Here is a 72,089-nt window from a genome sequence, read left to right on the forward strand (position 1 = left end):
AGAGACAAGACCAACACATTCCTTCTATTTTCTTTTCTTTGTTTTCTTTTTATCTATTTTCTATAATTAATTAAATCCTAAATTAATCTAATTTATAAAATTAAACTAATTATCTACTAAGATATTTATGAAAGTTAATTACTCCTAAATTAAAAGAAGAAATTACTAATTTAATATTAAAGGCTAAAAATGCAAAAAAAAAAAAACAATTTTGATTTTCAATTTTAATAAAGCAAATAATTAACTAATTAACATAAATAAATTTAAAAAATGACCTCAATACAATGCATGATATTTTTGGCTTTTTTCATGATTTTTAACAAAATAAACATGCACAGAAAATGCAAATAATTAGCACAAATTTCCACAAAATCCTATAAAATTGTAAAAAATGGAAAAAATAGTTTTTGTTGTATTTTATGGGAGTAATTCATATAGGGCAAAAATTACGTGCTCACAATCACCCGGTACAAATAAGTTTTTGTCGAACTCTATGATTGAAAGGCGATTCAAATGAATTTCTTAGACATAATGAAAATTTCTCATGCACTGATTAATGTGGCTTGTAAATTATCTTAAGTTGTAGGCTTGAATATAAGTTGAAACACTTTATTTGACCTTTTCAAAATTTCTTTATTAGAATTCTTTGTTCACAAATGACGACACGGCAACCGAATCCCTCAAGGGAAAAAAACATTAACATCACCTGATATACGCATCAAGCTAATAAATTTTAACATTAAACACCAAGATTAATAATCAATAGAAAAGTTTATTAGCTTTTGTTTTTATGGACTGCATACTAGAAGAACGCAACTAGTTGTACTAACTTAATGACTTTTAGTTTGAATAGAGCTAGTGATAAGTTATGCGTCTTTTGTCTTGATGATTTGACAAACTTCATGAGAGAACAAGATAAGGAACCTGATACAATTAGTTCCCTTGTATTCAGAGTAACTAGTCAGATGTCTGATTCAATTCTCAATGAAATCAGATAAGGAAACAGCAAACGGAACAAATGGTTGTTAGACTTATCTTATGTTGGTAAATTTAATTGTTGTGATGTTGGGAGAGGCTAAGTACTGATGTCTGGAGATATATTGTATTCTTATAACTCGTTGTGAGGTTGAAATTTTGGGATAAGCCTATTAACGAAGGAAACTCTGCTGAAATTTTTTTTAAAAAAAATTGGAGAGTTAGTCAAATTTCAAAGCCTTAAAGAGTTAAAGAGTAAGAAAAAGGCTCGGAGATTATGTTTTTAGACTTTAAAACGACAAGAAATTTACATTCGAGGACGCATATTTCTAAGTAAAGGAAAATGTAAAACCCCGTAAATTCTTTTAGTTAACTCCTACAAATTTTGAGCTTGAGAATGCAATTTAATTAAATATGAGCTACATGATTATTCTAGTGGAACAAAGTTATTGGAATGCTTAGGGACAATATCGATAGTTAATCATTGAATTAGTGGATGTTATAAGGTCCTCAAATGCTTTTGGAGCATTTCAAGTTTCTATTCATAAGTGCTGAAATTTTGAGAATTTAATGGTATGTAACCAACTTGAAGAGTTGGAATTTAATAAGGAAAACAAGGATTTAAAATTCTAGTCTTCATATGGCAACGAGAAAGAATTTAAAAAACTAGGAAAAGTGGTTGGCCAACAAAGAGACAAGTGGGGGACAATGGAATTAATTAGATAACAAGGATAAGGAAATAATAGAGGTAATTATGAAAGACAAAAGCAAGTGAAAAATAAAATGATTAAAGTTGAAGACCAAAATGTTGCTTCTGTGTGAAGGAATAAATTAAAACCCAATGAAGGCGTGTAACTCAGCACCCGAAATTTAGAATCCACAGCTGAAGTTTTTGTAGGCATTTTGTAAAGGGAGAGATTATATTATACTTGACTTGGTCTTGGGGATTAGAGAGAAGGAGCAACTATTTACCATTAATACATCTTCAAGGTAATAATTAAATGCCTTTCTTTGATAAATTTGATTCATTTATTGCATCTCTTAACCCTCCAACATAGTGGGATTCGTAGATTTTTTAAGATAATATCAAGGACATTTCAAGAAACTCAAATCTTGAAACTTTTAGGGTTTGACAAAGAGGAAATTTCTTCATACCAATATTATGTACCATACTCCACGGGCATAGTAGAGTATATTTATGAAGTTAGATTTGTATTTAAACATCTATTTATAAAATCCTAGAAGCTAGTCTTGAAATTGAAAAGTTGGTTGGTAAGAATGATGAATAGTGATGGGGGTTGTTTGAACGATATTATTTTGAGTTTAATAGTGGAATGACTAGATTCCATAACAAGTTTAATAAATAAGTTGGAGTTAAAATTCAAGGATAGTCATTCAAATAATCAAATGAGGATTTTTGTTAAACTTAAAGATTAGATTTAAGTGTTAGACATTTAGTTGGTTTAGTAGGTATCGTTGTGATTCGTTCTTGAATTATGTGAGTTCATATATGTAGATCGTGACTCATTGGTGTTATTGGATCATTTGTGATAAGGTTGGAAGCAATTTAAGGTACGTTGAAACTTACTACCCTCTGAACTTTTCTCCAAACTCATATCGAAACACGATTAAACTGAGTTTCAAAATGCGAGTCCTAGCTTGTGGGTACGAGTGAGTTGGGATTTTACCATTCTTGCATCATATAAGATATAAGTGATATGAATATTATTTTCCTGAAATGTTGTATCTTAATTAAAGAAAAAAAAAACTAAATAAATAATGAATAGCACTTGTAGTATTTTGAAATCAAAATACATGAGTTGTAAAATATCTTGGATATAGCTATTCTCAAATAGTTGATTTGGCTATAAATATCATCATTGATAAATGTAAAGGTTTTGGGAGTTACTTAAATTCACCAAGATTGACCTTGGACATTTTTCCTCATTAGGTCATGAAACTACACGTGCCGATGTAGGCGTAGAACCTACCTTACGGTTGGGGACTACGGTAGAGTACTTCTCATTATGGTACTATTGTGCTACTTTATTAGCATGGTTGAGTCGATTCGTGCGGCACAACGATGAAACGACCTGAGCAAGTAGGGTATATGATACTTGCCGCTAGGTACATAACCTAGTTGACCTTCTTTCATGTTGGTGATGGTATAGTGCTCCCGGTAAATGAAAAATCTAACATGATTTTGCAAAGATCAATGATAAAGGAAGACTTTGAAATATGTTTTACCATATTATTTCATTGTACTTTTTAAATTATTAATTGATATGAATACTTCTTTCTTGATATCAATTATTATTGCATATCTTATGTCTTCTTAAATTATTTTTGGGGAATGGTTCATGATTCGTACTAGGCATGTGGAGCTTAGGCCTTTCGGCCACATTTCTATTTTCTATTTTCAGGGACTGGACCTGAGCAACTTGGACCGTATGGATAGGGTAGCTCTACATTTTCCGTTGATGTTAGTTGGTGAGACTCCACACATGTATTTGTGGAGGACTTTATTATATTAATATCCTTTTGAGGAATCGGGCTATGCCTTGGCTGACTATTCCAGTTGGTGTCATAGAGATTCCATAGACAACAATTGTATTCATTTTGGGTTGTAATCCTATGGTTACTTACATGGCGTGCATGAACGAAATTTTCTTTTATCATTATGAAGCTTTACCTTCAAAGGAAAATATTTACTTAAAGACATTATTCATGTTTTGCGTATATCTTAAAATGATTGAAATTGAAGAGCCTTTCACATCCTCCTATTAAACATATAGATGTGTATTAATCTATAGGATGGTTCACTCGGGTCGGGTAGAATACCAGGTGCCGGTCACATAGTTTTAGGGCGTGACAAACTTGGTATCAGAGCCCTAGGTTCTAATTCGAGTCCTAGGAAATCTATGAAATCGTGTCTGGTAGAGTTCTCTTTATTGGTATGTTGTGCACCATACTTATATATCGAGAAGGCTATATGGACATTATAAGAATATTTCACTCTTTCTTCTTATTCTAGAATCATGCAATAAAACTAAGAAATATTTCCTAACTCGTGTGCTATATCAATTGGCAGAAGATGGTGAACACGCGTGGCGGTAATATGAATCGAGAAGTTGCTCCTATACCTGATGCGGCTTCAGGAGGGGTACCCGCTAGACCTAGGGGCCGACCTCCGAAGGCTGCAATAGCGCGGACTGTGCCAGTTCCAATGGCTCCAAGGATGGTCCAGGAGCTCGAGGAAGAAGTTGATGAGGCACCTGCTCCACCTCCAGAACCAAATCACTTGGAAAAGACCCTCACTGATATTAAAAAAGGCTATGGATACTTTTGATGACCTTATGGCTATGCAGACCCAACAGAACCTTCAAGTGGGTATTCAGGCACTCCAATAAGGAGGGATGAGAGCACCAACGGTTGAGGACATGCCACATTTGGCCATGAAATTTGTGAGACTTGAGCCGCCAGTTTTCACTGGTACAAATCCCACTGCAGACCCTCAGGACTTTTTAGAGGAAGTTGAGAAAGCTACTACTTTGCTGGGAGTTAAAGACTACTGAGTGGTTCGATTGGCAACCTACCAGTTGAAAGACATTGCTGACCTCTGGTTCAAAGGGGTAGAGAAAAGTCGACCGGAGGATGCACCTCCAATAATTTGGGTAGAATTTAAGAAGATCTTCATTAAGAAGTGGTTACCACCAAGAGTGAGAGCCGCCCTTGCGATATTGTTTGAGACCTTAAAGTAGGATACCATGACCGTCCTTGAGTATAACATCAAATTCTAGAAGTTATCCCGTTATGATCCCCACCTCATCCCCACCGAGGATGAAAAGATTGATTGCTTTGCTCGTGGCTTGATTTCGGGCATCAGAAAAGATACGGCTAGTGGGAGAAGGAACACTTCCTTTACTGACTTTGTAGGTTTAGCAATGGATCTCGAGAGGATTCATCAGAAGGAGAGGGATAATAGGGAGCATAACAAAAAGGCTTAGAATTTTGGCACTTTCAGTGCAATGCCTAGTTCGGGCAAGGGGTAGAACAACAGAGGATCATCTGGACCACCGCAGTCTAGGATGCAGACAACTTTCAGTAGCCCTCTAGTGGCATACAGTTCCGAACAAGGAGGGCAGTCTAGGTCCGTTCAGAGGGAGCATCGTACTGCACAGCAGGGTCAGATTAGTGTGGGTTCTCATCAGCATCAACCTAGTGTTACCAGGGGACCCCGTGGTCCGTGCTATGGATGCGGGTTGATGGGTCACATCCGAAAGTTTTGCCCTAATGGGCAACAGGGTTCGAGAGCTCACCCGATACCTTATATGGCTACTACTTCAGCTGCACCGCCCCCACCTATGGATAATGGGGCCCACAACAGCGCAATTCAGGAAATGTGCCACAGACAGCTGCTACTTCTCATGGAACTTATGCTCGTTTCTATGCCATACCTACTCGCCCTACTGTAGAGGCTTCAGATGCTGTCATCACATGTATACTTAGAGTTTGTGCTCTAGATTCTTATGCTCTTATGGATCCTCGATCTACTTTTTCCTATGTTACTCCGTACTTTGCTTTAGATTTTGGCATAGAGCCAGAATAACTATTTGAACCATTTTCTGTGTCGACTCCGGTGGGAGATCCTGTTATTGCCTCCCACATTTATAAGGGTTGTGTAATCATAATCCAAGATCGAGAGACTACTATAGACCTTATTGAACTAGAAATGGTTGACTTTGATATGATTATGGGGATGGATTGGTTATACAAGTGTTATGCCATTCTTCATTGTCGTGCTAAAGTGGTCATATTTAGTTTCCTACTGAGCCAGTTCGTGAGTGGAAAGGCAATATTGTTGAGCCTCGAGGTAAATTTATTTCATACCTTAAGGCGAAGAAGATGATCACGAAGGGATGTCTTTATCATTTAGTCAGAGTCATTGACACAACTACGGAGGTAACAAGCATTCAGTCTGCGACAGTTGTTAATGAGTTTCCTGATGTTTTTCCTGATGAGCTTCCGGGTATCCCACCAGATCGGATCATCAACTTTGGGATAGATGTGGTGCCAGATACTCAGCCAATATCTATTCCCCCATACCGAATGGCTCCAGCAGAATTAAGAGAATTGAAGGAGCAATTGAAAGATTTACTGGATAAAGGGTTTATTAGACCTAGTGTATCACCTTGGGGTGCGCTAGTGCTATTTTTGAAAAAGAAAGATGCATCTTTGAGGATGTGTATTGACTACAGGCAACTTAACAAAGTGATCATCAAGAATAGGTACATACTACCTCGGATAGATGACTTGTTTGACTAGTTGCAAGGAGAAAAGTTCTTCTCAAAGATTGATTTAAGGTAGGGGTATCATCAATTGAAGATTCGAGAGAAGGATATTCCCAAAACAGCCTTTCAGACTCGCTACGGGCATTATGAATTTTTGGTGATGTCATTTGGACTAACAAATGCACCCGCGGCCTTTATGGATCTAATGAATCAAGTTTTCAAACCAGATCTTGATAGATTCGTGATTGTTTTCATTGATGACATATTAGACTATTCGCGAAGTCAAGAAGAGCATGCCAATCATTTGAGAATAGTGTTGCGAACGCTTTTGGAGAATGAGTTATATGCCAAATTCTCTAAGTATGAATTTTGGCTCGAATCCGTGGCCTTCTTGGGTCATGTAATATCTCGTGAAGGTATTAAGGTTGATCCTCAAAGATTGAAGCGGTTAAGAGTTGACCTCGACCAACTACACCGACGGAGATCCACAATTTCTTGGGATTAGCGGATTACTATCAGCGGTTTGTTGAAGGATTTTTACTCTTGCATCTCCGTTAACCAAGTTGACGCAGAAAGCAGTGAAGTTTCAGTGGTCGGATGCTTGTGAGAGAAGTTTTCAAGAGTTGAAGGCTAGATTGACTACGGTGCCAGTGTTGACATTGCTAACAGGTTTGGGTGACTTTATGGTCTACTGTGATGCCTCTAGAGTTGGGTTGGTTTGTGTCTTGATGCAGAAAGGTAAGGTTATCTCTTATGCTTCTAGACAGTTGAAGATCCATGAGAAGAACTATCCAACCCATGACTTGGAACTTGTCGCGGTTGTTTTTGCTTTGAAAATCTGGCGGTATTACTTGTACAGTGAGCATTGTGAAGTATACACTGACCATAAAAGCTTGCAATATATATTCAAGCAGAGGGAATTAAACTTGAGGCAAATTAGATGGTTAGAACTATTGAAGGATTATGATTTAAGCATTCATTACCATCTGGGAAAGGCGAATGTCGTAGCCGACGCACTAAGCCGAAAGTCAGGAGGTACCTTAGCACATTTATCGATAAGTAAAGAGCTAGCCGCTTGTGCCATAGCACGTTCCTCTCTTATTGAGCGTGTCAAGGCTAAGCAATTTGAAGATCCAAATTTGGTCAATATTCGAAATAGTGTAAAATCTAAAGAAATCCTTGCATTTTCTCTTGATGAGGATGGGGCGTTGAAGATGAATGGTCACTTGTGTGTACCAGATGTTGATGGGCTTCGTAATGAAATTATGGATGAGGCACACAGTTCAAGATATTCTATACATCCAGGGTCTACAAAAATGTACAAAGACTTGCGGGAGACCTATTGGTGTAATCAGATGAAGGAAAATATTTCGGACTTCGTGGTTAGATGTTTAAATTGCCAGCAAGTAAAGGCTAAGCATCAAAGACCTGGTAAGTTGGCTCAAAATATTGAGATTCCACTTTAGAAGTGGGAGATGATTAATATGGACTTTGTTGTGGGTTTTCCTCGCACTCACTTGAAGCATGACTCTATTTGGGTGATTGTAGACCGACTTACGAAGTCGGCGCATTTCTTACCAGTAAATTTGACTGACACGGCACCACGGTATGCTAAGTTGTACTTGAAAGAAATTGTCCGACTTCACAGGATTCCAACTTCCATTATATCTGATAGAGAGGCCCAATTTACTGCTCATTTTTGGCAGTCCTTTCAAGAAAGATTGGGTACAAGTGTCAATTTGAGTACCACTTTCCATCCATAGACTGACAGACAAGCTGAAAAAACTATTCAGACACTTAAGGATATGTTGTGGTCTTGTGTCCTTGATTTTGGTGGGAACTGGGATGAACACTTACCTCTGATCGAATTTGCCTACAATAATAGCTATCATGCTAGTATCCAGATGGCTCCATATGAAGCTTTGTACGGACGACGTTGTAGATCACTTATTGGATGGTTTGAGCTGACAGAGGTAGGACTACTTGGTCCCTATCTTGTACATGATGCCTTAGAGAAGGTGGCTTTGATTCAACAACAGCTTAAGACTGCACAAAGTCGACAAAAAGGCTATACAGATGTACATTGACCTAAGTTGGAGTTCAAGGAGGGTGATCAAGTATTCTTGAAAGTATCACCAATGAAGGGCGTTATGAGATTCGGGAAGAAGGGCAAGCTAAGTCCTAGATTCATTGGCCCATATCGTATCTTGAAAAGGATTGGGGAAGTAGCCTATAAGCTGGAGTTACCTGCATCGATGACTTTGGTTCATCCTGTTTTTCATGTATCGATGCTACGAGGGTATGTGCATGATCATGCTCACATCGTCTCACTAGAAGTAGTAGAAATAAATGACGGCTTAACTTATGACGAAGAACCTGTTGAGATTCTTGATAGGCAAGTTCGTAGGTTGAGGACTAAAGACATAGCTTCAGTTAAAGTGTTATGGCATAATCATGACGTCGAGGAGGCTACTTGGGAGGCCGAGGAAGATATGAAAATTCGATATCCACACTTATTCGCAACTTCAGGTATGACTATTTTTTTAAAATTTTGAGTTTAGAGTTTATTATAATTTACTTCCATGGGGCAAGTGATTGATTGATTTATCTATTGCACATGGTTGTTAGACATATCTTATGTCGATAAATTTAATTGTTGTGATGTTGGGAGAGGCTAAGTACTGATGTCCGGAGATATATGAAATTGCGGATACATTCATTAAGGTAGTTGTGTTGAGTTGAGCCATGTAAGGCCTTTTATATTGTATTCTTATAACTCGTTATAAGGTTGGAATTTTGGGATAAGCCTATTAACGAAGGAAACTCTACTGAAATTTTTTAAATTTTTTTTGGAGAGTTAGTCAAATTTTGAAGCCTTAAAGAGTTAAGGAGTAAGCAAAAGGCTCGGAGATTATGTTTTTAGACTTTAACACGACAAGAAATTTACATTCGAGGACGGATATTTCTAAGTGGGGGAGAATGTAAAGCCCCGTAAATTCTTTTAGTTAACTCCTACTAATTTTGAGCTTGAGAATGCAATGTAATTAAATCTGAGCTACGTGATTATTTGAGTGGAACAAAGCTATTGGAATTCTTAGGTACAATATCAATAGTTAATCATTGAATTAGTGGATGTTACAAGGTCATCAAATGCATTTGGAGCATTTCAAGCTTCTATTCATAAGTGCTGAAATTTTGAGAATTCAATGGTATGTAACCAACTTGAAGAGTTGGAATTTAATAAGGAAAACAAGGATTTAAAATCCTAGTCTTAATATGTCAACGAGAAAGGATTTAGAAAACTAGGAAAAGTGGTTGGCCAATAAAGAGACAAGTAGGGGACAATGGAATTAATTAAATAACAAGGATAAGGAAATAATGGAAGTAATTATGAAAGACAAAAGTAAGTGGGAAATAGAATGATTAAAGTTGAAGACCAAAATGTTCATTTTGTGATGGAATAAATTAGAACCCAGTGAAGGCGTGCAACTCAACACCCGAAATTTAGAATCCACAGCTGATGTTTTTGTAGGCATTTTGTAAAGGGAGAGATTATATTATATTTGACTTGGTCTTGGGGATTAGAGAGAAGGAGCAGCTATTTATAATTAATACATCTTCAAGGTAAGAATTAAATGCCTTTCTTTGATAAATTTAATTCATTTATTATATCTTTTAACCCTCCAACATCGTGGGGTTCATAAATTTTTGAAGATAATCTCAAGGACATTTCAAGAAACTCAAATCTTGAAACTTTTAGGGTTTGACAAAGAGGTAATTTCTTCACTCCAATCTTATGTACCATACTCCACGGGCGTAGTAGAGTATATTTATGAAGTTAGATTTGTATTTAAACATCTATTCATAAAACCCTAGAAGCTAGTCTTGAAATTGAAAAGTTGGTTGGTAAGAATGATGAATAATAATGGGTGTTGTTTGAACGATGTTATTTTGAGTTTATAGTGGAAGGACTAGATTCCATAACAAGTTTATTGAATAAGTTGGAGTTAAAATTCAAGGATTGTCATTCAAATAATCAAATGAAGATTTTTGTTAAACTTACAAGATTGGATTTAAGTGTTAGACACTTAATTGGTTTAGTAGTATCGTTGTGATTCGTTCTTGAATTATGTGAGTTTGTATATGTAGATCGTGACTCATTGGAGTTATTGGATCATTTGTGATAAGGTTGGAAGCAATTTGAGGTACGTTGAAACTTACTACCCTCAGAATTTTTCTCCAAACTCATATCGAAACACGATTAAACTGAGTTTCAAAATGTAAATCCTAGCTTGTGGGGACGAGTGAGTTGGGATTTTACCATTCTTGCATCATAAAATATTTAAGTAATATGAATACTATTTTCCTGAAATGTTGTATCTTAATTAAAAAAAACTAAATAAATAAGGAATAGCACTTGTAGTAATTTGAAATGAAAATACATGAGTTGTAAAATATCCTGGATATAAATATTCTCAAATAGTTGATTTGGCTATAAATATCATTATTTATAATATAAAGGTTTTGGGAGTTACTTAAATTCACCGAGATTGACCTTGGACATTTTTCCTCATTAAGTTATGAAACTACACGTGCCGGTGTAGGCGTAGAACCTACCTTACGATTGGGGACTACGACAGAGTACTTCCCATTAGAGGTACTATTGTGCTACTTTATTAGCATGGCTGAGTCGATTCGTGCAGCACAATGATGAGACGACCTGACCAAGTAGGGTATATGTTACTTGCCGCTATGTACATAACCTAGTTAACCTTCTCTCGTGTCGGTGATGGTATAGTGCTCCCGGTAAATGAAAAATCTAACATGATTTTTCAAAGATCAATGATAAAGGAAGACTTTGAAATATGTTTTGTCATATTATTTTATTGTACTTTTTAAATTGTTAATTGATATGAATACTTCTTTTTTGATATCGATTATTATTGCATATCTTATGTCTTCTTAAATATCGTCCTATTTTCCTTTTGGGGAACGGTTCATGATTCGTACTAGGCATGTGGAGCTTAGGCCTTTCGGCCACATTTCTATTTTCTATTTTCAGGGGCTGGACCTGAGCAACTTGAACCGCTTGGATAGGGCAGCTCTACATTTCCCCATTGACGTTATTTGGTGAGACTTCACGTTTGTATTTCTGGAGGACTTTATTATATTAATATCCTTTTAAGCAACCGGGTTATGCCTTGGCTGACTGTTTCAGTTCATGTCATAGAGATTCCATAAACAACAGTAGTATTCATTTTGGGTTGTAATCCTATGGTTACTTACATGGTGTGCATGAACGAAATTTTCTTTTATCTTTATGAAGCTTTGCCTTCAAAGGAAAATATTTACTTAAAGACATTATTCATGTTTTGCGTATATCTTAAAATGATTGAAATTGAAGAGCCTTTCACATCCTCCTATTAAACATATAGATGTGTATTAATCTATAGGATGGTTCACTCAGGTCGGGTAGAATACTAGGTGCCGGTCACATAGTGTTAGGGCGTGACACATGAGGCAAAGGATTTCACCTCTCACACACTTGCAGATCAAAAGATAATATTCTCTCAAGTGCTAGCTACCATCTCTCTCAAGAACAAAGTTGTTGTAACCTCAAAGACCGGATTCAAAGATTGAAGATATCTTAAGTCCTTAGGTTTGTTGAGTCTTTGTCATTTTGTTCTTCATTTGTAATCCTACACTACTTTCAAGGAGTGTCTTTGTAGGAAATATTTAAACCACTGTTTGATTTAGTTTCTTGACTTGAGTTAGTCAAATTTTGTTACTTTGTAATAGATTTATTACAAAGTGCTTATAATAAAGTTATTGTAAGGAGTGAGAGATTAAGAGTTTAATTCCTAGATTGCAATAGGTTTTAATCTGAAGTTTGTTCGGTTTAGTGGAGTTGAAATCCTACTAGGGTAGGTCGTGGTTTTTAATCTCCTGAGCAAGAATTTTTCCACGTAAATATCACGTGTTCTTTATTTATTGCTGATTTACTGTGGGAACAGATAGAGAACCTAGTTCCCTATACTGTTTGGTTTTATAGTCTTTTGCTTATTGTGGGAACTGATAGAGAACCTAGTTCTCTATATAGTTTGGTAGACTCCTAATTCCTATCAATTGGTATCAGAGCAGGTTCTTTCTAAAAGGTTAACACCTAGAAAGGATCTACATGGCTACTCCACTAAACTTCAAGGAAGGACAATCAACATCCAGACAACCAAGATTCAACGACCAATACTATGGTTGGTGGAAAACAAGAATGCATGACTTCATAATTGTTGAGGACTCCGAGCTTTGGGACGTGATTTGTGATGGTCCCTTTGTCCCTATGAAGGCTGTTGGAGAGGGAAAAAGGACTATTCCAAAAACAAAAAAAGAATACAATGGTGGTGACCGAAAAGCTGTTGAGAAGAACTTCAAGGCAAAGAAGATTCTTGTGTGCGGTATTGGACCAGACGAGTATAATCGTATCTCGGCATGTGAATCTGCCAAGGAAATCTGGGAATCTCTTCAAATGGTTCACGAGAGAACTACTCAGGTAAAGCAGTCCAAAATAGATATGCTTACAACTGAGTATGAACTCTTTAAAATGAAAGAGGATGAGTTCATTCAAGAGATGCATACATATTTTACCTCCATAATTAATGATCTTTATTTACTTGGTGAAATCATTCCAACCAACAAGCTGGTCTGGAAGATACTCGGTGTTTTACTAGGTTCTTGGGAGAGCAAGGTTAATGTTATCACTGAAGCCAAAGACATGCACAAGCTGATTGTTGACGAGCTTATTCGAAATCTCAAAACATATGAGATGAAGAGAAAGAAGGATCTTAAAAGAAGAGATCCCAAGTAGGAGAGGAACCTGGTTCTCAAAGCTTCCCACACTGACTAAAGTAGTGATGAATCTGACATGATGTATCTCGCTCGAAGATTTCAAATGATGGTTCGTAAAAATGGTGGGATCCCAAAAAAAGGAAGTTTCAGCAAGAATTTCAAAGGAAATGACTGTTGTCATAAGTATGGAAAACATGAACACTTCATTAAAGACTCCCCTCTTCATAAGCATGATAATTACAAAACCAACACTGATAAGGCGGCTAAGAGGAACCAGGTCCCTGACAGAAAATTCAATGCTGCTGACAACATGGTGAAGCAAGCTTAGGCTGACTGGGGAAATTCCTCCAGCGAATCTGAAGGTGAGGACGACCAAGGAGATGTATCTATGATGGTTGTTGACAATGAATCTTCAAAATATGAGCCAATCTTCGTACTCATGGCTAAATTTGATGATGATGAGGACAAGGAGGAAGAAGAGGTAAGTTTTCTTGATGTTCAAAGAAATTTAAAAACTTACTCTATGAAAAAATTGATGTCCTTAGCAAATGGGTTGATTGATGCCTATCATAGCCTCATTAATGAGAAAAATGCTCTAATTGAAGAAATTGGTGACATAGAACAAGAGGGGACAATATGTTAGTTTTTATTGTATATTTGAAGAAACATAAGGGAGAAGTAACCATAGAAAATACCTTGTTGAAAAACCAAATTAAAAAATGGATGGATACCCCTAAAGCAAAAGAAGTTGCTAGTGAGGCTCAACTTGAGCTTGAGAGTGAACTTAAGAAAGTTAAAACAAGTCTTGTTGTTGAGCTTGAAAATAATAGATAACTTTAGGAGGATCTGGAAAGGGTTAAAAATGATCTTGATAAGTCACTTAAATGGATTCAGTCCTCTGATATAATAACGTCTATATACAAGAGTAATGGTAGAAACTGGCAAGGAATCGGGTTCCAAAAGGTTAAAACCTCGTATAATCCCCATAGCAAGTATGTAATTGTGGCTGATAATAGGTTGTGCACTCATTATGGTCAAACTGGTCATTACAAAGACTCTTATAAATTTAAAATTCAGTCTTTATAGAAAAATAAAGTTTTTGTTGAAAAGAAGCATACTATTTAGGAACCTGGTCCTCTGAGAGGAAAATATATGTTGCCTGGATGGGCGAAAAGAAGTTTGATCCGCCCATTCTATTTTTATAAGGGACCCAAATTGAAATTGAAAATGTGTACCATGTGAATGGCTTGAACTATAGTTTGTTGAGTGTGTCTCAAATCTGTGATAAGGGAAAATGGAGTGAAGTTCTTGTACAAATCTTGCACTGTCACCAATCTTAAAACTAGTGAAGTGGTGTTGATAGCCAAAAAGTTCAAGAACATCTATGTTGCAGACCTTGATTCACTGAATGATGGTGATCTAACATGCCTAAGTGTCATTGATGGTGATGTTGAGTTATGGCGCAGATGGCTGGGGCATGTGAGTTTTTATTTGCTAAACAAGTTGGTTATGGAGGACCTGGTTCGTGGGCTGAAGCAGTCAACATTGCCTGCTACTTGATTAACATGTGCATGATCAGGTCCCTTTTCGAGAAGTCTCTCCATGAACTGATCAATGGGAGAAAACCCAAGCTGACTTACTTGAGAGCCTTTGGATTTTTCTCAACAATGGCGACAAAGGGTCATATAACAAAGAAGATGAAGATGGACAATTGACAAATGCTCCCGGTGAAGCTATAAATATTGCAAATTGAAAGACTAATTTGATGTGTCAGGTAAAGCAGAGCGATGAAGAAGATGCAGCGGAATCTCCAAAAGGCACAGAGGAACCTGGTCCCTCTATCACCTTGACTGAAGCTGAACATAGGGTTGCTGATGTTGCATCAGGTACTCCTAATGCAGAACAAAGAAGTGGAAGTCATAATTATGTTGATGTCAATGATGTTTCAAAAATGGAGGAACCTGGTCCATCAAATTCTGAAGTTTTAGTACTTCATGGAGTTGCTGAAAAGATTTGAGATGGAGAATGCTAAGACCATTGATACACTTATTGCCACTACTACTTGTCTAGACATGGACGAACCTCGCTTTCCTGTCAATGAAACTATATATAGGGGTATCATTGGATCTCCTCTATACTTGACTGTTAGCAAACCTAATATTGTTTTTAGTGTTGGGTTGTGCTCTAGGTTCCAATCAAGCCCAAAAGAATCTAACTTGAAGGTTTCCAAAAGAATTTTGAGGTATCCTAAGGGAACGTAGGACCTGGTCCCCTTCTATTCTTCAGGAGATAATTTTGACTTGGTTGGATATGCTGATGCTGATTATGTTGGATATCTGGTGGATCGAAAGAGAACATCTGGAATGGCACATTTTCTGGGGTCATGTTTGATCTCTTAGGTACAAGAAACAAAACTCTGCGGCTTTTTCTACTATTGAAGCTGAATATGTGGATGTTGCCTCTTGTTGTGCTCAACTGATATAGATCAAGCAACAACCAGAAGATTTGGGTGTGTTTACAGATCGTATGCCATTGTTGTATGATAACACAAGTGCTCTAATCATGGCAAATAACCCAGTACAACACAAGGGGACACAACACATTAATGTGTGACATCACTTTTTAAGGGATAAATGTTAAAAAGGGTCTGATTTGTATGAAGTTCTAGAAGACGGAGAACCAGGTAGCAAACATCTTCATCAAGGCGCTGAGCAGGGAACATTTTGAAAGAAATCGTCTAGAGTTGGGGTTGATTAAGCTCAACTAAGGACTTGGTACCTCGATGATTGGCTATGTTAAGAAGGAAAGATACAATGCTAAAAGTATTTTTCGGCAACATCTAACTCAGATCTATACTTTTACGGGTATACACACATGGCAGTTTTGGGACAAAACAAGTAAGAGTGACATTGCACTTTTAGAAGTCTTTGCTCAGATTTTCAAAAACCCTCAAGGAACCTGGTTTCTGCGACTCAGGTTAATAGTCCCTCCAATATTTATATGCCTTTTTAATCTGCTGAAGTGTCATGTCATTAAATTATTCCCGCCTCTCTCCTAATTTTTGAAGTCCAAAATGTTAAAACTTTTTCTGAACAAACATGTTGCCCCAAAAAATCACTTCCCTCTCTTACACCCAACCAAAACTGATTCTTTTCTTCAAAACCAAAATCAAACTTGTCTTAAAAAGAATCCTTCTCTCTAAATATGCCATAAGTGAACCCAACTCTATCACTTTCCAAGGTGTTGATCAAGGAACATTTGGAAAGAAATCGTCTGGAGTTGGGGTTGATTAAGCTCAACTAAGGACCTGGTCCCTCGATAGTTGGCTATGTTAAGAAGGAAAGGTACAATGCTAAAAAGTATTTTTCGGCAACATCTAACTCAAATCTATACTGTTACAAGTATACACACATGGCAGTTTTAGGACAAAACAAGTAAGAGTGACATTGCACTTTTAGAAGTCTTTGCTCAGATTTTCAAAAACCCTCAAGGAACCTAGTTCCTGCGACTCAGGTTAGTAGTCTCTCCAATACTTATATACCTTTTTAATCTGCTGAAGTGTCATGTCATTATATTATTTCGCCTCTCTCCTAATTTTTGAAGTCTAAAACGTTAAACTTTTTCTGAACTGACACGTTGCCCCTAAAAATCACTTCCTTCTCTTACACCCAACCAAAACTGATTCTTTACTTCAAAACCAAAATTAATCTTGTCTTAACAGAATCCTTCTCTCCAAATATGCCATAAGTGAACCCAACTCTGTCACTTTCCAAAATCCTAACTCCATCTGAATCAAAATCCCAACAAGTCTTTGGTAGATTTTGATGGGATTTTAACTGAAAGGGAACAGGGTAGAGCTAATATTCTAGAGCGTGAGGCTGAAATTATTGTTGGGTTTGTAGAAGTATTGAAGGATAGAGAAATTGTTGAATGTGCTGCAAAAAGGCGAACTGAATGAATGGCCTGATCCATCAAGTCCTTCTCAGGATGTTAATTCTAGTGTTGATCTTTTTCTTTTTGAGTTCTGTGTTTAAACTAACTTCCGATCCAGTGAAAAGGATTGATGAAAAGTAGGTTGATTGATGATAAAGTGGTGTGACTTGCTAATGTGGTGATTGTGAAGGATAGAATAAAGTGGAAAAATCTTCACTTGTGAAAAAAAAATTGAGAAAAAAAGGTTGGTTAAGAAAGATGCAACAAATGATAAGGGTGAACAGATTGAGAAGAAGAAGAGGGAGACATGGCCGCTCAGGGAAAGAAAGGGTAGCGTGGGTAAGGAACCTGGTTCCTTACAGAATCAAAAGATTGAGTTATCGGGTTTGGAGAGGTAGAAGACTCTGAAGCCTCAAAAGTGCTATTAGGCAGAGTGCTGATATTGCTGAAAAATGGAGGAACTTCTTGGCATTGCTGAGTTCCAAAAATAGAATCACCTCTTTGTTCCTCCAAGTCCCAATGTTTAGGAAGAAGTAAAAACTTCTATGTTGTATGTGATACTATGATACTATATGTGCATGGAACTGAGTTTGTTCTTGATGAGAAGAAGCTTGGGGAGATTCTTGGTGATCTGGTTGATGGTTCAGCCTGCTCAGATAGGTAGAGAACCAGGTCCCCGTGGACCCTTTGCAGAATAGAATGCTAAGTTGAAGGGTGAGAATGAAAGATTGAGGAAATAGATGGAGGACCTAAGAGAGCATATGATCCTTGATCAAAGGATTGTGAATGAACGAATGGACAAGCTCATCAATGCCTTAGCCCCTTACTTTTCTTCCTGTCTAGTGATCCATGTCTTTCACTCCTTCCAAATTCCCTTAAATTCCTGTCTTCTTTTAATTCCTATTTTTGATGATATTAGTACTTTAGTTGTTTATATTGTCATATTCTGTATTGTTGAAACTACCATGTTTTTATTATAATTACTCTACTATGGGCATTCATTCTATTTTGTGCAATAACATGCACTTATTGTTCTTGTTATTGTTTATGTTGTGTTGCCCAAATGACATAAGTTAATGTTATTGAACTTCTTTTTGGTTGTGCTTCTTCTGTTATTTTTTTCAATGATGCTAAAAGGGGAAAGTTATATAGGTGTCAACATGGGGGAGGAACAGAATCGAATTGATATGTTGTGTTGTGCATAAAAGATAGCTTTGCTTCGCAGGGGGAATGTTGCTGATAACATGTTGATTATAGGTCTGATCCGCAGGGAAACATGTGAGGAATCTGGTTCTCAAGGAAAACATTAATTTTGGGTTTGTTATCATCAAAAAGGGGGAAATTGCTCTAAGTTATGATGTTTCATGTTTTGATGATTTGTCAAACGTTCTCAAGGAACCAAGTACGGAACAGATGTGACCAGTACATGTAAAGAATCTGATTCTAATGGGGAATAGAAATTCTAAGTTTGCCATCATCAAAAAGGGGAAATTGATAAGTTATGCTATTTTATATTTTGATGATTTGCCAAACAATCTCAAGGAACCAGTTGTGATCAGTTCCTTTGGTCTGGTTCTCATGTGAATATGGCTGATTCGTAGGGGGAAGAATGTGAAGATCTGGTTCTTAGGGAGAATATCAATTCTAAGTTTGTCATCATCAAAAAGGGGGAGTTGATAAGTTATGCGTCTTTTGTTTTGATGATTTGACAAGCTTTATGAGAGAACAAGATAAAGAACCTGATACAATTAGTTCCCTTGCGTTCAAAGTAACTAGTCAGATGTCTGGTTCAATTCTCAATGAAATCAGATAAGGAAACAGCAAAGAAAACATATAGGAATCAGTTCCCCTGGTCGTCGTACAATCAACTCTACAGCTGTAAAAGCTGCTGCACTGTACCGTCTCGCAGACTAATGCACTGTACCGTCTGGCAGCAGTACAACCGCACAGTTGTAGCTTGCTAATGTCAAACTAAAGGGCACTTTATTGCATCCTCCTTGATAACATCACACACACATATTATCAACATGAGGCAAGAGATTTCATCTTTCACACACTTGCAAATCAAAAGATAATATTCTCTCAAGTGTTAGCTACCACCTCTCTCAAGAACAAAGCTACTGCAACCTCAAGTACCAGATCCAAAGATTGAAGATATTTTAAGTCCTTCGGCTTGTTGAGTCTTTGTTATTTTGTTCTTCATTTGTAATCCTACACTACTTTCAAGAAGTGTCTTTGTAGGATAGATTTAAACCACAGTTTGGTTAGTTTCTTGACTAGAGTTAGTCAAGTTTTGTTGCTTTGTAATAGAGTTATTACAAAGGGCATACAATAGAGTTATTGTAAGGGGTAAGGGATTAAGAGTTTAATTCCTAGATTGTAATAGGTTATAATATGAAGTTTGTTCGGTTTAGTGGAGTTGAAATCCTACTAGGATAGGTCGTGGTTTTTAATCCCTTGAGAAAGAAATTTTTCACGTAAATATCGCGTGTTCTTTATTTACTGCCGATTTACTGTGGGAACAAACAGAGAATCTGGTTCCCTATACTGTTTGGTTTTACGGTCTGTTGCTTATTGTGAGAACTAATTGAAAACCTGATTCTCTATACGATGGACTCTTAGTTTCTGTCAGCTAGTATTACTTTGGTATGCATGGTTGTAAGTTGTAACCCAATGAAGCAAGTAGATAATAAATGAAGTGATTTTAAAATTTCTGAACTTACATTCTCTTATAATCTATATGATTTACATTTTCTAAGAAGCTGCCACCATAATTTGTGCGAAAGGGGATGAACTTTAGATCATGTTTTTGACGAAAGTTACGAAGAGTGGGCATTATATAAATTAAATTATATTAATAATGTAAAAATTATTCTTAACTCTTTCAGTGTATATAATTTAAACCATTTTAAGAAAATAAAGAGGAGTCATTTTCATTCTTCTGCTTGCCGCACCAGCAATAGAAATTCGCACGTACATCCTGTCAGGAAGCATAAGTTCACATTCCAAGAATCCAAATTTGACAATGGGATAGAGAGTTTGCAATTGGATATTTTATTTCGTCAATAATGTTAGAATAACAATGAAGTATTAAGCCACAGCAAGATGGCAAAAGAACAAAAGGAGAAAATATTTTCGAAGACTGCATGACGTACAATAGACAAGATGCCTTCAACATTTTGTTAAATAATATGGCATATTTGACTATAACTACTCCTCTTCTTCTCTCACTCTCTTTTAATCTTCTCATAACAATGAGCATCAGAACAAAAACCATAAGGCTTACGCTGCAGCTTAGTCTTAGTTTTTTTCTCTTCATTTTTATTAATGGTGAAGCCAAGTGTAGAAATGGTTGTGACATGGCTTTGGCTTCGTACCATGTTTGGCCAGGAGCTAATTTGACTTACATTAGTCACATATTCAACCGAACAATCCCAGATATTCTCAAATACAATCCTGAAATTACAAACCAAGATAGTATCACTAGTAATACGAGGATTAATGTCCCATTTTCTTGTGATTGTTTAAATGGTGATTTTTTGGGACATACTTTTGTGTACAAAACAGTGTTTGGTGATACGTACAAAAAAGTTGCCACTATGGTCTTAGCAAATCTTACAACGGAGTATTGGCTCAAACGGGTCAACACTTATGACCCGATTAACATACCGGATTATGCCATGATCAATGTGACAGTGAATTGCTCGTGTGGTGATAGAGACGTGTCCGACGATTATGGGTTGTTTGCCACGTACCCTCTTCGTCGGGGAGAGAACTTGTCAACGGTGGCCATGGAGTCGGTTGTGCCGGCTGAGTTGCTGGAGAAGTTCAATCCGGGTTTGGATTTTGGTTCCGGGTCAGGAATAGTGTTTGTGCCGGCTAGAGGTTAGTGACTACTTTAGTATTTTTGTCGTTTATTTGAATTGGAAATTAGTTATTTAATAAATTAATACCTTGAACGTTGTTGTTTCAAATTGGACCAGCGAAAGATAGCATAATGGATTTCTTAGTGTATTTTGGTCATGGCATAAGTGGTTGGCAAGAAGTACGAGTATTTAACATGTAATATGGTATTTTCCCATGATGATATCTCATCCTTATATTTATGCTGTTGTGGGGACAACTCAATGATCAATCGATAACAATTCAAAGTATAATATCGCGAATTTGAATTCAGTGATCACCTCCTATCATGTTAATTCAATTGGATATTTTTTCTTCTTTTATTATCAATCGATTATATATCTTAAACATCAAAATTTTGATAAAATGCTTTGTATTTATCTCGCTCTAATTATATGGGTCCAAATTTGACCGACCACGACCGACGATGAGTATGACGATTGACGGAGTCTCCTCGAATTGATGCCCTGAGGGAGACGACCCTGAGATAAACCAGAGACGGGACGACCCTTGTAATAATGTATGGCCATCAGGTGACATTGGAAATATTCCTTGTATTTTGTCTCCTACGGTTTAGAAGAATTTCTCTCTTGGTATAAAAGGAGGACAATAACCTTGTAACCGGCATTCAACACTCTGGAGACATTACTATTTATGAATGAAAAGAAGCCTCGTGACCTATCTTCACTTTGTCTATCGTTCTTTCTAGAGATTATTATCCTCAGCTAAGATTTACCCCTTCATCTTTGATTGATTTACTCGAAAAGGTTTTAATATCTTTTGAGTCAAACAATTTGGCACCGTCTGTGGGAATTTCTATAGCTGAAATCGTAGTAGTCATCTAGATTCTTGAAAGAAATAATCACCTTTCTTCAGATCCATAAAAGCCAACGATGCCGGGAAAGAGAGAAGCGAGGCTAAAGGCAATAGAGGGTGTCACAAACAACCTCCTGAATTCCCTCAACGAAGCCGAAGGAGAAGACGGGGAGAATGCAACACCCAGTGTTACACTTGAACGAGAGATCTCACCTCCTCCGCACGGGGATCTAACGATCTTGCGCGAGAGGGAAACCTCAACATCCGCAGCAGGAGAAGCGCCACCGGCTGTCAAAAGGCTACTAGAAGAATGGTTAATGAGTACCTTGAGCAACATGCTCGAGAAACCCATTTAGGGAGGTGTCGAAGACACGCTACCCACAGAAACCGTAGCTGTTGCCGATGAGCCAAACGCTACATGAACAGGTAACACCCATACTGTTACTGATACAGCCAACGACGCACTCAAGGTCATCTTAAAGAAAATGGAAGAGATGGAAAATGAGAACAAAACACTCCGCGACCAGATGAAGTAACATCAGGCGAGGGTTGATAAAATACCAGGCGCTCCGAAGTTGCTACCAAAACGCGATGTGGGCCGATTTGGCGAACAACCATACAGCGAAGGGGCAGCTCCTCATTCTATTCCAAAGACCTTCAAAATGCCACCATATTTGAAAATATACGATGTGACCATGGACCCGGATGATCACTTAATCTATTACGTTACCGTAGTAAAAGGTAATGATCTATCAAAAGAACAGGTACCGTCTGTGCTGCTGAAAAAGTTCGGCGAAACTCTGACGGGGGAAGCATTGACATGGTATTCCCAACTACCAGCACGGTCGATATCGATGTTCGAAGAAATGGCAGATAAGTTCTTCACCGCTCACCCGAGAGCGAAAAAGGCCGAGGCTAGGGTCAATGATATCTTTGTCGTCAGGCAAATGACGGGCGAGGGATTTCGGGAATTCCTAGCCCGATTCAACAGAGTAAGGATGAGCCTACCGAACATGTCATAAGGGATGGCAGTAGCAGTCTTTCAAGTGGGTTAAACAAAAGCGGATCAAAAGAGACCAAAAAACTACTCAGTAGACTCATGAAGTACCCCCTACCACGTGGGAAGAGATCCACAACGCCTATTGCACCAAAGTGAGGGCAGACAAAGACGACCTGAACGGCCCACTTCAGCGATTAACATCAGTCCAAACCAAGACAAGGAGATATCGACGTAACGACGGGCGAAGGGATCAACTACCACGTTTCAATCGAAAACACCCAATCCGCCTCCTCCACGACACACGGATGTCGCGCCCTGACACATCTCACACCGACACATCACACCCCTCTGAAACGAAAGAGGTATGCCTCTATTGCTATCTGCTCATAATTTTTGTGTTTCACCTTCAGAGATAGTGTACACACTGGAAAAGCTTGGCACGAAGGTGCAGTGACCGCAAAAGATGAAATCGGATCCGAGCACCTGGAGGTCGAACGTCCTGTATGAATTCCACTAGGAGAGAGGACACAAAACCGAAGACTGCATAGGTCTGCAACAAGAAGTAGTAAGGATGTTAAACCAGGGATAACTGAAAGAATTGATGAGCGATAAAGGACGGGCCAACTTCGCTCGTGGGCGCAACCAACCTCAAGAACCTTCGAAGCCACCATCACCAGCTCGGATGATCATTGGCGGCGGCGACGATATGCTAATCAACCATGTAAAGTTCACCACCACACATAAACTCAAGCGGACAGTTTCCCACGAACGGTATGACGACCTCGAAGATAGTATCATCTTCGATAAGTTGGATACCGACGATTTGTCTTTCCCTCACTATGATGCTTTTGTTATAACGTTACGCATCGCGGATACCGATGTAAAAAGAATAAGGGTGGATGATGGAAGCGGCGCGTGTATTGTTCACCCACGAGTTCTCGTGCAAATGAGACTCGAGGATAAAATAATACCGCATTGCATAACACTAACGAGTTTTAATAATGCAGTGGAGCGAACATGTGGAGAAATAGTGCTACCCGTCCTGGCCGGAGGGTTCACCCTAGAAACGACATTCCACGTCATGAATCAGGAAACAGCCTACAACGCCATCATAGGACGTCCATGGATACACGATATGTGAGTCCAGTCAAGTTTTTACCAAGTAATCAAATTTTCCACCCCATGGGGGGATATTCAACATCTGAGGTGAGCCATGCATCGCCCAAGAATGCTATCGGATCGCCCAAGATTGCACACACACCAAACAACTAAAAGGGGCAAGTGCGGAGGCATATCAATCAGCCATGTCGGGATCCAGACCTGATGTACAAGTAGAATCCATCAGAGACCGGATATCAGAGAAGCTTGCAAGGCAACTGTAGAGGATCTCGATCCTGTCTAGTTGGACAATATCGACAACATAAAAAAGGCTTATGTTGGACACAACCTCTCGGAACCAGGTAAATATCGTGAGTTTTTAACTAACAACGCTGATTTGTTTGCCTTTTACCACTCAGATATGCCAGGAATCCCAAGGGAGATCGCCACACACAGGCTGAATGTCGATCCACTTCATCCGTCGGTATGGCAAATAAGGAGAAAGTTCAATGCCGCCATCAACGAGGCGGTCAGCGAGGAGGTACTCGCTAACGGTTCTATCAGAGAGTCAAAATACCCCCAATGAGTCGCCAATGTGGTCATGGTCAAAAAGAAGAATAGGAAATGGCGGATGTGTGTCGACTTTATCGACCAGAAAGACTCCTTTCCGTTGCCCCACATCGACTAGCTTATCGATGCGACAGCGGGACACGAACTGTTGAGCTTCTTGGATGCCTACTCCGGTTACAATCAAATTCTAATAACCGAAGAAGATCAAGAAAAGACAACCTTCATCACTCACCGATGGACATATTGCTATAAGGTAATGCCGTTCGGGCTCAAGAACGCAGGGGCCATATATCAAAGGCTAGTTACCAAGATGTTCAAAGAACAGCTCGGCAAGGCCGTTGAGGTTTACATCGACGACATGATAGTAAAGTCGACAAAGAAAGAGGACCATATCGACCATCTAAAGGAGGCCTTCGAGATATTAAGTCAATACAGAATGAAGCTGAATCCCGAAAAACGTGCCTTTGGTGTAACTTCGGGAAAGTTCCTTGGTTTCCTAGTGTCAAAAAGAGGTATCGAGGTCAATCCGTATCAGATCAGGGCCATCGACGCAATACCGGAGATACTGACCAGCAAAAAGTAGGTGCAGAAATTGACAGGACGAGTAGCCGCCCTATCGAGGTTCATTTCATGGTCATCGGATAGATGTCACAAATTCTCCAACGTGCTAAGTAAAGACCACAGACTACAATGGAATGAAGAATGCAGCGACACCCTAAGAAAACTGAAAGCGTATCTATCTTCGCCACCACTATTCGTCAAAGCGGACCTGGGAGAATGTCTACTCGTGTATCTAGCAGTTTCCGAAGTTGCGGTAAGTGCCGTCTTGGTCCGTGAAAACGAAGGTACGCAATCTCCAATTTACTATATTAGCAACACCTTAATCGATGCCGAAACAAGGTACCCCCGCCTTGAAAAACTAGCTTTGAAATTAGTCATAGCTTCACGAAAGCTTAAACCATATTTTCAATGTCACCCCATAAAGGTGGTGACAACCTTCCCCCTCAGAGGTATCCCACACAAACCCGAACTATTGGGTAGACGGGCCAAATGGGCCATAGAATTAAGCGAGCACGACATAACATACCAACTCCGAACTGCCATTAAGTCGTAGGTGCTCACTGATTTTGTCGCTGATTTTAGTACAGAAATATTGATTGAAGAGAACAGGAAGCGCTCTGCGCTTTCATGCATACCGACCTATGGATCCTCTACACCGATGGCGCCTCTAATGCCTCGAGATCAGGACTGGGACTCGTCCTCAAAGTCCCTACAGGCGAAGTAATTCGCCAGTCCATACGATGCCGTGAGATGACTAACAACGAGGCCGAGTACGAAGCCGTGATTGTACGTCTGAAGTTAACCCTCAAATATGGCGCTCGACGGCTCGTCCTCCATTGCAACTCCCAACTCGTGGTGAACCAGGTCACTAGGACTTTCCAAATCAAAGAACAGAGACTACAGAAGTACCAGTTGGAAATTCGCAAACTGCTGCCGGAATTCGATGAATGCCGCCTCGACCAGATACCCAGGGCACAGAATATCGAAGCAGATGGCCTCGCTAAACTAGCTGCGGCCACCAAAAATATCAACAAGGAAAACGTGGTCACCCTCATCCATTCCGTAATAGACCACGTCGAGGTACATTCTGTAAACTTAACTTGGGATTGGCGTAACCGCCTTGTAGCGTATTTGCAGGATGGAACGCTCCCGCAATATAAAAAAGAAGCCAAAAAACTCCGGGTACAGGTCATCCGATACAGCCTCCTAAATGGTGATCTCTACAAAAGAACGTTAGGCGGCCCCCTAGCCAAATGTCTTGGGCCAAATCAAACAAGGCGAGTACTGGAAAAGTACACGAAGGGCACTGCAGCACTCACACGGGAAACCGCACCCTCGTCCGATGCCTCATCCGCTCCGGAGACTACTGACCCACCATGAAAAAAGAAGTCGCGGACTATGTCAGGAGATGTGAACAGTGTCAGAAGTACGCCCCTATGATACATCAAGCAGGGGAACTCCTTCATTCCGTCACTTCACCATGGCTATTCATAAAGTGGGGAATGGGCATAGTCGGTCCCCTTCCAGCGAGACGAGGTAAGGTACGCTTCCTTTTGGTTTTAACTGATTACTTTTCTAAATGGGTGGAAGCAGGTGCATACACTTAGATACGTGAGCAAGAGGTAATCGCGTTCATATGGAAAAACATAATATGTCGTTTTGGCATTCCCAAAGAAATCAGCTGCGACAACGGACCTCAATTCGTCGGAAAGAGAATGACTGAGTTCTTCGAAAAGTGGCACATCAAACGAATACTCTCTACGCCATATCACCCTGCCGCCAATGGTCAAGCCGAATCTCCAATAAAGTAATACTAAATATATTGAAAAAGAAACTTGAGGATGCTAAAGGGTTATGGCCTGAACTACTATCGGAAAAATTATGGGCATACCGCACTATGCCAAAAACCAGCACAGGCGAGACGCCATATTCACTAGTTTACGGGACTGACACAGTTATACCCATGAGGTCGGAGAACCTAGTTTGAGATACTCCAACGAGAGGGGACCAAGCAACGGCGAAAGTAGGCTACAAGATCTGGATAAAGTCGAAGAACGGAGAGACATGGTCCACATAAGAATGGTAGCCCAGAAGCAGCAAGTGTAAAGGTACTACAACAAGAAGGCCAAGGTGCGACCGCTCAAAGTCGGAGATTACGTCCTCAAGGCTAAAACACAAGCAGTGAAAGACCCTAATGAGGGAAAACTGGGAACAAACTGAGATGGACCATACAGAATCACAACCGCAGCAAATAAAGGAGCATTCCAGTTAGAAACAATGGAGGGAAAACTACTCCAAAACAACTGGAATGTCGCCCATCTCAAGTACTTCCACTTCTAAAAGAAGGCGTCACCTAAGTCGTACTCCTTTTCCCTCACCCGGGTTTTATCCCAATCAGGTTTTCCCGGGGAGGTTTTTAATGAGGCGGCAAGGGAGACGCCTCGAGGATCGAAGTGTTGTTCATTACCCCGACCCGTCGACATGATCTCCGGAGCGAAGTAATGAAGGGACTGGATATAGATAATCATCTCCATTGTATGTACAAGGTCATGTGACTCTCACAAGAATTTAATCAGATCTCCATTGTATGTGAAGAGTTGACATGTGATCCTTACAAGTATATAATCAAACATCCATTGTATGAATAAAGTCGATATGTCTTCCTACGGGAATACAATCAAATCTCCAACAAGAAATGGCCAAGGCCATCGACAAAAGCATGAGTTCAACCTCATTCGAACTACGATAGGATCCTACTTCGACGATAGTTCAAAGCAACATCCCAATGGCCAAGGCCACCGACAAAAGCATGAGTCCAACCTCATTCAAACTACGACGGGATCCTACTTCGACGACAGTTTGAAGCAACATCCCAATGGCCAAGGCCATCGACAAAAGCATGAGTCCGACCTCATTCGAACTACGACAGGATCCTACTTCGACGACAGTTCGAAGCAACATCCCAATGGCCAAGACTATCGACAAAAGCATGAGTTCGACCTCATTCGAACTACGACGTGATCCTACTTCGATGATAGTTCGAAGCAACATCCCAATGGCCAAGGCCATCTATAAAAGCATGAGTTCGACCTCGTTCGAACTACAATGGGACACTACTTCGACGACAGTTCGAAGCAACATCCCAATGGCCAAGGCCATCGACTTAATAGCTTAATAGCTCGATAGTTAAACCGGATATCATAAACATTGCAAAGAAGAGCAAATCGACAAAATATATTTTACATTGCATCAAAATATTATTTACACTTGTCTTTACAAATGGGCTCAAGTATACCCCCCGCAAAAACCCCAAAATAAAAGCAAGTACAAACAAAGACTACACATAGTCCCCGGTAGGGTAAGCATCTTCGTACCACGAGTCCGAAGCAAGACGGTTCGCATCATCAAAGTTGATATCATCCCCATCAGATGTGAGGGGGTCGTACCTGCATGCCTCATGAGTTGCACGAGCTTCGGTGTGTACGGCCTGAAGCTCCGCCTCAGTAGCCCTTCCCTCGGCGTGAAAAGCCTTATACACGTCAAGCCGAGCCTCAGCATGGACCTACAACTCATATAAACGATGGGGCACGACTGGATCGGCTGAAGCACGAGACGTGGAAGGCTGAGAACGTCGACTTGCATTCTCCGCCCTCAGCGAGGCCACTTTTCCATTTAACACAGCTAGCTCCGCCTCCAGTTCTTTGACACGCCCTTCGAGCCCCGCAACCTTACGACTAGAGGCCTCCTTCTCTTCAACCAGCTCCGGCGTGCAAACGCGGAGGGAATTCTCCACAGATGTGATTCTAGAAATGGCTACCGCCAAGTTATCAGTACCAACGCTCAGCTCTCCCTTAAGTCCCTGTACCTCCACTGCCTTCGCATTCAACTTAGCGGTCAAACCGACCACCTTTGCCTGCAAGTCGGCATTTTTGGCCATCACCCCCTACTCAACTCAAGCTCGTCATCCTTCACCTTAAGGGAAGCCTCGAGTTCACTGTTACGAGCGACAGTCTTCATGAGATCCTCATCTCGCTCCCTCAACTCTTCGATCTTAAGCTCCAGTTGGTCCTCCCGCTGTTTGAGCCCCTCACAAAACAACTGAAACTCAGGATCCTGATGATAAATGTCGGCCATCGCACGATGCTTAGCACGATACTGTTGATATTTGGACGACATCTTCTCATAAAGGCCCATCCTTTATCCTCTCCCTATGTTCTCGCTTAATCTCCATGACGGGGATCTGATAAAAAAGGGAGAAGTTAGAAACAAAATTCAAAACATCGATCACCACAATAACCCAATGACAAAAAGGGAAGGAAAGGCACCTACCTGCAAGGCCATACCGACGACCTTCTGAGACAACTCCGCATCGCTCATCGCCCTAAAAGCCTCGTTTTTCGGGACACCACATAGAGGAGCTAGAGCAGACGCCACTTACTCGCAGTTCAGTAGCAAGTTGTAATCCCCCGGGATGACTATGTGACGATCAGACCCTTCCGTTCTGACCTCTACATGAGTATGGCGACCTACAAACTCATTGACATCCTCTGGGTCAACATCTGAACCTGAGCCGTCACACTCAACACGACGTCCTCCGAAGTTGGACAACACACCACCCTTACCAGAGCGCACTAAGCTAGCTCCCGGGTAAACTCTTTCCACTTGGGGAGTTTTCTCTGACAAAAATGGCGTCATCCATAAATACGGGCACGGGAGCCGTCTGCGATGCCCTGCTTCTATCAGCGTCCACAGCCACGCCCTTCCCAAGTTCCAGCCTCCTCTTTTTTCTCGATAACGGCTCGTCCGCGTTAGAGGATTCGTCCAAAGGATGTAGAGCAGGTACAGAAGAAGCCTCCTCCCTCACGACCACGACTCGAGAAGGACCTTCTAATTGAATAGGTTGAGGACGACCCTCTCGAACAGACTCACTCAAAACAAACTGCGTGTCAGCGGCAGCAACGGCCTGTCAAAACGTAGGGACTGGCGCCCTCCACCTGGAAGCTCCTCGACCTGTCATCACGAAGGGTCGTATTAAAAAACAAGGTCATACGGCCAATGAAGTGGTAAGGAAATATTTACCAGAAGAGACTCTAGGGCCGTAACGCTTCACGAAAGCGGGACAATCTCGAGTCTCTATTGCACGAGGCAACAGACGGGCTACCCAATCCCTGATATCCGCAATAGGGCAAGGCGGACGTCCCATAGATGCAAACAGGAAGCAAACAAATTTTATAATGAATACAGATAAAAGAAGAGCAAAACGAGTGGCGACACTTACGAGTCTCATTCCATCGCTCCGGGAACCTGGCGGAGTCAAAAACGACATGTTCAGTTTTGACAAAGAAATACTTATGTCAAAACTTGTGACTTACCCAGTCATCTGTCTCGACTACTAGCCCTTTAGTACCACGGAGCCTCAAATGCACCATGGTACCTCTGTGGAAGCCAGGTGTGAACAGGTGCAAAAGGTGGTGGATAGAAATGTTACATTCCGCCAAATCTGCATACTTGGTCAGCAGCAGAAGTATCTTGAGCGTATATGGCGAAAGTTACGCCAGACAAACTTGGTAGAACCTACAGATTCTTCCGCTAAGGGGAAGAGAGGGAGAATATAGCCAATCATGAAAAGGTACTCATAGAAAGCACAGTACCCAAGTCTGTGGACATCTATGTAATCTCTCCCCGCCGGAACCATATCTACATGAGCGGGAATGTCGTACTTTACACGAAGAGCATCAATATGAACTTGCTCCGTCTCGGAGAATACGGGGTCTGGAGTAGAAGGGGGATCTTTGAGGAAGTCACTTCAAGATAAGGGATGCCTTGGCAATAGCTTCTCCACCGTAGGAAGGCTGTCACCCTCTTCCCTCACCGTATCTCCACCGCCAGAAGGGGTGCCGTGGGCAATGGGGTGGCTTCAGGAACCTCTTCACGAGAACAACAAGACCTTGTCATGGTATCATTCAAAGGGATATCAACACAAAAAGAAGGAGGAAGAAGTTTCGAATGAAGAACGTAAGAAGAAGCAGAAGGGTATGAGGGCAAGCTCGGAAGAATGAAGGAGGTTATCAAGAGTGTAATGGCCAAAAACTTTCGAAAAAACAAACCTTTCCCCTATTTATAAGGTTGGGTGGGCACCAGAATCAAAGCGGAGAGCCACAAAGTAGCGCTAAAACCGAAGCATCAAGCCATCAACTCCTGCCTCGAAAACATGCGTGATGATGACGCACGTGAAGATGACATCATTTCCCAGTAAAGTATATTACTGGGTGTCTTTCCAAGCACGCCAACCTTCCCTCATTGGCCATTTCGTAACGTCACAATGACTCAAATTTCTCCATAGGAACGCATGGTGTTCCCTCATCGAGGATGCACTAAGTTGCGACCTAGACAAGCGGAGGGACTAACTGTATGCGTCCAAATTTGACCGACGATGAGTATGACGATTGACGGAGTCTCCTCGAATTGATGCCCTGAGGGAGACGACCCTGAGACAAACCAGAGATGGGACGACCCTTGTAATAATGTATGGCCATCAGGTGACATTGGGAATATTCCTTTGAATATTCCTTGTATTTTGTCTCCTACGGTTTAGAAGAATTTCTCTCTTAGTATAAAAGGAGGACAATAATCTTGTAACCGACATTCAAGACTCTGGAGACATTACTATTTATGAATAAAAAGAAGAAGCCTCGTGACCTATCTTCACTTTGTATATCGGTCTTTCTAGAGATTATTTTTCTCAGCTAAGACTTATACCGTCATCTTTGATTGATTTGCCCGAAAAAGTTTTAATATTTTTTTGAGTCAAACACTAATCACAATATCAGACAATTAATCATAGTAAAACTATTTTTACGTTAACATCAACCTACCTTTCTCTTTTATCTGAAGTTAACACCAACTATATATTTTTGTGAATTCACATAGATGGAGTTATCTATTTATTTTTGTGAATTCACATAGATGGAGTTATCTATTCCCTCATTAATTATGTAAAAGAGTACTCATTGATTGTTTGGTCGATATTTTTCTTATATTAAGAAAATGGGGAGCGAAAAAGAATAGCATGAACCTTCATGGCAAACTTCACGGCCCAAATATCTTAAAAGTTCAGAATACTATTCTTTAAGTTCAATCTCCGCAATTTATTAAACTGCAGGACACTATTATGAAGTTCGACCTGTAAAAACTGAACTTCAGTAAAGAAATTCCAAAAAACTTTGAAGAAGCGACCCTCCGGGGAGAAATTCAAAAATAGCTAGATTCACAACTGGTCGTTCAAAAATAACCTAGTTTCAAAAGTAATCGAAATTTAGCCACTTTTTATGTAAAGATAAATCTGAGCGAAAACACTATTCAAAACCCGAAAAATACGTCAGTATATTATACTGGAGTTCTAGCACAAGTATGGTTGAACTCTAGCATATTATACTGGAGTTCCAGGATAAGTATGCTGGAACTCCAGCATAATATGATGGAGTTCCAGGATAAGTATGCTGGAACTCCAGCATAATATGATGGAGTTCCAGCATAAGTACACTAGAACTCCAGTATAATATACTGGAGTTCCAGCAAGTATAATTGTCCAGTATAATATACTGGAGTTTGGAGCACCGGTGCTCCAGTCTCCAGTATATTATACTAGAGCCAGCAAAGTGTACCGATCCAGCATAATATGCTAGAGTTCATACACAGGTGCACCGAATTCCAGTATATTATGCTGGACCGGTCTCTGTTGCAGCAAAATAGTGGCTATTTTTCATTAACTTCGTAAACGCTGGCTATTTTTACGACCCTCTACTATTCTTTTTTAATTGTGGCTATGTTTTAAATTATCTAATGCTGAGTATGTTTTAAAAAAGCAATATAAATGTGGCTACAATTGCACTTAGGCGGATAACCGACTTACCGACGGCACGGCAGCCCTATTTACGTGCGCATCCATACGCTGACAAGGGAGCTGCAAATTTAAGAAGTGCACTCACTATTCACAAGGTAGCCATGGACGACAGCTTCAGAGTACGGGTGGACAAGGTCTTCGGCTCTCTGACTTCGACGGCGACGGCGCCCTCCTCCAATTTGAGTTCTCTCTGGTGTTTAACCGACGACGAGATTCACAAAAGGGAATGGGATAGGGATAGCCCCTCCCAAGAACTACTGGACTTTGATTCCAAACCCTGCCCTCCTCATATTGACGGCTTCTTCGCTAAGCCCCACCTGCAAACCCTAGATTTCCCCAAACAGCTCCAGTCCGATCTGGAAGAGCTCAGTGACGGCCAAGAAGAACCAGATGATGCTGATGCCGATGAATCGGATATCCGGTCCTGCATTGGTCTAGATTCCACTCTCGACTATGAGGAGGAAGAGGACGAATTCGACAAAGTGGCCGTCGGTAGGGAGAAGCAACAGCCTAATGACCGCTTGTACTTGCGGGACGTCTCCGACTACGGAATTCCTACGGATACCTACAATGAACTTCCTCTTACACTTGAGGAAGTTGAGAGAGATCCTCGCGCTAATCACCTGGCCGCCAAGCTCAGGCTCCAGGAAGATGCTGCTGAGGCCACCCTCAGAGAAGCTCATTTCACTTCCATGCCACCTCCTAAAGGGTTCAAGCTCAACGAAGAATCTAATTTGCCCCTGGATTCGTCCGTTCCAGATTATATAAGGAATCCGTCCAAGTATACTTGCTATACGCTTGATGCCTCAGATAATATGGATGAAGCATCCAACCGGAAAACGTACATGGACTTCTTCAGTCTCATGAAGAAGCGAGCGCAGCTGGAGGATGATAGCTCCACTAATTTCCAGAAGTTGCCTACATTTAACCCGAGAATGAAGCAGCAGGAGCCTGCTGGCCCCTTCACCAAGCAGGGCGCTAAGGCAGAACAAATGCAAGTGAGAAAAACAATTCCCCTTAGCATTGTTGCCGTGGAATCCGATAATGCTCAAGTCTCTGCAATGGAAGAAGATGAGTGGTATAATGCAGCTGACAGAGCTAGAGCTGGAAGTTTGCAGAAGCACAGCAGACGCTATAGAACTAGGGCCATTAAGGACATTGACGACCATAATGCTTGATTTTCACTTTTGTGTGATTCATTTTGGAAAGAGTCTACACCGAGCCAATTACATTGTGTGTGTGTGTGTTAAACCAAGAAAAGGAGAGCTGTGTGTGGATTTTGGACATTTTGGTGTTAAATCTCTTTTTCGGGGCAGGACTTGAATCATGTGGTTATTATGGGGAATGAATGGTATTATCTATTTGTTGTTTTAATTTAACTGTTAATACTACCCTGTATTACCTGATATTGCTCGACTAAATGTCGCAATGAATTTTTTCGAGGATAGGAACTGATGTAGCTCCGTTGTAGGCTTGTAGCTTGTGTTGTTTTGTTCGAGCTATACACAGTTGGAAAATCCTAATATTATGTATATTTACAATAAGTAGATGTGACTAACTAATTACTGTCTAATGCCGGATTACAAAAGAGTAGCGTGTGAGCGTGCAGCGATGCTCTGGAGTTCTGATCCTAAAAAGCTTGGATCCGTCTCCGCTTGAGGAATAATGCATGTGAAATACGATCTTATAAATATTCAGTGATTTAACTGCTCGGAAGTTGGTAGAGGAATAAACAATTGAATTGGTTTTGCTCCTGCAAAATGTAATTCATTTGTTTAATATACTAGGTTACACTAATATATAAAAAGGGCAGCTCGGTGCACTAAGCTCGCGCTATGCGCAGGGTCCGGGGAAGGGTCGAACCACAAGGGTCTATTCTACGCAGCCTTACCCTGCATTTCTGCAAGAGGCTGTTCCACGGCTTGAACTCGTGACCTCCTGGTCACATGACAACAACTTTACCAGTCAAGGCTCCCCTTCGACTAATATATAAGCTTAGCATATTCAAAATCCAATTGATCAAGAAATTAAGGCCAGCTATAATAATGATCAGCTATTAAATTGGATGGAATGTTAGCAAGTAATGCTTTAATACTTAAAAACAATCTGGTAAAGTAGGTGGTTTTTGGGTAAGTACTGCAAGTTGTTTTACTGTGCAGAAGCTCCAAAGGTTTTTTCTTCTTTTCAAATGATTTGATATGGATGAAAAAAAAATTCACGGTAAAGAATGATTATTTTATTTGTTAAATTTGCCCTACTGCTGACCTAGTAATCTTTTTTTTTCCTTTACACTCATTGCAGATGCATATGGAAAATTTCCATCATTGAAGACAAGGTTTTATCCAAACTTGATAAGCTCTAGAGATCTACTTAGTGTTTTGTTTTGTCTGAGATAGTCATCTGAGAATATTCTCTCTGCTTTGTTTTGCAGTTCAAAAGGTTGACTCTACTTCGCGTACTGCTGTGATGAGATATATTTCAACTTATGAGTTCAAACATGAAGTATGATCATATATTTTGGTATTACTATATGGCTTGCTAAATGATGCCGTTTTGCCAGGAATCTCACTTGGAGCCATTGCTGGTATAATAGTGGCAGCTATTTTTGGGGCTACTATCTTTGCAGTTTGCCTTTATTTTGTGTTTTATAGGAGTAAGCAAATAGAGGAGGAATCATTTCTCCAAGGATCATCTGATGAACACTTTAATGAGCACTTACGTAAGTAATTTTTTTTATTGTAATGTATCTTTTCCCCAATAAAAAGGATAGTAGTTGCTTCTTAAAGTAGATAGATGTGGACAAAATATCCTTAACTAGTGATGCAGCGCGAGTTTCTGCTGTTTATGTTTGTTGATTCTCTTGCTTTTCCCATGAATAATCATCATGTTCACTGTGAGAAAGCCTTATACATATTTTGTTGAAAACGTCTATAGTTAAGCCAAATTTACCTGCCAAATCAATAATATTAACAATTGATGAAGCACTGTCTTCAAAACCAAGTAATCAGAATGGTTTAATGAAATCCTTTATGCATCAGGTCCTCCAAAATTGGAGAAAATTACAGAATCAGGTCTTTTATTTGGTGTTATTTCTCCAAGGCCGACAGGGATCACAGTGGATAAATCGGTGGAATTTTCATATGAGGAACTTGCTAAGGCTACAAATAACTTCAGCATGGAAAATAAGATTGGTCAAGGCGGCTTTGGATTAGTCTTTTATGGAATGTTAAAAGGCGAGGTTTGTGGAGATTCTTGTCATAGTATTTCACACACACACTTAAATACTCGTACTACTTGTCGGTAGCTACTTTAATTTGTCAATGTCTTCTCATTCACAATACCGGTACAGGGCTAACAGAAAAGAGCATAGTAACTATTACTAATCAGTAGTGAGCATGGAGAACACTGTAGCTTAAAGATCTTGAGTTATGAGTGAAGAAGATAAATCCATGACTACTAGATCATCCGAAGTTTACATGCAAAGTTACATGAGTTCAAAATGTGGTTGTTCTTTATATAGCCAGAGCATCATATCTAAAGAGGTCATGGAGGCTGATACTCTAGTCCTTAGATGTATGCACTGAATGAAACATAGTTCAATGAATTCGTAATACACGTTTAAATCAGAAAAAAAATGTATCCTTTGCCTTTTCCCATTTCTTTAGCTTAGGCCTTCTTCTGACTTGAATGCAGAGAGCAGCAATTAAGAAAATGGATATGCAAGCATCGAAAGAATTCTTCGCCGAGTTGAAAGTCTTAACGCATGTTCATCACTTGAACTTGGTAAGTTTATTCTTCTTATAATGATTGAAAGTATCGACGTTCCTTGTATAGGTATTCTTGTTTTTGTGCTTGTGTTTCCTGTAAAGATAGCCGGGCAGCTGGTTCAAGGTTCGAAGTTCAAACATGCTTCTACTTCCTTTGAGATCGAAAATTTTCTGTAATCAACATTCAAATTCAGCTCATATGCCACATTCTCTACTAATCAAAATGCAGAAATGCCATGTGACGTGGCTCTGTGCCATCAAGCTATTAGAATATGGTGTTGTCCCAGTGACTTAGGACTTTGGTCCATATGTCGAATTAACTATGCTTGGATTTATTCTTTCTATCCATGTTTAAGAAATATAAAAATAATGAAATTTACATATGATAATCACCACAGAGCCTCTTTGGGAGCCTGCATCACGTCATATCTTCTGTGCAATGATCAGAATATAGTTCATTTATTTCATGCGTGCCTTTATTCAACAACCCCTTGGTCATTCCCTTGAAAAGTGAGCAAGATACAGAACTTTCTCTGTCAATTTTAAAGGGCAAAAGATACTTGTTCTGATTGAGACCATGAGATGACATTTATTTTTAAAACCTATTGCAGGTACGCTTAATTGGATATTGTGTTGAAGGGTCTTTATTCTTAGTTTACGAATACATTGAAAATGGAAACCTTGGCGAACACTTGCGCGGATCGGGTAAGTGAAATTCTGTTATGCTGTGTAAACCATGTAATATAATCACTTTGCTGCATTTTTCTCACTTGTAAATCCATCTCGATCTTTGACTTCCAGGCCGGAATCCATTGTCATGGTCTACCAGGGTGCAAATTGCTCTTGATACAGCTAGAGGACTCGAATATATCCATGAGCATACTGTTCCTTTATATATCCACCGTGATATTAAATCTGCTAATATTCTGATTGACAAAAACTTCCGTGCGAAGGTTGTGAAAATTGTGATTTTCAAATTAAAGATCAAAGCCTTGTCATATAAATGCATCGAAAGATCTTTTCTTATGTAGGTAGCCGACTTTGGACTTACAAAGCTAACTGAATTTGGAAGTACCTCTTTGCATACTCGGCTTGTGGGTACTTTTGGTTACATGCCTCCAGAGTAAGCATCTAATTCCAGCTGGCATCTTATACCAGTATTTTTTTCAGTTTTTATATTCTATGATGATATCTGGCAGTAATGCTTCTGTCTGCTAAGGTATCTATTTGTTTCAACACTGAAATTCAGAACCACCCCAGTAGCAAGTAAATGCAGAAAAAACTTGGTAGTCTTTTCCTTTTCCTCTCTTTTGCTCACATCTGGCAGGTCATTCTATGTAGCTGTTAATCCGGATAGATTCAGGACATACATTATTCTAGAGAAGGCATGAAAGTTGAGTATCTTAGTTAAATGTACTGTGTCATAGGTCTGGATCAACGGCAGAATAGTGAAGTTGAAGGAGTTGCTAGTCCTTTCTTGCAAAACCTGTAAATGCATTTGCATTATATTCCCGATTCAAATTTGCTTTTGGGAAAGACTATATCTTTCAAGATGTTTCTGCTAAATGCTAATAGAGTTAAGACATGGATGCTAATCTTAAATAATACCACCAGAGATAAATTCTTCTCTGTGACCATAAAGAAGCAGTGAGGTTCAACGAATTTAAAGGTTTGGATACGAACAGTAAGGAAGAAAAACTTATTTCATCTTATGTTGCTGGATTCCATCACCTGTAAAATATTGATATTAAGCACTGTCGTTCGCCCAGCATAGTTGTCAATAGGAATTTTGATGATTGGTTTGTGCATTGTATTTTCCTATTTATTTTATTTGTAGTTAATCTTGTTTAAATGGGCCTTGCATACAGGTATGCTCAGTATGGTGATGTTTCCCCGAAAGTTGATGTCTATGCTTTTGGAGTAGTGCTTTATGAACTAATATCTGCCAAAGAAGCTATTGTCAAGACGAATGAAGTTATAACTGAATCAAAGGGGCTTGTTGCTTTGGTATGCCTTGTCACCTCGTTGTCTTACCTATAAATTCCAGCCTCTAAACCACTCAGAGAATTTTGTTCTATTTCTAACAATAATGATATTTTGCAGTTTGAGGATGTTCTTAATCAGAATGGTGCTAGAGACGGGTTAAGCAAAGTGGTTGATCCCAAACTAGGAGATGACTATCCGCTAGATTCAGTCTGCAAGGTAAAGTTCATTGTTATTCTTGTAATAAAATTAAGCGTTTTCGCCTATGTAAATTAGTTGGTTGTTTCGTTTGCAGGTTGCTCAGCTTGGCAAGGCTTGCACACATGAAAATCCGCAGTTGAGACCTAGCATGAGGTCCATAGTTGTAGCTTTAATGACTATATCATCCTCAACTGAGGATTGGGATATTGGCTCCTTTTATGAAAACCAAGGGCTTGTCCATCTCATGACAGGAAGGTAGCAATAGCAGCTGGTGATCAGTCCAGCATCCTCTAAGGCCTAAGAACCTCAAAATGCTTGGGAGTATTATTTGTTTATATATACCATATTTGTGAGAATATCCTCTAGAGAATCTTCGTAGGACAAATGTCCTTGATTTTGAATCCAAAATGAATCATTTCCAGATAGCTTACCAATATGAACAACTTCTTCCTAATTAGTACCACCTACTGGTTTTCTATATTTTGCTGATTCATAGCCATCTTCATTCTTGACTGATTATTTAATTTCTTTTGCCATATGTAGAATTTATTGCCATCTTCCAGTTTTAAGTTGTAAATTGTAATATAAGTAGGTTATCTACCTTTGCACGTTTCTCCTTCCCTTTAGCCTGCTGGGTCAAATTATTTGTATTTTTGTATTATCATGATGTAGAAGAAACAACAAGTAAGCCCAAATGACTCTGTCATTATATGTTTGTTTCATAGTCATTACTTGTGAAATTCTCATTAGTAGTGATAACTTATATTAATAGGGTCAATTGGAGTTGTAACCCTCTGGCAAGCAACAAAATCTGATCGGCTCCTACTAATTTGAAATACTTGATCCATGTGTAAATTTTAATATTTTTTTTTACTTCTTTGTTTTATCTCTTGGCATGCCATCGTTGATGCAATCTTGCCTTTGACGGCATGAATTGTTCAACTGTTTACTACATTAATGTATTACTGTTACCAAAATCCTTCCATCTGTGTGAGATTTATATTGTCGGCCCCAAGTTTGAATAACATAGAAGCCTCTCATAGGTTGACGATCAACATAAAAATAGTTGGAATTATGCTCCTTCAGCTGCACGTTCAGCTCCTAGACTGTATTTTTGAATGGGCAAAAGATTCATATAATTGTCCTTAACTATTTTGGGTTTGAATGTTACCAAAATAAGTTTTAAGTTGTGACAATGCAGGATTTTGTTAGCAGTATCAGCTGACCTACAACATATAAGTCCTCATAACTAGGCCTAATATGGTAGCCCAAGCTAAAAAGGAAGAAAAACAGGGGGGGGGGGATAAAAAGATTTGGCATAGCCCAAGCATCTTTCTTATTGAGACATTTCAAGTTCAAATTTCAACGCCCATGGCTAAAATCCAAGCACATTAGAAGCAATAATGATGGTGGGTTGACTGAAGGGGTCAACTAATGGAACACAAACATAGTACTACCTAATTTTCTTTCTACTTTCCAGGAAATACCATCTAGGCACCGCTGCTCTAGAACTGTGTCTCCTACTTAAAATAATGCAAAATTCAAAGCTAACTCTTCCCTTTTCTGACTACGCCAAGTTGAAATATGTTAAAAAGTCAAAAGAACGGAACCTGTCAAGTGTCAACTAACACTACCATAATACATCCATTGGCATCTTTACCATCCTTACCAGCATTTTCCCACTAGTAACTTTCTACAAGATTCTTAAAGAGTTCAAAAATCCCAAGCTATTTCTCAGCTAGTACAGTGTTGAAACTCCCATGATTTTTCAAGAAAATAGAAGCTTTAATTTAGTGTTAGGCATATTAGTGTTGAACATTCTGTGGGTGGGGGCTAAATCCCAGTGTAGTGATGATTGTGATGCATTAGCTTCGTTTTATTTATGGAATGGTGCAAACCTTACTTTCATATCTTATTCTTTTTCTACCACCATAAAAAATATTCTTAGTTATAATCCTCAGATAACCAAACCAGATACTATTCAATTCCAAAGCAGAGTTAATGTTCCCTTCTCATGTGGCTGTATAAATGGGGAATTCATGGGCCATCAGTTTGATTTGCAGGTCAAGACTAGTACTACTTATCCGAGAATTGACCGATTTTATTTTTCGAACCTTACAACAGTTGAAATGTTGCAGAAGTCTAACAGTTATGATCCTAACAATGTTCCTGTAAATTCTATAGTAAAGGTTATTGTGAACTGCTCTTGTGGGAATAGTCAGGTGTCAAAAGACTATGGTCTATTCATAACTTATCCGATTCGCCCTAATGAGACTTTGGCTACAATAGCCAATGATTTTAAGCTACCACAGAAGTTGTTGGAGGACTATAATCCTGAAGCAAATTTCAGCAGAGGGACTGGTCTGGTTTTCATTCCTGGAAAAGGTAATTAATCTCTATTAAGGTATCTATATATTCATATTGTTAGCATCTCTTAAGAATGACTAGAGCCGAGAGACTATTAGAAACAGTCTCTCTACCTTTATAAGGTAGGGGTAAGCTCTGCGTACACACTACCCTCCCCAGACCTTATTTATGGGATTACACTGGGTTTTTTTTTTTTTTTTTGTTGTTGTTGTTGTTTTAAGAATGACTAGTCGAATTAGGATGAGTTGTTACAGAAATCTCAGCGGAAACATTAAATGGAAACATGCTCATTGTATACTATAAAGGGAAGAGCAACTTTTGCAATCTGTATTTACAAACAGTTGTTGTGAGTTTCTTGATGATTTGACATGTATAACAAATTAGTAAACTTGGGATTTTCACTTGAATACCTGTTACATGCTGTGTCTTTGCGGATCTTGTAATTTTTTCCTCTTAAATCACTTTTTTCTGAAATGTATTGCAGATCAAAATGGAACTTATCCACCATTAAGGACTTCAACAAGGTTTACTCCAACCCCAATGAGCTTTTGATTATTGTTTCAATGCTATAATATTGGTAGCTAATTATGGTTTCTTGCTTTTCACAGCTCAACAGGTTAGCCCTATTTTAGTGCTCTGGTGACATCTTTTTCAGCATATCAAGTCTGAGGTATCCGAGAAGTTGTGAACGTGATTGTAATCTACTAAGAAGTGTGTTATTGACAGGAATTTCGGGTGGAGCTATAGCTGGCATATTGGTTGCAGCAGTTTTTGTTGTAGCCCTTTTAGCGGTTTTCTTGTATCTTTTCTTAATTAAAGGCAGGAAAACGGAGGACGAATCATTTCTTGACATGGCACCTTACAAACATAGTAGTAATGAGCACGTTCATGGTAATTTTTATGGTTTTGAATCTCCTAATATATACTTATTTACCCATCAAACTGTTGGTGAGAGTTTCTGTTTTTCTTGTTTCTCATTCCTCTTGCTTTTGGCAATGAGGAATCAGCATCAGCATGACTTATTTGTTAAAGATATTATCCATTTGCCATTTGTTAAAAAAAATATATGCCTCCTGCAATATAGATCCTGGTTAATGATGAAAGTAGGTCAACTAACTGTTCTGTGGAAGCAACGTGTAGTTCATCCTTCGAAAAAGTTTATAAACTAGCTACAAACTTTGAAATTTTCCTTAAATGACTCAGGTCATGCAAATTTAGAGAATTCTTCAGAACAAGGTTCTCTTAATAAGGGTGCTTCTCCAGAGCCCCCAAGGATCACTGTGGATAAATCAGTGGAATTTTCATATGAAGAACTAGCTAATGCCAGCGATAACTTCAGCACAGCCTACAAGATTGGTCAAGGTGGTTTTGCATCTGTTTACTATGCAGAGTTAAGAGGCGAGGTTCGTTGTTATTCTTGTCAGATAGAGATGCTTAGCAGTTATTTGGATACTTAGATTGATCAGCAGCTTTGTTATGTCACTATCGCGTCATATAAATAATTGTTTGGTTCAAAATCAAAAGTTATGCTTATTTCTTAGTCAGCAGGCATTTCTTCTTTCTCCTGGTTAAATTTTTAAGATGAGCATGCAGAACAAACAATTCCACAATTGTGAGGGAATCTAAATACATGTCATATTTGCATCCTGTCGTCTACATTAGAGGTTGCCTAGTTCATTGAAAGAACCACTCTAAGTTTAAAAAATAGTATAGCTCGGTTTTGTATTTCATGCTGCTAGCCTGCTAATGTCCTTTATCTCAATAATATGCAGAAAGCTGCAATCAAGAAGATGGATATGCAAGCAACAAAAGAGTTCCTTGCTGAATTGAAGGTTTTGACCCACGTTCATCACTTGAACTTGGTAAATACGTACCTCTAACCTACGAAATTTGTCTATCTATTAATGCAATTTTCAAAAATTTGGTGGACATTTCCTTCTTTGACTGATAAACTTCCTTTCCAGGATTTTGCATTTCTCAATATTTCCAATCCATTTAGTGGTCTGAGCCATTTAGCTAATGTGATATTTTCCTTGAGAAAGTCAAGATTTTTTTTCTTATGAGAGTCATGATTGGTGATTTAGTTCTGCTCTTTAACCTAATACATCATAGAGAACATGAGGTAATATTTCACATGTTGAAACTGTTGCAGGTACGTTTGATAGGATATTGCATTGAAGGATCTTTGTGCTTAGTCTACGAATACGTTGACAATGGAAACCTAAGCCAACACTTGCATGGTTTAGGTAACTTCGGTTCTCCTCATTCAAAAAAAAAAATCATGTCTAATCAAATTTTCAAATCTCTCACAGTTCCATATCGATCATGTACTAATTCATTTCCAGGTAGGACACCATTGCCATGGTCTACCAGGGTGCAAATTGCTCTGGATTCAGCTAGAGGCCTCGAGTATATCCATGAACACACTGTTCCTGTATATATCCATCGTGACATTAAATCAGCCAACATTTTGATCGATAAAAACTTCCGTGCAAAGGTATGAAAGTTCCAATACTAGATCTATGAAATAAAAAACCTTGAGTACTAATTCATTTGAAAATAATCTTTTGCGTTGCAGGTTGCTGACTTTGGACTTACAAAACTGATAGAAACTGAAGGTTCTATGCACACTCGTCTTGTTGGTACTTTTGGTTACATGGCCCCAGAGTAAGAATTTTGAATGAAAGTTCATTAGAGGCTTTCCCATCTTATAGTAATAACTCTCAATTTAAGGAATTAATAGTAAAAACTGCAGTTTTATGCATCATTTCAATCCTGTAGAAAATGGTTTCAGATTTCCTTATACCTTTCTGTGCAGGTATGGTCAGTTTGGTGATGTTTCTCTCAAAACTGATGTATATGCTTTTGGAGTTGTGCTTTATGAATTAATATCTGCTAAACAAGCTATTATCAGAGCTAGTGAAATTGCTACTGAATCGAAGGGGCTCGTTACAATGGTACCCTTAAAACCGTTTTCTTCTTAATTCACCAAGTAATTATCAACTCTAAACCACTTAAAGAGTCTAAATTTTAACTGTTAATTGGCAAAATATTGCAGTTTGAGGATGTGCTTAAAGAGATTGATCCTAGAGAAGGAATATGCAAATTGGTAGATCCAAAACTTGGTGATGATTATCCCCTGGATTCAGTCTGGAAGGTAAAAGAGAATTATACTTGCCAAGTGTATTTTATTAAGGGATTCGTCATATTATTCGTACATAGAAGAATGAAGATGAACGATTCATATAGTCGACCCCAACTAGTTTGAGACTGACACGTACTTAGTGAATTGATTGATTGCGATAACGAAAGTAATTAGCTTTCTTTCACTTGTAGGTGGCTCTTCTTGCCAAGTCTTGCACACATGAAAATCCTCAACTGAGGCCAAGTATGAGGTCAATAGTAGTAGCTTTAATGACAATATCATCCTCAACAGCAGATTGGAACATTGCTGCATTTTATGAGAACCAGGGCCTTGCCCATCTCATGTCAGGAAGGTAACAAATTCCAATTGGACTTTATTGTGTTACTCGAAATTAGAACCAGAAGTAACACTTGCCCATTTGTTTACATCAACCATATGAACTTACTATAGGTACTTTTGCTATACTGTAAAATAGGAAAACCATATACATCTCTCTTTCTCTGTCTCCTCTTTTAGTGTTTTCCTTTTGGAATTTTTTTTTTTTTTTTTGGGGGGGGGGGGGGGGTTGGATATTTTGCTCCTCTATTATGTCATTTTATGAACAAAGACAAGGGCATAAGTGTTTTTTAGTAGCTGTCAAAGTCTCCAACTCTCCATGTCTTTATAAAGGAAAGATGACAAATAAACAGTGTAAAGCAAGATATTTTCAGATTTCATTTTGTCATTACTATTCTATTACCATCTTTACTAGTAATTGGAAGGTAAACTGAATTTAATTATGAAAAGAAGGAAACGAGAAAAACATTTACTCGATTATGGAAGTATATTTGCGTAATAAAATTGCAAACCATGGAGTATGTAGCACGTTGTAATTTTAAAAGTAGGGTGATATTTATAGTTTTCATGCAAATCAGTGAAAAGATTTACTCATATGTTTATCTATCCACTAATTGACAAAATATAATCATAGTTAAATGGACATTTCGAACATAAATTACTTCCAAACAAATAAGTTACACTGTATTTAGAAGTAAACACTAAAATGTTTGCTTCTCGCTGAATTTTCACCAGCAAAAAAAAAAAAAAAAAGGATTCTCACTGAATTGTTCTATTTTTCTTATCCCTTACCTCTTCAACAGCAAAAAGATAAAGGGGAAAAAAAAGAGAGGTAAGAAAAGATAATTGAAGAAATCTAAAGAAGTAGTTGACCTAAAAATATTCTTCTTGTTATGTTAATTAGTCAATAAGCAGCATGAAGAAATACTGCACTAATTTTCAATTCTTTTGATTTTTCTTATTGTACTAATTTTTACCATAAGTATAACATGGATATGAATTTTAGATCAAGGGATGGATGTCGTATTTGAGCAATAGATACAAATGTATACGGACTTAAAATTTCGAATCTATCTTTTTAAATATCTGAAAGGAAATCTGGAAGGCCAATAAAAACTCTACAATTAATTGTTTGCTTTTCCCTTCATAGTGATTCTGAGATGCCCATTTCTTATGTATTCGTTGGGACCTTCATTCACCTTCCTGCCCCAACTAATGCTATCTATTCCACCTTTATGTCTCCATTCCCTGTGGGCCTTTGTATTTCAATTCTGTATTGCTATCATGTAAATTGATAAAATTTTCTTAATTACCAACTAACTTTCCCATCCAATTAAACAACAACAGCAACAACAATAACCCAGTAAAATCTCACAAGTGGAGTCTGGGAGGGTAGTATGTACACAGACCTTATCCTTACCCCGAAGGAGTAGAGAGGCTGTTTCCGGAAGACCTTCGGCTCAAGATAATAAGAAAAACAAAAAGGAGAGAATATTAGTTTCACCACAGAGATCATAGGAAAAATAGGAACATAAAATGCAGAAGGAAAAATGCAAAACAAAAATGATGGCTAGTAAATAGGTCCTGCACCGAAAAGAGAAAATAGTAAGACACGACAATGCCCTTAGCTATTTCAAACAAAAACCCTACCAGACTAGGCTCACAACAGTACAAGGTAACACAAGACTCAATGTCACGACCCGAATTTCCCACCCTCGGGAGTCGTGATGACGCCTACTAATGTGAGCTAGGCAAGCCAATCATTAAACTACTTACTTCATTACCCAATTATTTCTTTTTAACAAATATAAGGAGACAACATGAAAACAACGAAACTTTAAATAATTAAGCGGAAGATAACAATTAAATATCTGAAATCTGCATCTAATACACCTCTTAAAACCTAAAGCACCCAAAACCTGGTGTCACAGTGTCACAGACGGTCTAAGATTTACTACATACAAAGTCTGAAGAAAATGACAGTACACTGTTTCTGAATAAAAGGAAAAATGAAACAGGAAATAGGAATAAAGGAGACGCTAGGGCCTGCGGATGCCTGCAGGTCTACCTTGGATCTCCGCGTGGACTGAAGGTAGCCTCCACACTACGGTCCAAAAGCTGCTCCGGGATCCCCACATAGTGCAGAGTGTAGTATCAGCACAACCGACCCCATGTGCTGGTAAGTGTCTAGCCTAACCTCGGCGAAGTAGTGACGAGGCTAGGACCAGACTACCAAATAACCTGTGAAGTTCAAATACATAGACAACGGAATGAAATACAGAAATAACCAGTCAATATGGGAGGGGGAGCATGCTGTGGGGGAGATAACAATTCTGAATAGAAAGACATCAAGTAATGAAAGAAACAATATAACTCGATATCAACAAAGAATCAGAAATCAACAAATGCACGGCATCACCCTTCGTGCTTTTACTCTCGTCCTCACCAAAGCAATCATATAATAGAAAAAAATGTACACGGCATCACCCTTAGTGCTTTTACTCTCTTTCCTCACCATATAATCAATATAGTCGGCACGGAATGGTACATCGTGCGGCACGGCATCACCCTTCGTACTTTACACTCTTTCTTCACAATCATACACGGCATCACCCTTCGTGCTTTACACTCTCTCCTCACAAAACAAACAATGCATGACATCATCCTTCGTGCTTTAACTCTCTTCCTCACCCAAACAACAATCACAAACGATAGGGCAAGGGAACAAATGAAATTGCAATAAAAATCCCGGCAAGGGAACAACAATTCAACAATTTAATCCCGGCAAGGGAGATAACAAATAAATCAACAATAGCCCGGCAAGGGTGACAACATAATGATCTCTTCTCTTTCTCACTTTTGTTTCACTATTCACTTCACAACTCGAGTCAATGCTCTAGAGGTTCAATTATCACTTATACTTTCACAATTTGTTGTACAACTTGAGCCAACGCTCCTCAAGGTTCATAGATCACAATTCCTTCCACAAATTTTATACCACAAATAGAAACTACCACTAAGGCATGAAAGATACAACGAAGTCATGATAATCACAATATAAAGACTCACGGGCATGCTAGACACCAACGAATAGATACTCGTCACTATGCCTATACGTCGTACTCAACAATTACCACATAGCAAATAGGACTCAACTCCTAATCCCTCAAGCTAAGGTTAGACCAAACACTTACCTCGATGCCACGAACACAATTCACGATTCAATTATAGCTTTACCCCTTGATTCCACCACTAATTCGCTCGTATCTAGTCACAAGTTACTTAATTACATCAATAAACGCCAAATGAATCAATTTGAATACATAAAAAGGAGTATTTCAAAGATTTACCCAAAAAGTCAAAAATTGCCCCCGGGCCCACATGGTCAAAACTCGAGGTTTGAACCAAAACCCGATTACCCATTCCCCCACGAACCCAAATATATAATTTGTTTTGAAATCGAACCTCAAATCGAGGTCCAAATCCCCAATTTTTGAAAAACCTAGGTTCTTCCCAAAACACCCAATTTCTCCCATGAAAATCATTGATTTTAAGTTGAAATCATGTTAAAAGATGTTAATGATTGAAGGAAATGAGTTAAAATTAACTTACAATCGATTTGGAAGAAGAGTTGTTCTTTGAAAATCGCCCAAAGGAGTTTGTGTTATGAAAAGATGTGAAAAATGGGTTTAAAATCGTCTAAGTATAAAGTTGCAGGTCGCAGGTATGAGAAATGTGAACAGGGGTTCGCAATTGCGAACCCCGACCTCTGCTAAGTTGGAAAATGCGAAATAGGTTTCGCATTTGCGAACCCTTCAGCAAAATAGGACCTTCGCATTTGCGAACATCATGTCGCATTTGCGACTTAGGAATTGCGAAGAATGGGTCGCATTTGCGACCCAAGGCTGAACAGGGATTTTCGCATTTGCGAAAGACTACTCGCATTTTCGAGCAAGGCAGACCTGGGTTGTTCTTCGCATTTGCGATCCAGCCTTCGCATTGCGAGCCAGGCTTCGCAATTTGCGAAGCCTGCAGGCCTGGGCACACCAGCTAAAATTCTGCAATTTTCTAAGTACAAACAACACCTCGTGGCCTATCTAAAACTCACCCGAGCCCTCGAGGCTCCAAACCAAATATACACACAACTTCAAAAACATCCCACGGACTTATTCGCGTACTCATATCACCAAAATAACATCACGAACATCGAATTAAACCTCAAGATCAATGAAATTTCTCAAAACTCCTTTAAACATCAAATTTGAATTTAAGGTTCGAATCACGTCAAACGGATTCCGTTTCTTACCAAACTTCACAGAATTATCTTTAATCATATATAAGACCTGTACCGGGCGCCGGAACCAAGATACAGGCCCGATACCAACATGTTCTAATCAAAATTCATTTCCAAAACTTTTAAACCATTTCAGAAAACAATTTTCTTTAAAAATTCATTTCTCGGGCTTGGGACCTCGGAATTCGATTCCGGACATACGCCCAAGTCCCATATTTTCCTACGGGGTCATCAAATCATGGGTCGGGTCCGTTTAACCAAAACGTTCACCAAAGTTAAATTAATTTATTTTATAGTCAAAATTTATCATTTTTAACAGATTTCACATTTAGGCTTTCCGGCTACGCGCCCGACTACGCACGCAAATCGAGGTGATGCTAAAAGAGGTTTTTAAGGCCTCGTAACGCAGAATTTCATTTGAAAACAAGTGATGACCCAAAATATTCTCCACCTCTGAAACAATCGTTCGTCCTCGAACGGACAGAAGAAGGAAGTACTTGAGTCGGGGAAAAGATGGGATAATGGCTCTGCATATCGGACTCGGACTCCCAGGTCGATGCCTCAGGAGGCTGACCTCTCCACTGAACACGAACAGAAGGAAAACTCTTTGATCTCAAGTGACGTACCTACTGGTCTAGAATAGCTACCGGCTCCTCCTCATAAGACAAGTCCTTGTCCAACTGGACAATGCTGAAATCTAACACGTGGGATGGATCGCCGTGATATTTCCGAAGCATGGACACATGAAACACTGGATGCATTGCTGATAAGCTCGGCGACAATGCAAGTCTATAAGCCACCTCTCTCACTCGATCAAGAATCTCAAACGGGCCAATGAATCTTGGGCTAAGCTTGCCCTTCTTCCCAAATCTCATCACACCCTTCATAGGCGACACTTGAAGCAATACCCGCTCACCAACCATGAATGCCAAATCACGAACCTTGCGGTCGGCATAACTCTTTTGCCTAGACTGAGCTGTACGAAGCCTATCATGAACGATCCTGACCTTGTCCAAGGCATCCTAAACCAGATCCGTACCCAATAACCGAGCCTCTCCTGGCTCAAACCATCCAACCGGAGACCAACACCGCCTACCATACAAAGCCTCATAAGGAGCTATCTGAATACTCAACTGGTAGCTATTGTTGTAGGCAAACTCTGCTAAAGGCAAAAACTGGTTCCACGAGCCTCCAAAGTCAATGACACGAGCTCGGAGCATATCCTCCAAAATCTGAATAGTCCGCTCAGATTGTCCGTCCGTTAGGGGATGAAATGTTGTGCTCAACTCAACCCGTGTGCCCAACTCTCGCTGAACTGCTCTCCAGAAATGGGAGGTAAACTGCGTACCTCGGTCCAAAATAATAGACTCGGGCACACCATGAACACGAACAATCTCCCGGATATAGTTCTCAGCTAACCTCTCAGAAGAATAAGAGACTGCCACAGGAATGAAATACGCTAACTTGGTCAGCCTATCAACAATAACCCACACTGCATCGAACTTCCTCTGAGTCCGTGGGAGACCAACAACAAAGTCCATAGTGATACGCTCCCATTTCCACTCAGGAATCTCAATCTTTTGAAATGAACCATCGGGCCTCTGATGCTCGTACTTAACCTGCTGACAATTCAAACACTGAGCCACATATGTAACGATATCCTTTTTCATTATCCGCCACCAATAATGTTGCCGCAAATCCTGATACATCTTCGCGGCGCCCAGATGAATAGAATACCGGGAACTATGGGCCTCCTCTAAAATCAACTCTCGAATCCCATCCACATTAGGCACACAAACTCGACCCTACAATCTCAAAACTTCATCATCACCTAAGGTAACCTGCTTGGAACCTCCGTGCTGCACAGTGTCTCTGAGGACACACAAATGGGGATCATTATACTGCCGATCTCGGATACGCTCCAATAATGAAGAGCGAGCGACTGTGCAAGCTAACACACGGCTAGGCTCAGAAACATCCAACCTCACAAACTGATTGGCCAAAGCCTGAACATCCAAAGCAAGCGGTCTCTTACCGACCGGAATATAAGCAAGACTGCCCATACTAGCTGACTTCCTACTCAAAGCATCAGCCACCATATTGGCCTTTCCCGGGTGATATAAGATAGTGATATCATAATCTTTCAACAACTCCAACCACCTCATCTGCCTCAAATTCAACTCCTTTTGCTTGAACAAATATTGAAGACTCTTGTGATCCGTGAACACCTCATATGCCACGCCATACAGATCATGCCTTCAAATCTTCAACGCGTGAACAATGGCTGCCAACTTTAAATCATGAACCGAATAGTTCTTCTCATGAATCTTCAACTGCTGCGAAGCATATGTAATGACCTTGCCATCCTGCATCAACACTGCACCAAATCCAATACGAGATGCATCACAATAGAATGTATAAGGCCCTGAACCTATGGGCAATACCAACACCGGTGTCGTAGTTAGAGCTGTCTTGAGCTTCTGAAAGATCGCCTCACACTCATCCAACCATCTGAACTGGGCACCCTTCTGGGTCAACCTGGTCATCGGGGCTGTGATAGATGAAAATCCCTCCATGAACCGACGATAGTAGCCTGCTAATCCCAAGAAACTCCGAATCTCTGTAGCTGATGTTGGTCTAGGCCAGTTCTTGATTGCCTCAATCTTCTTCGGATCAACCCGAATACCCTCCGATGATACAACATGACCCAGGAATACAACTGAACTCAACCAGAACTCACACTTCGAGAACTTAACATATAACTGACTATCCCTCAAGGTCTAAAGAACCACTCTAAGATGCTGCTCATGCTCCTCCCGGCTGAGGGAATATATCAGAATATCATTAATGAAGACTATCATGAACGAATCCAAATAAGGCTTGAACACTCGGTTCATCAAATCCATAAAAGTTGCTGGGGCATTTGTCAACCCGAATGACATCACCAAGAACTCATAATGCCCATACCGAGTGCGGAAAGCTGTCTTAGGGACATTGGATGCCCTAATCCCCAACTGATGGTAGCCAGATCTCAAGTCAATATTCGAAAATACCTTGGCACCTGAAACTGATCAAACAAATCATCAATCCTCAGCAATGGATACTTATTCTTGATTGTGACCTTGTTCAACTGCCGGTAATCAATACACATTCTCATCGATCCGTCCTTTTTCTTAATAAACAACACCGACGCACCCCAAGGCAAAACATTTGGCCTAATGAAACCCTTCTCAAGCAAGTCTTGCAACTGTTCCTTCAACTCTTTCAACTCTGGTGGGGCCATATGATACGACGGAATAGAAATGGGCTGAGTGTCCGGAGCCAAATTAATGAAAAAGTCAATATCCCTGTCGGGTGGCATACCCGACAGGTCTGAAGGAAAAACCTCAGGAAACTCACGAACAACGGGCACATAATCAATAGAAGGAACCTCAACGCTAGAATCACGAACATATGCCAAATAGGTCAAACACCCCTTCTCGACCATACGCCGAGCCTTCACATAAGAGATAACACTACGAGAAGAATGACTATGAGTCCCTCTCTACTCTAAATAAGGCAAACCCGGCAAAGCTAAGGTCACAATTTTGGCATGACAGTCCAAGATAGTGTGGTAAGGTGATAACCAGTCCATCCCCAATATGACATCGAAATCAACCATGTCCAGAAGAAGCAAATCTACCCGAGTCTCAAGACCCCCAATCACAACTATACATGAATGATGGACTCGATCTACCACAATAGAATCACCCACCGGTGTAGACACATAAACAGGAGCACTCAAAGAATCATTAGGCATGACCAGATACAGTGCAAAATAAGATGATACATACGAGTATGTAGACCTTGGATCAAATAACACTGAAGTATATCTATCACAAACCAGAACCGTACATGTAATAACTGCATCTGAAGCCTCAGCCTCTGGTAGGGTTGTTCATTCGGATCGGATATCCGAAATCCGAACCGATCCATTCAATTTCGGATTTTGGATTTCAGATTTCGGATTATGTTTATTAAAATTTCGGATTCGTATTGGTGTATTTTAATCCGATCCGATCCGAAATTCGAAATTATTAGGGCATATATAAATACTACACTTTAATTTTAGATAGTCAGTACTTCCTTTACATCAACCTCCAAGTTATTACCTTTACAATTGCTAGATTTAGCTATATTGGCACAATAGTACTCTCATAATTGCATAAACATGAATTTTTTTCTTAATGTATTGCCTCTTTTACAAAGAAAATATACATATTAGTTTAACTTTGAAGCATAATAATACGACTCAAAATCCGATCCGATCCAAACTTTAAAATCTGATTCAATCTGATATAATTCGGATCGGATTCGGATTGCATTTTTTAGAATCCGAAATCCGAAATTCGAATCTGAAATGTGCTAAATCCGATCCAATCCGATCCGTGCACAGCCCTAGCCTCAGGCCTGACTGGAAGAGCATAACATCGGGGCTGGGCCCCACCACCCTGAACTACATCTCTAGGACGGCCTGCTGCTGGCTGGCCTACACCTCTAGCGGCCTAAGCTCCACCTCTAATACCTCTACCTCTACCTCTAGCACCTCTACCCCCACCTCTAGCTGGCTGGGCGGGCTGTGGGACACCTGGTGCCTAAACCATGGCACGGGAACCCAGATGCTGAGAGCTACTCGATGTTCAAGGGCAAAACCTAGCAATGTGACCCCTATCACCACAAGTGTAGCAAGCCCTCGGCTGCTGAGACTGCTGGCCCTGACGACCTGAATGACCACCCCGGAAACTCTAAAGCGACGGTGCACTAATAGGAGCAGGTGGTGCACTGTAGGACTGCTGGTCAGAATACTACATCTGAGAACCACGACCACCTGAAGTACCGTGAGAAACCTGAAGTGCTGACTGAAAAGGCCTAGGAGGATGGCCTCTACCATACGAATCCCTACCTCCAGACGAGGTACCACTAAATCTGCCTGAATGATGGGGCCTCTTGTCCGATCCATGACCACCTCCCTATGACAGAACCATCTCCACTCTTCTGGCCACATTGGCCACCTCCTAGAAAGATATCTCACTCCCTACCTCCCTAGCCATTTGAAGACGAATCGGCTGAATAAGTCCATCAATGAACCTCTTCACTTTCTCTCTCTCGGTGGGAAGTATGATAAGATCATGACGAGCCAAGTCGATGAATCTGGTCTCAAACTGGGTAACAGTCATAGAACATTGCTGGAGGCGCTCAAACTGCCTCCGATAGGCCTCTCTCTGGTGATGGGGAGAAACTTCTCCAGAAATAGCTGCGTAAACTGCTCCCAAGTATAGGTGTTTATCGGGCGGACTGGGACGGGCTGAACGGGAAAAACTCCAGCCCGTTTGGTTAGCGGGCGGGCTGTTTAGCGGGCTGGGATAACGGGATGGGGGCGGGTTGGGAAATTTTGGGTTTTTTAGGGCCCGTTCGGGTTCGGGCCCTAGCGGGTTCAGGCTGGTCGGGCTATTTTTTTTAAATTAAATTTTATTTTTCTTATTCAATGTTATTGATACTTAAATATTTGCAAACTTTTAAGGCTTAAAATTAAACTTTGAAGTTTAAAGTTTAAAGTTTTAAATTTGAAATTTGTATTTTAAAATTATAAAATTGAAATTAGAAAGTAAGTGACTACAAAAATTATTTAATAAGACCAATAGGCAAATTATTTATAAAATTGAACGAAAAAAGAGTAAAACTAAATTTTCATGCATAATAAATTAATAATACTTCAAAATTCAAATTAATCTAACAAACTAAAACATTAAGCATAAATACGTCTAATAATTTTAAAATAACACAAATTATCTCAAATCAACTTAGATACGAATTTCTGGAGTACGCTCAAGACAACTCTTGATATGCCTCCTTAAAGAGCTTGTGTCACACTTTGGATGAAAATTTAAGACTAGACCATAGTTCTTGCACTTTACTTTCTGAGCTTCTTCATTTTCTTCTACCACCTCAAAGTGTTTCAAAACATATGAGCGCACTCTAGAAGTACGAGGCATGATTTAACTTGAAGTCTTGAATTGAGAATTTAAGAACAATAATATCAAGAGAGAATTGAGAGAGAATTAGAGTAGTAACTAGAAAGAGAATGAATTGTGAGAAAAAATAAAGAAGAAGGGGGGGGGGGCTATTAATAGGTTTTAAAAGGTTAAAAATGTATTTTTTTTAATTATTAGGGGTGGGAGGGCTATATTTTTAATAGGGGAGGCCGAAATGGCCATTTCTGCAAAATATGGCCATTCCCCAACGGTCATTTCTCAATTTGACCGGTGGCAACGGTCTAAATATTTTTAAAAAAAAAATTCAGCAACGATAAACGGGCTGCAGCCCGTTAACGGGTCACGTGCTTAGCGGGTTCGGTGCACCGTTAACCAGAACATAAACGTCCACAACCCGCCCCCTACCAACCCATCCCAACCCGTCCAATAGTGAACAGTAGCGGGCTGACCCGGGCTGACCCGGGTTGAAGCGAGCTGAAAACGGGTCAGCCCTGCCCGATTAACAGGCTTATTCCCCAGTCAAGGCTGACGATCTGGCTGGTCTAGCTAAGCAATAATCTCTCCACCAAGTCTTGGCGGATCCAGATAAGCGAAAAGTAGCAAAATCGACCCCATTGGTCTCAACTATCCCCATGTTCCTAAGAACCTCGTGACAGTTGTCTAGAATATCGTGGGGATCCTCAGTAGATGCACCACTGAAAGTAGTAGTGAAGAGCTTGGTGAACCTATCCAACCTCCACAAAGCATCGGCAGACATAGCTGCTCCACCGCCGGTCTGAGCTACCACACCCGGCTGAACTGCTCCAACTGGCTGAACCGCTGGAGTCTGAAACTGGGGAGTTACCTGCTCCGGAGTGCGAGTAACAGGAGTCTAGGCTCCTCCTCCAGCCTGAGAGACGGCTGGTGCTACAGGAAGCAAGCCTGCTCGGGTGACACTCTCCATGAGGCCCACCAGACGGACCAGAGCATCCTGAAGAACTGGGGTAGCAATAAACCCCTCTGGGACCTGAGTTGGGCCCACCGGAACTGCTGGGCCGAGACCTCATCATCAAAGTCAACCTGAGGCTCCGCCGTTGGTGCTGCTGCTCGGGGCTGAGCTCTGCCCCTCATGGGAGCTGCTGCTGGGAGCTCGAGCTACTGGTTAGTGGATGAGGAAGCGCGTGTTCTCGCCATCTACGAAAGAATAGTGTAGAAATTCAATTAGCATTGAGAAACCAAACCGCACGACAAGACAGAATAAATGTGAAGTTGTTCCTAACTCTGTAGCCTCTAGGGATAAATACAAACGTCTCCATACCGATCCCTCAGACTCTACTAAGCTTGTATGTGAACTGTGAGACTCATGTAACCTAGAGCTCTGATACCAACTTGTCACGGCCCGGATTTCCCACCCTTGGGAGTCATGATGGCACCTACTAATGTGAGCTAGGCAAGCCAATCATTTAACTACTTACTTCATTACCCAATTATTTCTTTTTAACAAATATAAGGCGATAACATGAAAACAGCGAAACTTTAAATAATTAAGCGAAAGATAACAATTAAATATCTGAAATATGCATCTATTACAACTCTTAAAACCTAAAGCACCCAAAACCTGGTGTCACAGTGTCACAGACGGTCTAAGATTTACTACATACAAAGTCTGAAGAAAATGACAGTACACTGTTTCTGAATAAAAGGAAAAATGAAACAGGAAATAGGAATAGAGGAGACGCCAAGGCCTACGGACGCCTGCAGGTCTGCCTTGGATCTTCGCGTGGACTGAAGGTAGCCTCCATACTAAGGTCCAAAAGCTACTCCAGGATCTGCACATAGTGCAGAGTGTAGTATCAGCACAACCGACCCCATGTGCTGGTAAGTGTCTAGCCTAACCTCGGCGAAGTAGTGACGAGGCTAGGACCAAATTGCCAAATAACCTGTGCAGTTCAAATACATATATAGCGGAAAGAAATACAGAAATAACCAGTCAATATGGGAGGGGGAGCATGTTGTGGAGGAGATAACAATTCTGAATAGAAAGACATCAAGTAATGAAAGAAACAATATAACTCGGATATCAATAAAGAATCAGAAATCAACAAATGCACAACATCACCCTTCGTGCTTTTACTCTCGTCCGCACCAAAGCAATTATATAATAAAAAAAACGTACACGGCATCACCCTTCGTGCTTTTACTCTCTTTTCTCACCATATAATCAATATAGTCGGCACGGAATGGTACATCGTGTGGCACGACATCACCCTTCGTGCTTTACACTCTTTCTTCACAATCATACACGGCATCACCCTTCGTGCTTTACACCCTTTCCTCACAAAACAAATAATGCACGACATCACCCTTCGTGCTTTAACTCTCTTCCTTACCCAAACAACAATCACAAACGATAGGGCAAGAGAACAAATGAAATTGCAATAAAATCCCGACAAGGGAACAACAATTCAACAATTTAATCCCGGCAAGGGAGATAACAAATAAATCAACAATAGCCCGACAAGGGTGACAACATAATGATCTCTTCTCTTTCTCACTTTTGCTTCACTATTCACTTCACAACTCGAGTCAATGCTCTAGAGGTTCAATTATCACTTATACTTTCACAATTCGTTATACAACTTGAGCCAACGCTCCTCAAGGTTCATAGATCACAATTCCTTCCACAAACTTTATACCACAAATAGAAATCACCACTAAGGCATGAAAGATACAACAAAGTCATGATAATCACAATATAAAGACTCACGGGCATGCTAGACACCAACGTATAGATACTCGTCATCATGACTATACGTCGTACTCAACAATTACCACATAGCAAATAGGACTCAACTCCTAATCCCTCAAGCTAAGGTTAGACCAAACACTTACCTCGATGCCACGAACACAATTCACGATTCAATTATAGCTTTACCCCTTGATTCCACCACCAATTCGCTCGTATCTAGTCACAAGTTACTTAATTACATCAATAAACGCCAAATGAATCAATTTGAATGCATAAAAATGAGTTTTCCAAAGTTTTGCCCAAAAAGTCAAAAATCGCCTCAGGGCCCACATGGTCAAAACCCAAGGTTCGAACCAAAACCCGATTACCCATTCCCCCACGAACCCAAATATATAATTATTTTTGAAATCGGACCTCAAATCGAGGTCCAAATCCCCAATTTTTGAAAAACCTAGGTTCTACCCAAAACACCCAATTTCCCCCATGAAAATCATTGATTTTAAGTTGAAATCATGTTAAAAGATGTTAATGATTGAAGGAAATGAGTTAAAATTAACTTACAATCGATTTGGAAGAAGAGTTGTTCTTGGAAAATCGCCCAAAGGAGTTTGTGTTTTGAAAAGATGTGAAAAATGGGTTTAAAATCGTCTAAATATAAAGTTGCATGTCGCAGGTATGGGAAATGCGAACAGGGGTTCGCAATTGCGAACCCCGACCTCTGCTAACGAAAATAGGACCTTCGCATTTGCGAACATCATGTAGCATTTGCGACTTGGGAATTGCGAAGAATGGGTTGCATTTGCGACCCAAGGTTGAACAGGAATTTTCGTATTTGCGAAAGATTACTCACATTTCCGAGCAAGGGAGGCCTGGGTTGTTCTTTGCATTTGCAAGCCAATGCGAAGCCTGCAGGCCTGGGCACACCAGCTAAAATTCTGCAATTTTCTAAGTTCAAAATGCACCCCGTGGCCTTTCCAAAACTTACGTGAGCCTTCGGGGCTCCAAACCAAATATACACACAACTTCAAAAAATCCCACGGACTTATTCGCGTACTCGTATCATCAAAATAACATCACGAACATTGAATTAAACCTCAAGATCAATGAATTTTCTCAAAACTCCTTTAAACATTAAATTTGCATTTAAGGTCCGAATCACATCAAACGGATTCTGTTTCTTACCAAACTTCACAGAATTATCTTAAATCATATATAAGACCTGTACCGGGCGCCGGAACCAAGATACGGGCCCGATACCAACACTTTCTAATCAAAATTCATTTCCAAAACCTTTAAACCATTTCAGAAAATAATTTTCTTTAAAAATTTATTTCTCAGGCTTGGGACCTCGGAATTCGATTCCGGGCATACACTCAAGTCCCATATTTTCCTACGTGAGCGTCAAATCACGGGTCCGGGTCCGTTTACCCAAAACGTTGACCGAAGTCAAATTAATTCATTTTTTAGTCAAAATTTATCATTTTTCACAGATTTTTACATTTAGGCTTTCCGGCTACGCGCCCGGACTGCGCACGCAAATCGAGGTGATGCTAAAAGAGGTTGTTAACGCCTCGGAACGCAGAATTTCATTTTAAAACAAGTGATGACAAAAGGTCATCACACTCAACTACCTCCTAGCCTACAACCGTAATACTCGACCTCCACAACTTCCTATCAAGTGTCATGTCCTCAGAAATCTGAAGCCTCGCCATATCCTGCCTGATCATTTCTCCCCAATACTTCTTAGGCTGACCTCTACCTCTTCTCGTGCCCTCCACAACCAGTCGCTCACACCTCCTTACTGGAGCATTTGGGCTTCTCCTCTGTACATGTCCGAACCATCTGAGCCTCGCTTCCCCATCTCATTAATTAAAATATATCTCTTTCCAATTCAAACTATTTTCACTTTGCTTTTACGAGAGTTACTGTTAACAATTCCTTAAGAAATGTTTATAAATATTTTGAAACGAAAAGTATATTGATGTATCATTTCATCTAATTTGTAAAACGTCAAAATTAATTTTTCAGTCAGTCACAGATTGCGAGAATCATGTGTTAGTGGATATTTAAACATGTGATGAATAAAAACTTAGATATAGAAACTAAAATATCGTATACATGGATAGAAAAGAAAGGAAGGAGAAAGGAAAAGGTCTAGTACAAGAGGAATACTACTTTTTTGGATGTTTATAGTAGTTAAAAGTTCAACCTTTCTTATCCCTCAAGCTGTCTCTTCAAGAATGATTTTCTTTATTTTAAAAATCCTATAATTGAAAAAGGTTCTTTAATTCCATTATTTATGAGAGAAAGGGAAGGCAATACAGAAGGATTAAGTTGGAGTTGTCCAACATTGAAAGTGTCTTTTTCCTTTTTCCTCTCTGAATAATTATTCACAAAATGCAAAAAAATTATAATTAAATTTAGAAAGCAGTGGAAACATGATGCTAAAGACCATAATGATGTTGCTGACCATGCATGTTTGTTGCTTAATCCCCAATTTCCCATTGAATATTGATTAGTCTCAAGAATGTTTTGTCAGCAAAATCATCTAAGTTGATAAAATTTTCTTAATTACCAACTAACCACCTTATCCAACTAATTAAAAGATATATCTCATTCCAGTCCAAACTATATGCATTCATTGATAGAAAAGAAAGGAAAAGATCTAGTACAAGGGAATATTACTTTTTGGGATGCTTAGAGTAGTTAAAAGCTCAACCTATCTTCTCCCTCAAGCTGTCTCTTGAAGAATTATTATTTTCTATTTTTTTTAATAAAAAAACCTATAACTGAAAAAGGTCCATTAATTCGATTAAGTTGGAGTTGTGTAACATTGGAAGTGTTTTTTCCTTTCTCTGATTATTTTTTCACAAAATGCAAAATACTATAATTAAATTGAGAAAGCAGTGGAAACATGATGTTGAAGACCATAATGATTTCAATTTCCCATTGAAATGATATATGTTGTGTCTAGCGACTTATAAACAGTGATTGGTTAATGCGACATATGCCAAATACGACTTATAAATGGCTATTAAAAAAAATGAGACTCATAAACGCAATTAAAAATACGATCTATAAATCGCAATTAACGAATATGTCTTATAGGTTATAAGTATGTGACTTACTTATAATTGCCATTCGTGATTGCGACTTATTCCTCCAATAACAATTCTTTCCTAGCAACTGTCGCAGACATTACTTCACTCTTCCTAAGTCGCAATTGCCAAATCTGACTGATAAATGGATATAAATGCAACTTATCAATCGCAATTGGTAAATCGACTTATAAATCACAGATATAAGCGAATGTGATTTATAAATTGTAATTGACTAACAGCTCACCGAATGAGATTTATAAATCACACTTGATAAACAGCTTGTTTGGATGATTGTTATATATCCTTTTATAATGTACCATATGTATTGTACCGTATCGTTTTGATGTATATAATGTTTGGATAGATTATATTGTTTGTCGTTGTTTCATGATGTCATACATCAACAAATATGAAAAATAAACATGTAATATTATAAAGAAAAAATAAAGTACGAAAGATAGGGTAAAAGATAAAATAGGATTATTTAATAATAAGGGAGGACAATATGAGAAAAAATAAGGTAAATACGTGACCACCATCCAAACAAGTTGTAATATGACTTATAAATTGCAATTCATCGTTGCGGCTTAAATTGAGAAAGCAGTGGAAAGTGGAAACATGTTCGATGCTGAAGACCAGAATGATTTTGCTGACCATGCATGCTTGTTGCTTAATCCCCAATTTCCCATTGAATAGTCTCAAGAATGTTTGTCTTCAACATAAAGCAATTTTAATCACACATTCACACTGTTTCTTATTCTTATATATAATATACAAGGACCACAATTATAGGAAGAAAAAGAGGAAAAATAAAAGGAAAACGAAACAAAATTCTAATCAATGGCATGTCTTCGACTCAAGGCCAAAGAATAACTCAGAGAAACTCGATTGAGGTGATACTATTGTATGCGGTCGAAATTAGGTATGCTCGATTTCTCAGACTCGAGGGGTTGCTCTAAGCCCGAGTTCGAGCTCGATGGTCCAGACTCGAGCTCGAAGAAAGAATGCAATGGCCGAGGATCGAAGTACACGAGGAACATCAGAGCCAATCATGACCGACTCCGAGAATAGTGTTGGTGTGAGTTTGTTACGGAAGGACAAGATTTTCGCCATGTCCCCAAGATCATGGCGTGAATTCCGGAATAGATTTGTACGAATTAGTACAAATCCATGCCAGACGGTTATACAGCTGTCCAAATAAGATTCCTTACTATAAATGGAAATGTGCCTTATTTAGGGCTCCCCTCCTATATAAAGGGGACACCAATCGTTTGTAAAAATTGTCTAATCATTGGCAAAGAATATACTATCCTACTTTTCTCTCTTATTGTTCATCAGAATCACCCTTTATATTTATTGTTCTAACTTTATTGCTCTTAGTTCATCTCGAGGCTACTAGACTCGAGTTCACCACTGCTGAGTAACATTGGTTTGTTCACTTATTTTTTTCATTCCTACTTCATATTTCTTGATTATTAATTGGTATTGAACTAAATCACATATCTTTAAAACCACAAATCAAATTTAATTGTTACTCGTATTTTCAAGGTAAACAATTTGACCCCCACCGTGGGGCTAAAGATAATAGTGATTATTTCATTACTGATACTCATAACACACATTATTTTTACACTTTTTCTTGTCAAGAATTTTTGATTCTCAAGCTGAAACATGTCTAGCTCACCAAACGCACATGTTCATGACAACGAAGGTCTTGGAGAAAACAACAACATAGGGGTCGGTGTACCACTAATAAACCCTGGGGAAGTGCCAAATATGGAACCAGTTGATGTTTGCTCGCACACTGCTCTAAACGCGGATTTAGGCACAGACCCCGGAGGGAGTGTGTCCAGGAAAGCCTGATCTGGTGGTCAAGGAGCACAAGGAATAGGAGATGGGGGAATCAGCCTCCAAGTGATATTCGAGATGCTGCAAGCTCAACAAATTGTCATCGCTCAACTTCAAAGTCAGGATAAAACTCCGAGAATAGATGATCCAGAAAACACTTGGCGTGCTGAACCAGCGCAAGAGAGGTCGAAAGGAAATGATTCGGGGAGTGACCCCACCATTATGAGAATGCTCGAAGAGCTCACTAAGAGTATCGAGTCCGGGGAAAAGAAGATTGAAGGCAATGACAAAAAGGTGGAAACTTATAACTCCCGTGTTGATCAAATACTGAGGGCACCTTCGGTCTTGAAAGGTTTAGATGCCAAAAAGTTCATACAAAAACCACTCTCTCCGATTGCGGCTCTGATGCCCATTCCCAAGAAGTTTCGCATGACCGATATACCCAAATTCAATGGGACAACTGACCCTAACGAGCATATTACTTCATACACTTGCGGGATCAAAGGAAATGACTTGAATGATGATGAGATCAAATCAGTTTTATTGAAAAAGTGGAGAAACACTGTCGAAAAGAGCTATGATTTGGTACCACAACTTGCCTCCTAACTCTATTGATTCGTTTGCTATGTTAGTAGACGCCTTCGTGAAAGCACACGTCGGGGCCATAAAGGTGGCAACGAGGAAATCGGACGTCTTCAAGATAAAACAAAGGAACAACGAGATGTTGAGGGAGTTCGTGTCCAGATTTAATATGGAAAAAATGGAATTACCACCGGTCTCCGATGACTGGGCAGTACAGGCCTTTATGTAGGGTTCGAACGCACGGAGTTCGATAGCATCTCGACAATTAAAGCAGAACTTGATCGAGTATCCGGCTGTGACATAGTCAGATGTGCATAACCGTTACCAGTCCAAGATTAGGGTCGAGGATGACTAGTTGGGAGCCCCCCGGGCTTAGTCCATCCTAACAGGCTGGCGGCTAAGCCCCTGAGGGATATAGACAGGGAATCAAGGTTCAACAAAGAACAGTATCAGCCATATGTCGATAGGAGAAACAACGGCTTGGGTCGTAACACTCCTCGGAATGATCGGAGAAATGATCGAGGTCAAAGTTCTTGGGGACTCATGAGTAAAAATGGGTTTGATAAACATACTGACCCCGTAGAGGCACCTCGATTGTCAGAGTATAATTTCAGTGTAGATGCATCAGGGATCGTGTCAGCTATTAGAAGGATAAAGGATACCAAGTGGCCTAGACCTATATAAATTGATCCCTCTCAAAGGAATCCAAACTTAATGTGTAAGTATCATGGCACACACGGCCATAGAAACAAAGACTGCATGCAACTAAGGGAGGAGGCAGCTCGGTTGTTCAACGAGGGTCACCTTCGAGAATTTCGTAGTGATCGAGCTAAGAATCACTTCAGGGAGAGAGATGAAAGAAAAAACGAGCAGGAAGAACCACAATATGTGATCCACATGATCGTTGGAGGTGCTGATGTCCCACAAAGACCTATATTCAAACGCACCAAGGTGTCGATCACCAGAGAAAAATGGACTCGGAGCTATGTGCCCGAGGACGCCCTATCATTCTATGATGAAGAAGCAGAAGGCATATCTCAGCCGCACAACGACACCCTGGTAATTTCTATTGGTTTAAATAAAATTCAAGTTAAACGTGTGCTAGTGGATCCAGGTAGCTCAGCGAATGTCACACCTCCTTTTTCACCGCGCCCGCAGGGGCGTAAAGGGAGTTTTTCCAATTAAAGGACAATCGAAACGGTATTTATTATTTAATTCAGAGTCGCCACTTGGGAGATTTATGGTGTCCCAAGTCACCGGTTGAATACCGAATCGAGGAAAAGATTGACTCTGTATTACAGTCCGCGAACCAGAAATCTAAGTAAGGAATTCTGTTAACCCGAGAGAAGATGTTAGGCATTCCCGAGTTCCGTGGTTCTAGCACGGTCGCTCAACTGTTATATTTGGCTTGAATTATCTGATTTTAACAATTATGAACTTATGTGCAAATTTCTAACTCTTACCGCTTTTATTATTATTATTATTTTAAAAGAGAATTGCAACGTTATTAAAACACATTTTGAACCACGTCACATCAATGCACCCATGATTTTGGACACGTTTTAACATCGTTGAGATTTGGATTTGGGTCGCATAAATGCGCACCCGAGTTTAGGGAAGTAATGTTATTAAAAGCGCGCCTGCAGTGACTAACGCATTATTATTTTGGGGAAGGCCGTGAAATTTGCTAAACGACCCATCCCGAATTCTATGTATTCATTATAACCAGTTATTGAGGGCCCCGCAACTTGTGCGTTTTATTTGGCGAGGCTCATCTCATTTTTTATTTAAAAGGGTAAGCCTAAAGCAACTATAATTTTGCTATTTTTATTGTCTCTAAAGTAAAAGAAGAAGTCTTAATTAATTTGTTTTAAGAGCTACATCCCCTTTAAGAAAGAAACTTATAATTAATCCGTATCGGGCCTCCAAGGCCTACCCGTGGGACAGCCGGCTTTCATCTCCAAATCCAAGCACAACTTTCCTAATCAGTTAACTAATTAACAATGATTACAATTATTAGCTTAATAACACATTACCATTAATTTCCAATATCGCTTTAACTATTGACAATTGTCTATTACTATCAGATTGAAAACATGTACCATAACATTATTATTACAGCTAAAATATATTACTTGTCTAAACTACAACACTCACTAATGACAATATTGTCTAAAACTTACATAGATATACGCATTATAAAATATATAAAAGAGAATTTTATAAGAATACATAGATACAAGTTTAATTCATAACAAAATATGAATAACGAATGCACTCTTAATCAATAACCACATTTAAACCCATACTTACTGATTTCAGCTCAATTTTATTAGTACAAGTGAAATTCATGAATTCCAAAAACACTTTCCTGTTTCAGCTTACAACTTGCTTCTAATTTCAAAAATTATACTACAAAACAAAACTAAACCAATATGACTATTACATAATCACATTCCAAAATCCAAACAGTCCCGGAATCAAGCAGCCCAAACAACTTATAAATATTCCTAGTTATACAGTCGTCTATTATTCATGTAATATAAAACAGTCCTAGTTCAAATCCATGCAGTTCATATCATGTTAACAATCCAACTGGTTAAAAACTAAATAAGTACAACATTTAACCGATTATAACTACAAGTATTCAAATGAACTCGACTCTGGCATAAAACTACATTTTTCACTCCAATATTGAACTTACATCAAGGGAATTTGAAGCATGTACCTGGAAAGGTAATCGAGAAGATGGAGAAGTTAGCAAACAGAAGGGAAGACAGCAGCAATCAGAAGTTCAAACAGCAACCCACACAGCTACTTTCAGCCCAGAAATGAATCAGAGATTGGAGGAAAGTTTTTAAATCAAACAGGATAGGTAAATCAACCCAGGGCAGCACCCAAAATCAACCAAAATCACCCAGTACCAGATCAACTGGACCTTAAATGACTCGATTTAAACCCAAGATCCACATGAAATAAAACCAATAACTTCCAGAGTAATTCAAACAGCACCAATATAGCTTGGAATCGAAACCTTACACATTAGAAAGTTTCCAGCAATCAAATCCCAGGCAAAATAGCCATTGAACTCGAATTTGAACTACAAAATCCACTAGAACAATTATTCTCTAAAAGGGTCCTAAGACTGACTCTCAAAACTGATTCAAATCTCTCCAGTTCTAACTCCTTTAAAAGAAGAAACTGAATACTGAAGCTCTCTCTTTCTTTTTTAGTACTGATTTCCGGACTAAAAAAAACCTGAACTCTTTTCACTTTCTGGAAAAAAAAATCTGATCAAAGACTCCTCCCTATTGGTCTCAATATTTTCTGAATCTTTTCTCTCTCTCTCTCTCTCTCTCTCTCTCTCTCCATTCTCCAAAACTGATCCTCCCTTTTAACTCTGTCCAGGCCCCTATTTATATACAAACTACATCCCCTTTTACAGCTCTTAGGAGCACTCAACCCCATTAATTAAATATTTTTCCCATGATATTCTCTAGAACTCCACTAGGGTCTATTTTGTCACCCATTAACCCTTGTCTTTCCTTTATTTTATTCAATGGTACATACTTTAATTAAATTCACATTAGACCTCCCCATGCTATTGCTGATTCCCATCCCACTATTATGTGACAATACACTAGTTTAATGGTTATATTGGTACCTTTACTATCAGACCACTCTCATTAACCATTTCAAACTTCTCAAATCCCAAACTACCCTCCTGAATGCCCTGAACTACTATCCTACCTCAACCCCCTTTCAATCTGTACCAAATCCATCAGCTATAACCGATTCAACTAAGTTAGAAATCCTAACCACTGATCAACTAAAGGCTGAACTTAAACACAAGTTCAATTCCCTCAGACTCCAAACTCAAACAGAACCACATTCAGCTTCAAACCAATAAACGCACACGACAATTGAACTCATATCAGAATGAACAGTATTGCAACCAAGATGACGGGTTTAGGGATTCAGGGAATAGACTAACACAATTCTACACTAAACCTAAATACGAGCAAATGAAACTGTAAACACACTGAATGAACAACTGAATTCATATGCCAAGTCACGTCACGGAGTAGGGGACCAAACATTACACAAAGATGAAACAATTTGGCATAACAGCAAATGATTTGACCAGAACTACTGAACTACAATTAAGCCGGATTGATCGACAAAACTATTTAACCACATGTTGACTGATAGAAGAAAGTTGGACCAAGAAAAAGTCCGATGGAGAAGAAAGAAAGGAAAGTAATTGAAAAAAAAAATCATAACTATAACGAATCGCAATCAGACAAACCATGAAACAATAAAAGAAAGTAAAGAAAAATACCTTAGAATTTCGGTCCCAGTTCCCATTTGTTTTAGTTGAAACTCTCACTTGTGTTTGAAGCCGAGATGGACCTTAATCGAATGTTCTCGACTGAGAACATACGACTAAGGTCGACCATGACCTCAATACTTTCCCTTTAGGGTTCGCTCTTCGTTTGAGATTCGACCAACTCCGCTCTGATTCCAGCAAAACTAGTAGGGGACTTGGGACGAGGGTGGGCTAATGGTCAGAAGGTGTGAGTTTGGGAGGGTTTAGGTTAGGCGCCGCCACCAGGGGATCTTGTGGCGGCGCTAGGGTTCTTGGCTCAAAATCAATATTCGAGCGGCTGGGACTAGATTCGAAGGAAGGGGAGGGTGGATTTGGAGAGAAGAGGTCAGGGCGGAGCTGCGGTGTGAAATTGGGGGTCATTGGATGAACTAGGGTTCCGGCCTTATTTTCGATCTAATATTCGAAGCAAACAGCTGGGATTTGAGGGATAAGGGTTAGGGGTTCTGATTGGGGAGGTCGAGGGGAATCAGTGGTGTAAAGATGGGGTCGTTTGGACCACCGAAAACTTCGTGAGGCGATTTTCGGTGGGCGGAGCACGGTGGTAAGAGGCGGAGGATCTATTTGGTCTCTGAAGCTCAGAGACAAAGAGGTAAGGGGGGTTTGGCTTGGGGGGGCGGGGTATGGTTTGGGAATATATAGTGGATGAAGGATTCGATCCAGTCCGTTAGATTAATTAAAATTAACGGACTGGATTAAACACTTAATAGAAATGACACTGTTTCTTTTAGGCGGGGGTTGGGTCGGTTTAAATGTAAAGCGGGTCGGGCTAGACAGGGTGAGGATGGGGTGATCTGGACCGTTGGATCAAGTCGTATTAACGGCTTGGATCTATTATCCAGATACGACATCGTTTGGATATATCTGGGACCGGCCGGTTTGGGCCTGGATTGGGCGTGTGAGGTGTATGAGAGTTTGGGCCTGATTGGTTCAAATTAAGGGATGGCCCAGTCCGATTTCGTTGCTATTTTTGTTCTTACTTTCTTTTACTTCTTTAAACTAATTTTTCAAAATTAAAAACCTAAAAATCCTAAATTAAATTATAAAATCGACAATTAACTTAAAATATTAGCTCTTAATAATAATTATCACACGAAATTAAACACCAATAAAGATAAAATCACACAATTTGGACATTAAATGCTAAAAATGCAAAGTACATATTTTTATGATTTTTCCATTTTGTAAAACAAACTTGATTGTTTAATTAATTCCTAAATTGTAAAATTAAATCCTAAATGCACATGCAACACATATTTTTGTATTTTTCTTAATTAAAGTAGAAATAAACATGCACTGACAAAATACAAATAAATCACAAACAACACAAAACCATTTTATTTTGAATTTTTGGGAGTAGTTCTCATAGGGCAAAAATCACGTGCTCACAGCTGCCCTTCTTTGTCCGGAAACACGAAGAGTTTTCGTGCAAAGATAAAGTGAGCGGATACGAGCAATTTTTGCCCGTTCGGCTACTCCGTGTGAAGCATTTTTTGAAAAATTTGACCGAACCTCTGCTTCAAAGGTTTCCTACATATCTCCGGCTAAAAGGGAATCAGGTCAATGTAGTTCGGGAAGTTTCGGTAGCTGGGACTACCATGAAGCTGTGGATTTACTGTTGTTGATATTGCTGCTGCTGCCGCTACTTACTTACCTCCTTATTACACCATGCTAAAAGAAAACAAGAAGCTAGACTAAACTGTAGTCTATGAATTTACAAAATCTTATCTAGATCTTCAGACTTGCTCTTGTGTCTCTTGTTGCTTTGATGTCTTACTGACTGGTATTTCCTCTGATGTTTCTTTCTTTCTGTTTTGACTCGTAGTCTTCTCTTGATCTCCGCATTTGAATTGCTTATTTCCTTCTTGTAAGCTTCGAATTATTTTTCTTCGAAGCTTGAACTGCCTTCTTCTGACTCGGGTTGCCTTCCTTCCGATTTCTGACTTGAAATTGAGTGTAGTCCTCTGTTCTACAGGCGGGCTCCTGACTCCAACTTAACTTAAAAGGATAATACAACCTCCATTCTCCAGGCGGGCTCCTGACTTCAACTACAACTCAAAATGCAATATCTCCATTCTCCAAGCGGGCTCCTGACTTCACTACTTCCCAAAACATAATACCTTCATTCTCCAGGCGGGCTCCTGACTTCAACTACTTCTTAAAAATATAGCACCTCCATTCTCCAGGCGGGCTCCTGCCTTCAATGACTTCTGAGAAATGCGTTTTATTGTTGTTGCTCCTTCCTGCCTCCTGAACCATTTTCCTTCTAACTTGAAATTATCTTCTTTCAGAACTGCTTCCCTCAAAACTGGTGTTTCATCCCTCTGAAAACTGCTGGGGATAACACCGGTGTTTTATTCAAAAATATGTTATTTTCCTCCTTCAAAGACTACTTCCCTTAAAGCTGGTGCTTTCCTTCCACTGGAACTACTTCCCTTAAGACTTGTGTTATCTTCCTTCCAAAATTGCTTCCTTTAAAACTTGTTTGGCCTTCTTCCAAAATTGCTTCCTTTAAAACTTGTTTGGCCTTCTTCCGAAAACTGTTGGGGATACCATTTCTCCCCAAACTTGTGTTATCTTGCTTCTTCCCCAAGTGGGTACCGGACTTCCAGAAAATTTTCAAAATGAAAGAAAATTTTCTGCCCCAGTTTGACAATCTTTCTTGTGGCACATCTTTCTATCATCAATAACATTTCCTGTCCCTGCTTCAAATCAAAGAAAAATTTTGTTAGTTTAAAACGTGGTGAATGGTCGTGTCACTCCTGCTGGGGATGGTTTTCTCTTTCTCCTTTCCCAGCTTTGTGTTCCATTACACTATCAAAGCGTGCTGGGGATGAGATTATTTGTTGGGGATGATATTCCTGTTGGCGGTCATATTCCTGCTGGGGATGGTTTTCCCGCTCTTCTTTCCCTGCTCTGTGTTGTCCGACCCTCTTGGAACTTGGTCGATAATCTGCCAGGGATGCTCTTGTTTCTTGACGATTCTTTATTCACCAATTTTTGCTTCCCACTTTTCTCCATACTCTCCCCGAAATCCTAGACCAATCCATCATTTGGTCTTGCGACGAACGTCTTTCTCGTTCCATTGCATTATCTTTGGCCTGTCCTATCCCCATTGTGTTTTTGCACCATCTTGGCAACTGGTAACAAGCTCTGAAAATCCTTTTCAAAACAAACTACTGGGGAGATAAAATCTTTAAAAAAAATGATGAATTCAAGAAAATAAGAGAAGAATAGTTTTCTGAAAAATGTTGGGGAGAAGAAAAAGAAAAGAGCTTATCTGAATGGTACAACCGATCCCAATGATCACGTCGTGCATTTTGGATTAACCAACCCAGTCTATTTATATCAATCAATCTTTCTGATGGCCTTACTTTGTTGGGGATATGTAAGCGCCCAATTCTTTTGTCGACTCAACATCTTTGCACTGCTTGATGCCTCGACGGATCCTTTCCGTCAATCTTATCTTGTTTGCCTCTTTTGACCCCTTGTCGCCTCATAGTGCCCTTCGAGGGGTTTTTACTAATAAGACTCTCTCATTTCCGTCAACTCCCGTCGCCTTATGGTGCCTGTGAAGGTTTTCACTGATAAGACTCTCTCGTTTTATTTCTCTCAACTTCTGTCGCCTTATGGTGCCTGTGGAGGTTTTCACCGATAAGACTCTCTCTCATTTTATTTTATTTTTTCAGCTGAGAATTGGAGTGTTACCGATATGACTCTCTGTCCTGGGGATTCTTTCGGCTATCAATTCATTTCCAGCTTATGATCCTCTTCTCTGCTGGGGATCAGAGTGTTATTCTCGACTTCCATTTGCATGACTTGGCACTTCTCAGATACTGATCGGGAGGTCTTTTTTGGACAACAATATGGGTTTTTGTGTATGGCTAAAAGAAAAGGGGTATCAAAAGGTTCAAAATAATTTTGATGGGTAAAGTATTACAACTCTTGGAATCAAACTTCCTTCCCAAAATTACAAACACAACTTTTGCCCCAGTTTCTTGCTTGGGGATTTTTATTTTTTGTTACACTATGACCGAGCCGTGAGGCGCCTACGTATCCTTTTTGAGGAATCAGGTCAAACGTAGTGCCCAATTCCTTTGTTTTTCTTGTGACTTTTCTTTTGTCTTTATTATCATTATTTTTCTCTTCTCTTTTTCTTTCATTTTCATTACTGATTCCAAAAGAGGGGTATGAAAGAATAAATAAGGCTCAAAAGGGGAAGCAAAGGTTGAAGTGTTTGGATGGAAGAACAAATTGCCTCCGTCATTTCATTCTCCGATACCATGCCAAATGCAAACAAACAACAATTACAATTAAAAGAAATCATACATAATATCTCTTAACTGCGTCAGAATTGATAGCCATGTCGACGCATTTCCCTTCGATATCTGTTAAACATAAAGCGCCATTGGACAACACTCTGGT

The 72,089-nt window shown here is 39.6% G+C and overlaps 5 protein-coding genes across 5 annotated transcripts; all 5 read left to right on the forward strand.

Annotated features, from left to right (window-relative positions):
* The first annotated feature begins 8,404 nt into the window (after window positions 1–8,404).
* On the forward strand, window positions 8,405–10,450 carry LOC138883148 (uncharacterized). The gene is made up of 2 exons (XM_070163812.1): window positions 8,405–8,795; window positions 10,416–10,450. The coding sequence occupies exons 1-2, from the start codon at window positions 8,405–8,407 to the stop codon at window positions 10,448–10,450; spliced, it is 426 nt and encodes a 141-aa protein (XP_070019913.1).
* A 1,994-nt stretch (window positions 10,451–12,444) lies between these two features.
* On the forward strand, window positions 12,445–13,128 carry LOC138883155 (uncharacterized). The gene has a single exon (XM_070163818.1). It carries the CDS (start codon window positions 12,445–12,447, stop codon window positions 13,126–13,128), a length of 684 nt encoding a protein of 227 aa, XP_070019919.1.
* Window positions 13,129–20,255: 7,127 nt separating this feature from the next.
* On the forward strand, window positions 20,256–39,730 carry LOC104231451 (lysM domain receptor-like kinase 3). Its single transcript, XM_009784451.2, has 12 exons — window positions 20,256–20,927; window positions 35,195–35,228; window positions 35,325–35,332; window positions 35,454–35,612; window positions 35,932–36,131; window positions 36,587–36,676; window positions 37,272–37,365; window positions 37,462–37,613; window positions 37,692–37,783; window positions 38,529–38,667; window positions 38,764–38,862; window positions 38,939–39,730. Exons 1-12 carry the CDS (start codon window positions 20,297–20,299, stop codon window positions 39,101–39,103), a joined length of 1,863 nt encoding a protein of 620 aa, XP_009782753.1. The 5' UTR covers window positions 20,256–20,296; the 3' UTR covers window positions 39,104–39,730.
* Window positions 32,887–34,437, forward strand: LOC138886488 (uncharacterized). The gene has a single exon (XM_070167743.1). The coding sequence runs from the start codon at window positions 32,995–32,997 to the stop codon at window positions 34,069–34,071; it is 1,077 nt and encodes a 358-aa protein (XP_070023844.1). The 5' UTR covers window positions 32,887–32,994; the 3' UTR covers window positions 34,072–34,437.
* Window positions 39,731–40,174: 444 nt separating the features above from the next.
* Window positions 40,175–45,067, forward strand: LOC104231452 (lysM domain receptor-like kinase 3). Its single transcript, XM_009784452.2, has 12 exons — window positions 40,175–41,229; window positions 41,696–41,735; window positions 41,820–41,827; window positions 41,938–42,102; window positions 42,415–42,614; window positions 42,984–43,073; window positions 43,364–43,457; window positions 43,557–43,708; window positions 43,790–43,878; window positions 44,030–44,168; window positions 44,270–44,368; window positions 44,548–45,067. The coding sequence occupies exons 1-12, from the start codon at window positions 40,605–40,607 to the stop codon at window positions 44,710–44,712; spliced, it is 1,866 nt and encodes a 621-aa protein (XP_009782754.1). The 5' UTR covers window positions 40,175–40,604; the 3' UTR covers window positions 44,713–45,067.
* Window positions 45,068–72,089: the final 27,022 nt, after the last annotated feature.

This window comes from Nicotiana sylvestris, chromosome 2 (genome assembly GCF_000393655.2).
Source record: "Nicotiana sylvestris chromosome 2, ASM39365v2, whole genome shotgun sequence".
Taxonomy (NCBI): domain Eukaryota; kingdom Viridiplantae; phylum Streptophyta; class Magnoliopsida; order Solanales; family Solanaceae; genus Nicotiana; species Nicotiana sylvestris.

What these genes read in the sequence shown, in the direction of transcription:
- LOC138883155 (XM_070163818.1), top strand. Translation starts at nt 12,445, where the DNA reads ATGGCTACTCCACTAAACTTCAAGGAAGGACAATCAACATCCAGACAA.
- LOC104231452 (XM_009784452.2), top strand. Translation starts at nt 40,605, where the DNA reads ATGATTTTTCAAGAAAATAGAAGCTTTAATTTAGTGTTAGGCATATTA. An exon ending in CCAACACTTGCATGGTTTAG is followed by an intron (nt 43,458 to 43,556) that starts GTAACTTCGGTT and finishes ATTCATTTCCAG; the next exon opens with GTAGGACACCATTGCCATGG. An exon ending in TTTGGTTACATGGCCCCAGA is followed by an intron (nt 43,879 to 44,029) that starts GTAAGAATTTTG and finishes CTTTCTGTGCAG; the next exon opens with GTATGGTCAGTTTGGTGATG.
- LOC138886488 (XM_070167743.1), top strand. Translation starts at nt 32,995, where the DNA reads ATGGACGACAGCTTCAGAGTACGGGTGGACAAGGTCTTCGGCTCTCTG.
- LOC138883148 (XM_070163812.1), top strand. Translation starts at nt 8,405, where the DNA reads ATGAAGGGCGTTATGAGATTCGGGAAGAAGGGCAAGCTAAGTCCTAGA. An exon ending in ACACTTATTCGCAACTTCAG is followed by an intron (nt 8,796 to 10,415) that starts GTATGACTATTT and finishes TTGTATATGTAG; the next exon opens with ATCGTGACTCATTGGAGTTA.
- LOC104231451 (XM_009784451.2), top strand. Translation starts at nt 20,297, where the DNA reads ATGAGCATCAGAACAAAAACCATAAGGCTTACGCTGCAGCTTAGTCTT. An exon ending in ACACTTTAATGAGCACTTAC is followed by an intron (nt 35,613 to 35,931) that starts GTAAGTAATTTT and finishes TTTATGCATCAG; the next exon opens with GTCCTCCAAAATTGGAGAAA. An exon ending in TTTGGTTACATGCCTCCAGA is followed by an intron (nt 37,784 to 38,528) that starts GTAAGCATCTAA and finishes CCTTGCATACAG; the next exon opens with GTATGCTCAGTATGGTGATG.